Source organism: Tachyglossus aculeatus, unplaced genomic scaffold (assembly GCF_015852505.1).
Source record: "Tachyglossus aculeatus isolate mTacAcu1 unplaced genomic scaffold, mTacAcu1.pri scaffold_136_arrow_ctg1, whole genome shotgun sequence".
Lineage (NCBI taxonomy): Eukaryota > Metazoa > Chordata > Mammalia > Monotremata > Tachyglossidae > Tachyglossus > Tachyglossus aculeatus.
In genome coordinates this window covers 1-72,089 of record NW_024044863.1, presented here as the reverse complement: position 1 = coordinate 72,089, position 72,089 = coordinate 1, and the positions used below count along the sequence as shown (strand labels likewise).

Genomic DNA, 72,089 nt, shown 5'->3' with positions numbered 1-72,089 from the left:
AGGGACTGTGTCCAACCCAATTTGCTTGTTTCCACCCCAGCACTTAGTACAGTGCCTAGAACATAGTAAGCATTTAACAAATTCCATAATTATTATTTTGGGATCCTCATGGCCCAGTCACTAGAAAGAAGACTAAAAATATGGGTATTGGCAAATGGGTGACTGACTCAAGCCATGAACACCAAATTAGACTCCCCTTTAGGGTCTTCATGGTCCAGGTGCCAGGAGAGTGGTAAAAATAAGTATGCCAGCAACATGTTGGGCTGACTTCACACCTTGACCCCAGATTTGAGTCTTTGTATTTGGGTTTTCATGGCTCAGTATTAGGGAAAGAATAATAAAAATATGGTTTCTGACAAAAGTGGGGCAGGTCTCAACCATCAAACCCCATATTGAAGTCTTCCCAGATGGGCATTCACTGCCAAAGTGCCGGCAAGAAAAATTAAAATATGGCTGCCGCCAAAGGGGTGGGACTAGCTTCATGCCACAAATCTTGCATTTGACTCTACTGCTTTGAGTCTTCATGGCCCAGGCACCCAGAATAACAATAAGAACAGGGGTGCTGGCAAACATAAGGCCTGGCTTCATGCCATGAACCTCAGGACTTGATTCTCACAATTGGGTCTTCTTGAACCGGGCTTAGGGGAGAGTGAAGATGGCTTTGGCTTCTACCCTTGTGACTCTACCCTTTGTGACTCTACCCTTAGGTTTTGAAAACTGAGCCATGTTTGAGGCCCAACAGGTTGAAGAGCTTTTGTCCTCTTTCTCCACCAGCCATCACTCGTATCAACAGGGGAAAGATGCCAAAAGAACGGATCGGGTGACGACCGACCTCTCGTCAACCTTCGTGTCGGACACGGACTGTTTGGGAGTATCCATGGCAGTAAGGATCATCACCATGCAGCTGGGATAAAAACCAGATCGTTCTCTAGGTGTCCCTAGAGACAGAGTTAAGAACCATGTGCATCCTCCAAAATTAGCAATGCAATTTCCTTAAGGTTAGATACTGTTAACCTCTCCATCCCCACCGTCTTACCTCCTTCCCTTCCCCACAGCACCTGTATATATGTATATATGTTTGTACATATTTATTGCTCTATTTATTTATTTTACTTGTACATATCTATTTATTTTATTTTGTTAATATGTTTGGTTTTGTTCTCTGTCTCCCCCGTCTAGACTGTGAGCCCACTGTTGGGTAGGGACTGTCTCTATATGTTGCCGACTTGTACTTTCCAAGTGCTTAGTACAGTGCTCTGCACACAGTAAGCGCTCAATAAATACGATTGATGATGATGAATAAATACGATTGATTGATTGTTTTGCCAGAGGCTGTCTGGTGTTTTCTCCAAAAAGTGTGTGTGTGTAATGTGCATTATGGGTATGGCTTTTTGGGGCATGAAGTCAGTAGAGGAGGCCTCAGCGCTCTCAGCACCAAGGTCGGCCCTCGTTCCGGGGACCAGAGTACTCTGCTGGGAATCGATACCGTGGACTCGACCGTGGGACCGAGAAGATCCGGAGCCCTTAAATCTATAGACGGGTCAAACTCCCAGAGTCCCTGGTCCCGTCTCCGGCATCATCCCGTACAGAACTCCAGCCCCCGGAGAAAGGACCACTTTGGTGTTGACTGGCGTGGGCCTGGGGTGAAGGGGAACCTAGGAGTAGGAATGGTTCCATTTGCAACGTCCAGTTTTGTGTGGCTGTGAGTGGCTCATTTCTGGAGGAGCGACATTCTTGGGAATTGAGGTGGGGACTAAATCAGCAAAGGCCTGATAAAATGACAAATCTTGTGGAAACTGCATCGTCAGCTCAAGTATCTTCCTCACCCGCCAACACTGATGCAGTGGTTTCTACAAGACTGGTGTGGGGTCAAGGAAACCTTTCATGTCAATAGTTTGTAAAGTGAGCATGGAAAGGAGCGTCTCAATGCTCCACTCTTCTCAGGGGTGGAGAAAATTGCTCCCGAGGCATGTGCTACAGGGTTCTGGAACACAAGTGAGACTGATTCTTTCCTTTCATCCCCATTTAACCTGAGCATTGTATTTATTTTTAAAGAGAAACATTATTTGTATTGTCAAAAAAAGATGACTGTTAGGGCTATATCTGTAATTCATGTACCTACGTGTAATGTTACTGATGCGTGTATGCTCCCTCAGACTGTAAGCTTGTTTTGAGCAGGGCATGTGCTGTATTGTGATTAAAAAATACAATTGACTGGGGGGAGAGGGTCCTAGTTTTCGTTTTCTTTAGGGTTTTGGTTTTTTTTGGTCGGCATTGCGGGTCAAATTTTAGTTTTGGGTTGCGGGTTAGGTTTGTGATGGGTTTCAGGGTTTGGTTTTAGTTTGTGGGTTAGGTTTTGGTATTTTTAGGGTGTTATTAGTTAGGCTTTAGTTTTGGTTTGGTTTTAGTTTTCATTTTAGTTAAGTTTTAGGTTTTGGTTTTAGTTGGGTTTTGGTTTGGGTGGTTTTGGGTTTTTAAGCTTCAGGGGTCTGGAACACATGTGGCAATGATATTCCTTATCCTCCATCTTATACCTGAGATATATTTTTTGTTTTGTTTTATTATCTGTTTCCCCCTTCTAGACTGTGAGCCCGTTGTTGGGGTAGGGACCGTCTCTAGATGTTGCCAACTTGTACACCCCAAGCGCTTAGTACAGTGCTGTGCACACAGTAAGAGCTCAATAAATACGATTGAAGAATGAATATATTTTTTCTTTGCCTTATGGTAGTAATTGGCTGACTGTATTAAGTTATATCTGTAACATGTATGTATCTGTAATTGATGTATGTTTTTTGTTCTCCCAATTAACTGTATCTTCTTTTGCATAATGTTTACTGTTTGCATTGTAATCAGTAAATACAACAGATTGAGTGTTTTTTTTTCTGTGGGTGGGATGCTGGATTTGGGTTTAGATTTTAGTCTGTGGGTTTAAAATGTTTTTTTTTAGGTTTAGTTTTGGAGTTCATGTTTAGTTTTTGGTTAACTCTGAGTTCTTAGTGAGTTTAGTTTTGAGTTTGTGTTACCTTTTAGGTTTTAGGGGTATTATTTAGTTTTTGGGTGATCTTTTAGTTTAGTGTTTGAGTTAGTGTTTACCTTTCAGTTTTGAGTTCTTGAGGTAGTTTTTTTGCTTTGAGTTGAGGTAGTTTTACTTTGGGCTTTAGTTTGAGGTTTTGTTAGCTTTTAGTGTTTGAGTAAAGTTAGGTTAGTTTTAGAGCTATAACTTTGTTTTGGAGTTAGCTTTTAATGTGAGGTAGCTTTCAGTATTTAGCCTTTTCAGCTTGCTTTGATTTTGAGATTTTAGGTTTTAGTTAGCTTTGAGTTGAGTTTTTCGCTGGCTTTTGGTTTTCAGTGTAGTTTGTTATCTTTGAGTTTCAGTGACCTCTAAGGAAGCTTTCAGTTTTTGAGTTAGCCTTTAGTTTGCTTTTGAGTTTTTGGTGTTCACGTAGAGTTTCAGTGACCTCTAAGGAAGCTTTCAGTTTTTGAGTTAGCCTTTAGTTTGCTTTTGAGTTTTTGGTGTTCACTTAAAGTGAGCCTTTAGTTTTGAGTTCTTAGTTTGTCCAGTTTTTGAGTCAGCTTTTCATTTGAAGTAGCTGTCAGCATTGAATAGTTTGTTTGCTTTGTGTTTTTGCTTTCTAGGTTTTAGTTAGCTTTGAATTTTGAGTTGGGTTTTTCCTGGCTTTCAGTTTAGTTTGTTAGCTTTTAGTGAACTGATTTGAGTTTTGAGGTAGCTTTCAGTTTTGAGTTGGATTTGAGTTTGCTAGCATTCAGTGTTTAGTTTGATTTAGCTTGTTTTATTTCACTGATTTTTTTTTTGTTTGAAGTAGCTTTCAGTTTAGTTTTTGAGGGTTTTTTTGAGATTTGAGTTTTATGCTTTTATCAGTTTTTAGGAAGTTTTTCTAAGGTTCAGTTTTTCATAACTTCACTTAGTCACCTCTTCAACCAAAAACTCTTCCACTTAAAAAAACTCATCTCCCCCTCTACAAAAGAAAAAGAACCTTCACTCTTCATACAAATAAAAAAAAGCCCTTTCCCTTTAAAAAAAAAAGCTACCCCTTCAAAAAATAAACCCTTATTCCTCTGTATAAACCAAACAAAATCCCCTTTTTTAAAAATCCTTCCACTTAACAAAAACTAACCTCTCCATTTTAAAACCCAAAAACCCACCTTCTCTTAATAAAAACCTTCCCTCTCACCTTCAAAAAAAAAAATCCCCTCCCCCCCTTAAAAACCAAAAACACCCCCATTCCTCTTGGGGGGCGGAGGGAGAGAAGCTTCCCCTCTTAGACAATGAAAACTCTCCTCCTCTAAGAGGGAGAGGGCTCTTTTTTGAAAAAAAAAAAACAACAACTCCCCACTCAAATCTCTTTCCCTTTTGAAAAAATAAACTTCCTGTCTGAAAAACAAACTCCCCACTAAATAAAAAAACTAACTCCCTCTTAAAAACAAAGCACCCTCTCCCTCCTAAAAAACAAACTCCCCTTCTTAAACAAAAAGCCTTTTCTCTTAAAGAAACCTCCCCATTTAAAAACAGTACCAAAAAAGTCCCTCTACCTCTTAAAAAAAAAAACCCAACAAAAAACAATGCCTCATTTCTCCAAAAAAAGCTACCCCTCTTAAAAAAAATCAACCTTTTCATTCATTCCATCATATTTATTGAGTGCTTGCTTTGTGCAGAGCACTGTACTAAGTGCTTGGAAAGTACAACTCGGCAACAGAGACAGTCCCTACCCACCAACGGGCCCACAGTTGGGAAGGTAATAATGGTATTTGTTAAGCACTTATCATGTGCTGAGCACTGTGGTAAGCGCTGGGTCAGATACCAGGTGATCAGGTTGTCCCACGTGGGGCTCAGAGTCTTAATCCCCATTTTACAGATGAGGTAATTGAGGGACAGAGAAGTTAATTGACTTGCCCAAGGTCACACAGCAGACACGTGGCAGAGTTGGGATTCGAACCCAGGACTTCTTACTCCCAAGTCCGTACTCTTTCCACTAAGCCACGCTGCGTAAACAACAAACCTCTCCCCTTACAAAAAAGCTAACCTCCCCAATAGAAACAAAAAAGCACCCTCATTCATCTTAAAAACAAAAAGCCCTCTCTTAACAAACTTACCCTTTTACCAAAAAACCCAAAAAATGAAAAGCAACCAGCTCTCAAACCGCCCCCTTTAAAAAGAAAATAAAACCCTTCGCTCTCAAAAATAAGACTCACTGTCCTAAAAAAAACCCTTTTAAAAACAAAAAGTACCCTCTCCCGCTTAAAAAAAATAAAATCCATCTTTAAAAAGGTAAACTTAAAAATAAAAAGGCTCCTCCCTCTTGAAAAGGCAACTCTTCCTCAAACAAAATACTAACCCTAACCAAAATGAACCCCTCACTAAATCCATCTTTAAAAAAGTAAACTTAAAAATAAAAAAGGCCCCTCCCTCTTGAAAAGGCAACTCTCCCTCAAACAAAAAACTAACCCTAACCAAAATGAACCCCTTACTAAAAAGTTAAAAAAGAAACCTCACTCTCTTATAAGGAAATACTCATTCCTCTTAAAAATCAAAAACGCTTCCACTCAAAAAAATGAAAGCAAAAGAAAAATCAAAAAATCAAACACCAAAATGGGTTAGGATTATTATTATTAGTTCATTCAGTTGCATTTATTGAGCACTTACTTTATGCAGTACTACTGCATTAGCCTCCTATCTGAACCACTTCTAGACTGTGTGCCCGTTCTTGGGTAAGGACCATCTCTATATGTTGATGATGATGGCATTTATTAAGTGCTTACTATGTGCAAAGCACTGTTCTAAGCTCTGGGGAGGTTACACGGTGATCAGGTTGTCCCACAGGGTGCTCACAGTCTTCATCCCCATTTTACAGATGGGGAACTGAGGCACAGAGAAGTTAAGTGCCTTGCCCAAAGTCACACAGCTGACAATTGGCGGAGCTGGGATTTGAACCCATCACCTCTGACTCCAAAGCCCGGGCTCTTTCCACTGAGCCACGGTGCTTCTCATGTTGCCGATTTGTACTTCCCAAGCGCTTAGTACAGTGCTCTGCACACAGCACTCAATAAATACGATTGGATGAATGAATGAATCCCCCATCCTCCTCCTGTTCTCTCCCTGCTTCAGTCTATACTTCACTCTGCTGCCCAGATCATCTTTGTGCAGAAACTCTCTGGGCATGTCACTCCCCTCCTCAAAAATCTCCAGTGGCTGCCTGTCAACCTACGAATCGAGCAAAAACTCCTCACTCTCAGCTTCAAGGCTGTCCATCCCCTGGCCCCCTCCTACCTCGCCTCCCTTCTCTCCTTCTCCAGCCCAGCCTGCACCCTCCGCTCCTCTGCCACCGCTACCCTCCTCACTGGGCCTGGTTCTTGCCTGTCCCCATGTACACCCCCGGCCCACGTCCTTCCCCTGACCCGGAATGTCCTCCCTCCACCCATCCATCAAACTAGCTCTCTTCCTCCCTTCAAAGCCCTACTGAGAGCTCACCTCCTCCAGGAGGCCTTCCCACACTGAGACCCCCTTTTCCTCTGCTCCTCCTGCCCTCCCCATCGCCCCTACCCCCTTCCCCTCCCCACAGCACTTGTGTATATTTGTACATATTTGTTACTCTATTTTTTTAATGATGTGTATATAGCTATAATTCTATTTATTCTGATAGTATTGACACCTGTTTACTTGTTTTGTTGTCTGCCTCCCCCTTCTAGACTTTGAGTCCGTTGTTGGGTAGGGACCGTCTCTAGATGTTGCCAACTTTTACTTCCCAAGCGCTTAGTATAGTGCTCTGCACACAGTAAGCACTCAATGAATACAACTGACTGAATGAATGAATGTAGAGCACTGTGCCAAGTACCTGGGAGAGTGCAGTATAATAAGACATGTTCCTTACCCACGAGGAGCTTATAGTCCTTATGGGGAGGCAATGTGTCTGTTGTTTTTACTTCCCAAGTGCTTAATACAGTGTAGGGCATGCAGTGATATGCTATTACTAACATCAATCAATGGTATTTATCAAGCACTTACCATGTGCTTGAGAAGCAGCATGGCTCAATGGAAAAAACACGGGCTTTGGAGGCAGAGGTCATGGGTTTGAATCCTACTCACCACTTGTCAGCTGTATGACTTTGGGCAAGTCACTTAACAGAAGCAGCATGGATCAGTGGAAGGAGCAGGGGCTTTGGAGTCAGAGGTCATGGGTTTGAATTCAGGCTCCGCCACATGTCTGCTGCGTGACCTTGGGCAAGTTACTTAACTTCTCAGAGCCTCAGTTACCTCATCTGTAAAATGGGGATGAAGACTGTGAGCCCCACGTAGGACAACCGGATCACCTTTTATCCCCCCCAGCGCATAGAATACTGTTTTGCACATAGTAAGTGTTTAACAAATGCTATTATTATTATTATTATTATTATTATTAACTTCCCTGTGCCTCAGTTCCCTCATCTGTAAAATGGGGATTGAGACTGTGAGTCCCCTGTGGAACAACCTGGTTTACCTTGATTCCCCCCCCAGTGCTTAGAACAATGCTTGGCACATAGTTGAGTGCTTAACAAATACCATCATTATTATTATGTGCAGAGCACTGTACTAAGAACTTGGGAGAGTACAATATAATAGAGTTGGTAGGCACAAGGAGTTAACGGTCTTGAGGGAAAAATTGAAGGCTGAGGAAGAGGACACTTTTTTCCAACTCTTCCAGATGAAACAACTACTACTACCCACTACCTCCAGCTGATCTCCCTTTATCTTGAATCCAGTGAGCTATTAGGAGCAGGTGGCTGCTTTTTTTTTTAATAGCACTACTACACTTACCACATTTAATTAGTACTACTATTACTAGTGCTTCCAGAAGAAGAATCCAAGATGATAGACAAAACTATTACTTAAATGAAAAATGGTACTTCCCCTCAGCGTTTTTTCTCCAAACTCCTGCTCCATTGCTTCCTGACAGAGCCACTTTAATCACTGTCCAAAAGGAAACCTCAGTGCGAAAAAGGTAATTCAACCCCCTGTAATAATAATAATAATGATAATAATGGCATTTATTAAGTGCTTTCTATGTGCAAAGCACTATTCTAAGCTCTGGGGAGGTTACAAGGAAATCAGGTTGTTCCACGGGGGGCTCACAGTCTTAATCCCCATTTTCCAGATGAGGGAACTGAGGCCCAGAGAAGTGAAGTGACTTGCCCAAGGTCACACAGCTGACAATTGGCAGAGCTGGGATTTGAACCCATGACCTCTGACTCCAAAGCCCGTGTTCTTTCCACTGAGCCACGCTGCTTCTCTAAGCCACAGCTGCTTCTGTACAGCTCTGTGCTGACTGAATTGCTTTCTAATAATAATAATAATTGCATTTGTTAAGTGCTTACAATGTTCCAAGCACTGTTAGAAGCACTGGGGTAGATTCAAGGTAATCAGCTTCTCTCACAAAGGGGCTCACAGTCTTAATCCCCATTTTACAGATGTGGTAAGTGAGGCACAGAGAAGTGAAGTGACTTGCCCAAAGTCACACAGCTGACAAATAGTGGAGTCAGGATTAGAACCCATGACCTCTGGTTCCCAAGCCCATGCTCTTTCCACTAAGCCATGTTGCTCCAACTATATAAATTTCAACACACAAATAAGAAATTAGCCATTATTCAGTAGGATTAATTACAACTCCTCTGATCTCCTGAGGATGAAATGCTTCAGAGATCAAGTCCCATATGTCATCAAACACAAGATAAAAAACCTCCTCGCCCTTCACAATAGCAGCTTCAGAAACTAAGGAAGAAATGCCCCCTACCATCTCTATGTAAGTACTAGGATTTAAGACGTCGAGAGGAGAAATATTGAACACAGTCAAAATGCACTTGGGAACAGTGTGGGTGGTAGCTTTGCTTTTTTTTTTTCCTTAATAACTTAGCAGACTGAAGAACTAAGAACAAATAAATTGAATCCCCAAGGCTATGATCAGATAATATATGCTTGCCTTCTGTTGTTTTTCGTCGTATACATGATTATAATTTTAATTATGGTGCCTTCCTTGTTTAGAAATAACTGGTGATAGTAGACTGGAAAGCTCTCTCAAATCAAACTGGATTACAATGGCTGAAGAGCTGTTCTTATTGGGGGTCAAAAATCTTTGGAACCTCAAAGGGCTAGAGAGCTTTTTCTACGAATCCTTTCTCCTATACATAAATGTACTTAATGAAACAGAGACTGACCCTCTTATAATAAGAAAGGAGGGTCACAGACATTCTCTTCTGGCTCCAATCGCCGCATGGAGTTTGGGACATTTTCTAATGATGGTATTTTCTACTCATTTGGAAATTGGTTGCACTGGAGAGGTTTAAGAAACGCTACTTTAAAAACAATGCTCCATACATTTTAAGTTATCTGCACCTTTATCTTTAACAGCAAGGTTGACATATGATTGGGTGAAATAGTGAATAACATGCTATTTGGCCATGAGCAGGAGTGATTTTTTCTGCATAAATCTAATTATATTTCTGTTTCATCAAAAGTAGTCTCTATTTTAAATCATTTGGGACTGATTAACTTGTATCTACCCCAGTACTTGGAACATGCTTGAAGTACTGAACAAATGTGATGATGATTGTAATAATGATTTAGACGAATCCATGCAAACTGACATTGTTATATATCCCAAACCATGTATTAGCTCAATATATTTTGATCTCTTCCAGTGTCATTCTCAGGGTCTAAAAGCTGGTCACTTGGAAGTGACAACTGAAGTTAGTTGTTAGACCTGCCCATGCCTTATAGCCACAGGGCAGGTTTGGCTTCTGAGTTGAAAATGGGGCAGATTTCTTGGGCTCATTTCACTGTTTACAGGACAAGAACCAATGAATTGGCCGACAGATCAGTTACAGTTCTCTCCCTTAAGTGAATCAATAAAATACTTCCAAATACTTTCCCCCTGAGATGTACAGAAATCTATACTGTCTGCTTCCATATGTTGTTTCTCCATAAGCAGTGTGATCCTCACCAAGACTGAGCTTTGAGTGTGCTTGAATGGACAAAAGGAAATGGAAAGTTGGGGGAGATATTTTGATAATTTTGGGAAACTAACTTTTCCTTTTGAAATAGAGGTTTTTGGGATGCAGAGTTGCATTATTAGCTGTAGTACAGGTCATAGTGGAATTATAAGATTAGAGAGCTCTTGAGAGGTCACACACTCTCCATTTTCTTTTCCAGCACTGTATAGTATAAACTCAACCTCTTGTATTTCACAAACCCACGTGGGTAATTTCAGTGTTCAGACATGGAATGAGTGGTCACAATCAATCAGTAATATTTACCGGGCACTTATTGTGTGCGCAGCACTAAACTAAGCGGTTGAGAGAGTACATTACAATCTCCTTACTATTGGCTTCAAAACTGTCCATCGCTTTGCCCCCTCCTACCTCAATTCCCTTCTCTCCTACAGCCCAGCCCACATATTCTGCTCCTCTGCTGCTAATTGTGCCTCATTCTCACCTGTCCCGCTGCAATAGCTAAGACTGAAGCAACACATGGAGAACTTTGAAAGAAAATGTTGTGGGCTTTCTTTCACATAAGAAGAAGTAGGTAGATTTAGAAGGATGAGAATGATATCTTACATATGCCACTTAGGAAAGGTGATATGTCAACTGCATGAAGGAAAAATTGGAGAGGCTTAAGGGAGAGAAGCAACATTCATGTGCAAAATCTACTGTGAAAGGAATGGAGTTGTGTGGGTTTTTTTTATTCTCATTTTATTCTTTTTAATTCTCATCTATCTAAATTGTCTAGGACTCAAACTCACCCAGTTTACTCATGCTTCCATTTCTCTGTGCTTTTTATTCAGTCAATCGTATTTATTGAGTGCTTCCTCTGTGTAGAGCACTGTACTAAGCGCTTGGGAAGTACAAGTTGGCAACATATAGAGACGGTCCCTACCCAACAACGGGCTCATAGTCTAGAAGGGGGAGACAGACAACAAAACAAACAACAAAACATGCAGACAGGTGTCAAAACCATCACCTATGCTTGTGCAGAATAGATAAGAAAGAAAGTTTGAAGTCAAGGTGAAATTTGCAAAACACCTTGAAATTTAGACAATATTATGCTTTCAAGGGAATCCAGTACACATTTTACTCTAAAACTGTCTATTGAATTGGGTCATTTTCAATTAAGGAGAATGAAGAAAATAGAGATTTGACACTTTGAATAAGTACACTGACTTCATCGATACATGTTCATAAATGTCTATGTAAGGCTAAATCATTTTACAAATGATCATTTCAACTTAGTTCTTAATTTACAGATTGGACATGGTGGCAGTGAACCTGCATAATGACTCTACTATAATTGAGTTTGTTCTGATGGGATTCCCGGTTCCTGAGGAGCTACAGATCATCCTGTTCTTGGTGTTTCTAGCTATCTATCTTTTCACTTTGGTGGGGAACCTGGGAATGGTTCTGCTGATCAGGATGGACTCCCGGCTTCATAACCCCATGTATTACTTTTTGAGTGTCTTGTCTTTCCTGGATGCCTGCTACTCCTCAGTGGTCACCCCCAAGATATTGGTGAATTTTTTAGCGGGGAATAAATCCATCTCTTTTTCTGGCTGTGCCACACAAATTCTTTTCTTCGTAACTTTGGGAACCACTGAGTGTTTTCTTCTGGCTGCTATGGCTTATGATTGCTATGTGGCCATTTCTAATCCTCTGCTCTACATGGCCGTTATGTCACCCAGAATCTATGTGTCGCTCATCATTGGCTCCTATATTGGTGGCCTCCTGCATGGCATCTTACATACATCTGCCACTTTCAGTTTATCCTTCTGCGGTTCCAATGAAATCAGACATTGTTTCTGTGATATCCCCCCACTCTTATCCCTCTCCTGCTCTGATACGCACATCAACGAACTCTTACTATTTAATGTTGTAAGAGCTATTGAGGTGGTCACCATTCTGATTGTGCTCGTCTCCTGTGGCTACATCCTGGCTGCCATCCTGAGGATCCGTTCCGCTCAAGGGAGACACAAGGCTTTTTCAACCTGCGCCTCCCACCTGGCAGGAGTGACCATATATCACAGTACGATACTCGCCGCGTACGTCAGACCCATTTCAAGCTACACTCTGGAGCACGGCATAATGGCATCTCTATTTTACACGGTTGTGATTCCCATGATGAATCCAGTAATTTACAGTCTAAGGAACAAGGATGTGAAGGGTGCTTTTAAAAAAGTTTTAGAGAAACATTTTCAGTGATGAAACATAAGAGCAATAGACTCCTTACGGGGCAATGACTCTAACAAAGAATTTGGAGTCAGGAGACCTGGGTTCTAATCTCAGTGCCACCACGTATTTGCTGTGTGACATTGGGCCAGTCACTTAACTTCTCTGTGACTCAGTTTTCTCATTTGTAAATTGAGAATTAAATGCCTATTCTTTCACTTCTTTAGATTTTGAACCCCATGTTGGACATGGGCTGTATCTGAACTGATTACATTATATCCACCCCGGTGCTTAAAACATAGTTAACACTCAACAAATGCCATAATATACATTAATATTACAACTAGCCACAACTCACATTAGTAAAATAAATGTTTTAAAACTGATCCATATTCTGGTTATCAATGATCAGAAAGCATTTAAATTCCTTTCAACTCACCCATAGTGAATTAACTAATCTGGAAAGGATACTTGTTGTGAATAGGGAACTTGTCTACCAACCTTCTTATATTCATTCAATCATATTTATTGAGTACTTACTATGTGCAGAGCACTGTCCTAAGCGCTTAGGAAAGTACAATGCAATAATTAACAGACACATTACCTGCCCACAATAAGCTTATAGTCTAGAGGGGTGAGACTCTGACATCAATACAGACAAATAAATGCCAGATATGGAATAAGTGCTGTGGGTCTGGGAAGGGGGAAGAACAAAGGGAGCAAGTCAGGGTTCTCAAACACTTAGTGATTCATATTGTACTCTCCCAAGCACCTAGTACAGTGTTCTGCACATGGCAAGTGCTCAATAAATATGATTGATTGAATATCCCAAAAAGAATAGCAAAATGACTGGTCTCTTTCTGTACAGTACAGTCACCCCATCTCATTACTTAGTAATTATAAATGCACTCTCTCCCTCCCTCCAGGCTCGTATCTCCTCCTGCCTTCAGGACATCTCCATCTGGATGTCTGCCCACCACCTAAAACTCAACATGTCCAAGACTGAACTCGTTGTCTTCCCTCCCAAACCCTGCCCTCTCCCTGTCTTTCCCATCACTGTTGACAGCACTACCATCCTTCCCATCTCACAGGCCCGCAACCTTGGTGTCATCCTCGACTCTGCTCTCTCATTCACCCCTCACATCCAAGCCGTCACCAAAACCTGCTGGTCTCACCTCCACAAAATTGCCAAGATCCGCCCTTTCCTCTCCATCCAAACCGCTACCCTGCTTGTTCAAGCTCTCTTCCTATCCCGTCTGGATTACTGTATCAGCCTCCTCCCCTATCACCCATCCTCCTGTCTCTCCCCACTCCAATCCATACTTCACACCGCTGCCTGGATTGTCTTTGTCCAGAAATGCTCTGGGCATGTTACTCCCCTCCTCAAAAATCTCCAGTGGCTACCAATCAACCTACACATCAGGCAGAAACTCCTCATCCTCAGCTTCAAGGCTCTTCATTACCTCGCCCCCTCCTACCTCACCTCCCTTCTGTCCTTCTCCAGCCCAGCCCACACCCTCCGCTCCTCTGCCACTAATCTCCTCACCAAGCCTCGTTCTCGCCTGTCCCACCGTCGACCCCCGGCCCACGTCATCCCCCTGGCCTGGAATGCCCTCCCTCCCTACATCCACCAATCTAGCTCTCTTCCTCCCTTCAAGGACCTACTGAGAGCTCACCTCCTCCAGGAGGCCTTCCTAGACTGAGGCTCCTCCTTCCTCTTCCCCCTCTCCATCCCGCCCGCCTTACCTCCTTCCCTTCCCCACAGCACCTGTATATAAGTATATGTGTTTGTACGTATTTATTACTCTATTTTACTTGTACATTTTTATTCTATTGATTTTATTTTGTTAATATGTTTTGTTTGTTCTCTGTCTTCTCCTTCTAGACTGTGAGCCCACTGTTGGGTAGGGACAGTCTCTATATGTTGCCAACTTGTAGTTCCCAAGTGCTTAGTACAGTGCTCTGCACACAGTAAGCGCTCAATAAATACGATTGAATGAATGAATGAATGCTCTGCACACAATACGATAAATGCGATTGGACGAATAAGCAAATTGGGTTGGACACAGTCCCTGTTCTACATGGGTCTCACAGTCTTAATCCCCATTTTAGAGATTCATTCATTCAATTGTATTTATTGAGCGCTTACTGTGTGCAGAGCACTGTAGTAAGCGCTTGGAAAGTACAAATCAACAACATACAAGATGGTCCCTACCCAACAGCGGGCTCACAATCTGGAAGGGAGAGACAGACAACAAAACAAAACATGTAGACAGATGTCAAAACCATCAGAATAAACAGAATTATAGCTATATGCACATCATTAACAAAACAGAGTAGTAAATATGTACAAGTAAAATAAATAGAGTAATAAATCTGAACAAATATATACAAGTGCTATGAGGAGGGGAAGGAGGTAGGGCGGGGGAAGATGGGGAAGAGGAGAGGTAAAAGGGGGCTTAGTCTGGGAGGGCCTCCTGCAGGAGGCGAGCTCTCAGTAGGGCTTTGAAGGGAGGAAGAGAGCTAGTTTGGGGGATGTGTAGGGAGGGCATTCCAGGCCAGGGGAAGGACGTGGGCCAAGGACGGCGGGACAGGCGAGAACGAGGTACAGTGAGGAGGTTGGCGGCAGAGGAGCGGAGGGTGTGGGCTGGGCTGGAGAAGGAGAGAAGAGAGGTGAGGTTAGAGGCGCTGAGGGGATGGACAGCCTTGAAGCTGAGAGGAGGGGGGGTTTTGCTTGATTTGTAGGTTGACAGGCAACCACTGGAGATTTTTGAGGAGGCGAGTGACACGCCCAGAGCCCATGCCCATACCCAGATGAAGTAACTGAGGCACAGAGAAGTGAAGTGATTTGACCAAGGCGTCACAAGTGGCAGAGGCTGGATTAGAACCCAGGTGCTTCTAACTACCAGGCTGGTGCTCTATCCAGTAGGTCACGGATTTTTCTGTCAGAACTCACTCTTCTGACGGGTAATTTTGGTCCAGAGCAATATTTCACTGAGTGTTTTGCATCTTAGGGGAGACATAACAGAATTTATCCCCATAAAGTTTTAGAGTGCGTAGGGGAAAGAGTTTCTATATTCCCCATCTGAATTCTCTTCTAGAGAAAATGAGCTCCTTGGTGTCAATAGGTTCATGTGCTGGCTACATCTCTTCTTTATATTTAAAGTCCATTCCTGTGAAACATTGCAAGATTTGTACATCAGTGATATTTATTGAGCTCTTACTGTGTGCAGACCACATTGTTATATATCCCAAACCATCCATTTACCCATATTTTGAGCTTTTCTGTGTGGGTCTGTGTCACTCAGTAGTGACAACTGAAGTCGGTTGGTATATCTGGCCATGCGTTTTAGCACTGTACTAAGTGCTCTGGACACAGAAGAACCGGCGTTCAAATTCTGGTTCCACCACTTATCTGCTGTGTGACCTTGGGCACTTAGCTTCTCTGCACCTCAGTTCCCTCATCTATAAAATGGGGATTGATTCCGTGAGCCCCGTGTGAGACATGGATTATGTCCAACCTGCCTACCTTGTAATAATAATAATAATGGTATTTTTTTAAGTGCTTACTATGTGCCAAGCACTGTTCTAAGTGCTGGGGTAGATACAAGGTAATCAGGTTGTCCCACATGGGGCTCACAAATTCAATCCCCATTTTACAGATGAGGTAACTGAGGCACAGAGAAGTGAAGTGACTTGCCCAAAGTCACCCAGCTGATAAGTGGCGGGGCTGGGATTAGTACCCACAACTCTGACTCCCAACCCTGTGCTCCTGTCACTAAGCCACACTGCTTCTTGTATCTATCTTGGCGCTTAGTACAGTGCCTGGCACAGGGTAAGTGCTTAACAAATTGCATAAAAAAAGTGGGAGAGTACAAGAGAAATAGGAACAAGTCCTGTCCTCAAGGAGTCAACAATCTACTTACTGTGTGCAGAGAACTGGCTAAATGGAAAGAGCATGGGCTTTGGAGTCCGAGGTCATGGGTTCAAATCCAAGGTCTGCCAATTGTCAGCTGTGTGACTTTAGGTAAGTCACTTCACTTCTCTGGGCCTCAGTTCTCTTATCCATAAAATGAGGATTAAGACTGTTAGCCCACTGTGGGTTAACCTGATTACCTTGCAGCCTCCCCAGTGCTTAGAACAGTGCTTTGTACATAGTGAGTTCTTAATAAATGCCATTATTCTAGATTGTAAGCTTACTGTAGGCAGGGCCATATCTACCAACTCTGTTATAGTGTACTCAAATGTGTAGTACAGTGCTGTGCACATAGTAAGCACTCAATAAATTTCAATGATGATGATAATCAGTTGAACTACTTAATTTCACCCCTCTCCATTCTGTATGTCATTCTGTTGCCCAAAAGAGAATTTTCAAATAATAATAATAATAATAATAATAATAATTTTGGTATTTAAGTGCTTACTATGTGCAAAGCACTGTTCTAAGCGCTGGGGAGGATACAAGGTGATCAGGTTGTCCCATGTGGAGCTCACAATCTCAATCCCCATTTTACAGATGAGGTAACTGAGGCATAGAGAAGTGAAGTGACTTGCCCAAAGTCACACAGCTGACAAGCGGCAGAGCTGGGATTTAAACCCGTGACCTCTGACTCCCAAGCCCGGGCTCTTTCCACTGAGCCATGCTGCTGGCATTTATCTCCACTGTTTAAGACTTTAGTAGTTACCCACTCCTCTCTGCAGCACCCAGAGACTCCGAAATCATTAGTTTTAAGCCACTAAATTAAGTATCTTCTCCCTACTTATCCACTCTCTTCTCCCACTACACTCCAGATCACACTCTTCACTCCTCTCAAGCTAACCAACTCACATCCAGCCAAGCTGCCAGTATCCCATGGAACAAGAGAAAGTGTACACAGTGGCTTGTACCTAATATATTACCAGGTTGACCCTCCTGATTTTCAGCCTGAGGAACAAGGATGGTCTTGTCTCTCATACTGCCAACCCTTTCCCCATGCCCTTCCCTCTGGCTGAAACTCCCTCCCACTTCAAATCAGAATGATCCTCTTCCTCATTCTTCTCAGGTTCAAAACCCTCTTGTAATCACATCTTCTCCAAAGAGAGCTTCTCTGTTAATTGCTGTTCCCTTCAGGTTAAATCACTCCATCTGCCAACTCAGCAGTTCTGCACTACCTGAGCACTTCTGAGAAGCGGCGTGGCTCAGTGGAAAGAGCACGGGCTTTGGAGTCAGAGGTCGTGGGTTCAAATCTAGGCTCCTCCAATTGTCAGCTGTGTGACTTTGGGCAAGTCACAACTTCTCTGGGCCTCAGTTACCTCATCGGTAGAATGGGGATTAAGACTGTGAGCCCCCCGTGGGACAACCTGATCACCTTGTAACCTCCCCAGCACTTAGAACAGTGCTTCGCACATAGTACTAGCTTAATAAATGCCATTATTATTATTATTATTCTGAATTCACAATGCCTAAGGGAACTTGTGTACAGATCTTTGAGTGTAACATTCTATTTCCTAAGCCCTAACTCATGTACAAACCCAACTGATCACATTTAAAAAAGTATGATATTTGTTAAGTGCTCACTACGTGTCAAGCACTGTACTAAGCCCTGGGGTTGAATCAAAATAATTGGTTTGGACACAGTCCCTTTCCCACATAGGGCTCACAGTCTCAATCCCCATTTTACATATGAGGTAACTGAGGAGCAGGGAAGTTAAGTGACTTGCCCAAGGCCACACAACAGATGAGTGGTAGAGCCAGGATTAGAATCCAGATCTTCTGACTCTCAGGTCTGTGCTCTAACTAGACCACACTGCATCTCTACAGATCGCATTGCTTCTTTTCTCCTTCTCTGAAAAAAGTGTTTCAGTCTTTATGCAGAGCATTATCTACTATCATATATTAGTGATAATACATTTATTTTAATACAGACGAGGGCATACAGACATTTAGCATTGCCATTGCTCATCCCTGATGGTTGGGGTTGTACAGTCCCAGATTTAAAAAGAAGAGGGATCTACACTATTGCCATCACAGAAGTCTGAGCCCAGGGGACCGAATGGCAAATTAATGATACAATCTGTAGGTCTCCTGAGTTTCGGGACTGTGCTATGAGCCAAGGATTTTGTCCCCAAGTGATCCTCAATCCAACATAAAAGCATCTGCATTATCCATATAAACCCCTTTAAGGCTGAATCCTCCCAGCAACAGGATTTTAATCATTCTGGACTTTGCATGATTAAAGGCAGGGAGTATTTCTTTGCCATTTTAACACTCTCATCTGATACAGGAAGTCTATCAGTGTGAAAGATTTGAGAGAAGAATATTCTGCTCTCCATTTACTGGCTAGGTCTCTGCAGGCAAGTGAAGTGGAGAGTCAAACTGCTATCTATTGAATCTGATTAGAACTGATAGGCAAAATCCCTCTATTATCATCAATCATATTTATTGAGTACTTACTGTGTGCAGAGAACTGTACTAAGTGCTTATTATGAAAGTAAGTGGCTATATTAGGTTATTTTTTACTTGTGGAGTAGAATTGGATGACAAAAATCAAAGCTACTGAACAGGTGAGGACATTTTGAGTGAAATTAGTATGTGGTTATGTTAACATGTATCTGGCTATTTGGACTTCCAAATGCAAGGTTATGCCATCTAAAAAGTTAGGGCAATGTACGTCTTTAGGTGGTTTCTCAGTGAATAAGGGAGAAATATGTCATAATCTTCCTAGCTTGGGGTACAGTGGAAAAGAGGCTTTTCTAAATGTTGTCCCTTTCTTGAATCTCAGCAGTGGAAGCCCAGTGAGTGAGCGGCTGTTCCCAGGATGCAGTTCCCTACCTGAATTCTGCATTCATTCATTCATGCAATCGTATTTATTGAGCTCTTACTGTGTGCAGAGCACTGTACTAAGCGCTTGGAAAGTACAAGTTGGCAACAAATGCAGACAGTCCCTACCCAGCAACAGGTCCTTGGAGCCATTCTGAACATTACCTGTTCCATAATGCACAATGGAGAAACACGGTCTAAGACATCTGATGGTTTTTAAATGGAGGAAGATGGAAGAGTCTTATTTACGAGTAAAAATAGTTGAGATCACAGCTAATTATTCAAGAATAAAGTTAGTCATCTTACCAACCAGTTACCAGGACATATTAATAATGATAATAGTGGTACTGGGTGCTGAGAAGTCTATCAGTCCCTGTCCCACATGGGGCTCACAGTCTTAATTCCCATTTTACAGATAAGGAAACTGAGGAGGTGAAGTGACTTGTCCAAGGTCACACAGCAGACAAGTGGCAGAGCCGGGAGTAGAAGCCAGTCCTTTTGACTCCCAGCCCCAAGATCAATCCACTAGGCCATGCTGCTTCCCTACTTACTGAGCACTCCCGCAATGGAAAGCACTGTGCTTTCTCTGCCCTCCCAGGGGGAGGAACTCTAAATTCTTCAACTACAATTTATTCATTTTAGTCTACTCAAATTACCACATTTTCTCCTCGAGGCTTTATATTACAACTCAGCTTCTTGTGGGTCCCTTACAACTAAGGTATTTTTAGGGTGGTAAAACTTGGGTTCTTTTTGCTTTCTGCCATGGATGCACAGTTATCTATATTAATTAGGCCTGAAGCTGATTTAACAAAAATAATAATAATAAAAATGATAATAATGACGAGAGTAATAATTTCTGCCCTCTGTACATGAGACGACTAGGCTAATAGGGATGTCATAAGGATAATAGGGATGTCAAAAAGACTTAATTAGAGAAAGGAGAATTTATATCTGTCCCTCTTACATTCAGCATAAGAAATCAAGGGGTGGGCCTGGGTGTCGGGAGACCTGGGTTCTAATCCTAGCTCTGTCCCTTACCTGCTGTGCGATCTTGGGAAAGTCACATCTCTGTGCCTTAGTTCTCTTATCTGCCAAAGTGAGGATTCAATATCTGTTCTCTCTCTTTGAGCCCCATGTGAGACCTGATTATCTTTGCATCCACTGCAATGCTTAGTACAGTGTTTGTCACATAGTGAGTGCTTAACAAATGTTATTATTATTGTTATTACCCTTGTGTGCATAGTCAAGGGACACCATTTAACACCGTGACTGGCGTGTGTTTGGGGCAGGGGGGCGGACACACACTTGTGGAGATTCTCCCAAATGCTGATTCCTATTGCTCTGTCTGCCAGTTGATCTTTCTTCTTTGTACCTGAGAGATCCACACTATCAAAGATCGGAGTCAGAAGTCCTGGGTTCTAATCCCGGCTCTGCCACTTGTCAGCTATGTGACCTTGGGCAAGTTACTTGACTTCTCTGTTCCTCGGTGACCTCATCTGTAGAACGGGGATGAAGACTGTGAGCCCCAGGTGGGAAAACATGATGATCTTGTATCTACCCCAGAGCTTAGAACAGTGCTTGACACATAGTAAGCACTTAACAAATACCAACATTATTATTATTATTATTATTATTATTATTATTATTATCGGAGTAGGCAGCAGGACATGTGGCTTCTATCCTTGGAATGGCCACCTCTTTCTAATCGAGAATTAATTGGGAAGAGATTGGGCATAAAAGTGGTTGCTTTCTCCTCCATAGTTCCTAAACCGCTCCACAGTGGAGAATAGGACTCAGTTCTAATAGAAAAATAGGACTGGTTTTCGTGGCCACAAAATAACTTTGGTTTCTGATTCAGGTTTCTTTCAAACTCCAAATCCTGAGGTTGCATGGCTGTCTAGGGTATGGTTATGAGTCATCTCAGTGGTTTTATCCTTTGGTTTCCAAACTAGGAAAGAGGTGTTTTGAGTAAGGCTGTGATCCATAGCAACAGTAGTAGCAGCTGGAAAACAAAACAAACCCCCCCCAAAAAAAACCATCTGGAAGGATATTAGGTAAGTCCTCTGGGCTGAGTGTATCAGTGGAGGCTTGGGGCAAAGCACTCTCTCAGTGAATATCTTCCTCTCTTTTATTGGGATGTAATTGAATAAAGACATTAGGTCACAAAGAGAAAGATTGATATCTTTTATTAATCCAGCCTTTCAAATGGCAAAGTAGGATTAATTTGGATAAGGAAGTTAATAATAATAATAATAATAATAATAATAATAATAATAATAATAATGATAGCATTTATTATGCGCTTACTGTGTGCAAAGCACCGTTCTAAGTGCTGGGGAGGTTACAAGGTGAACAGGTTGTCCCACATGGGGCTCACAGTCTTAATCCCCATTTTACAGATGAGTGAACTGAGGCCCAGAGAAGTGAAGTCACTTGCCCAAAGTCACACAGCTGGCAATTGGCAGAGCCAGGATTTGTTAGTCCCCTTTTGATGCACTTTTGAACCTTGCCATTTCCCTAATCCAAAATTTACTCTGTCTGTCTCCCCCTCTAGATTGTAAAGTCTTTGTGGGCAAAAATAATAATAAGAATGACATTTGTTAAGCACTTACTATGTGCCAGGCACCGTACTAAGCGCTGGGGTGGATATACACAAATTAGGTTGGACATAGTCCCTTTATGGGGCTCACGGTCTTCATCCCCATTTTACAGATGAGATAACTGAGGAACAGAGAAGTGAAGTGACTTATCCAAAGCCTCACAGCAGACAAGGGGAGGAGCCAGGATTAGCACCCAAGACCTTCAGGCCCCCAGGACCATGCTCTATCCACTACCCCATCTGTCTCCTCTATCATGTCTACCAACGATTCTACCAATTATTGTATTGTACTCTTCCAAATACAACTGTACAGTGTTTACCTTTGATTGATTCACTGATGGGCCAGAAAAGTGTCTTTTGCTACTATTGTACTCTATAAAGTTCTTCGTTCAGTACATGGCAGTCAAAAGGCACTCAATAAATACCATTACTTCTACGATTCCTATCACTGGAGCACAGGAGACATGCGTTCAAATTTCAGCTCTGTTACCTTTGCTGTGATCTAGTCGCTTATCATCTCTGGGCCTGGGGATTAAACTGAATCCCAGGTGGGGCAGCAGTTCCATCTTATTATTTTTTATCTACTTCAGCACTTACACAGTGCTTGGCACATAACAAGTGTTTCACAGATACCCCAATTATTGCCCTCTTTTATAGTTTAATAAATGTTTAATAAATGTTATGATTGATTATTGTTGATATCATTTTGCGCTCTCAAAGGAAAATCCATTTAAAAATCTGAATACATGGCTGGAAGCAACCACACATCAGTGATTGAGTTCCTGCTTGTGGGTCTGACAGATCGTCCAGAATTGCAGATGCCTCTCTTTGTCCTGTTCTTGATCATCTATCTGGTCACTCTGGTAGGAAATGTGTGTATGATCCTATTAATCCAGATCGATGCCACCCTTCACCCCCATGTACTTCTTTCTGTGTAACCTCGCACTCTGTGATATCTGCTACTCCACTGTCCTGGCCCCGAAAATGCTGATAAATTTCCTTTTGGAACGTAAGGCCAGCTCATTCGTTGGCTGTGTCTTTCAGAGTCTCTTTTTTGGCATTTATGTTACTACTGAGGGCTTTCTCCTGGCCATCATGGCGTATGACCGCTACAGAGCGATTGTCAACCCTCTATTGTATACAGCTATCATGATCCCAAAGATATGCTTTCAGCTAGTGCTTGTGTCCTGTCTCGGAGGTCTTGCCAATTCACTGACACACACAACTGTATTATTGAGGTTGAATTTTTGCGGACCTAATGTCGTCAATCATTTCTTCTGTGATATCCCTGCTCTCCTGAAACTCTCCTGTTCTGACTCCCACATCAATGAGCTGCTGCTTTTGAGCTTGTCTGGAGTGATTGCAATAGCCACTTTAATTATCATTGTGATCTCTTACATCCGAATTGTTACCTCCATCCTCAGGATTGGCTCGGTCAAGGGGAGATACAAAACCTTCTCCACTTGTGCCTCCCACCTGACAGCTGTGATCTTGTTCTACAGCTCGCTGTCATTCAGCTACATTCAGCCCAGTTTCCAGTATTCCCTGGAGCAAGAGAAAGCATCTGCAGTGGTTTACACCCTGGTCATCCCCATGCTAAACCCCCTGATTTACAGCCTGAGGAACAAGGATGTGAAGGAGGCTATGAAAAGGTCAATAAAGTGGAAAAACTGCCACCACTAATTTCATCAAAACCTCCTTTAACAAAGCCAATAGTCCTTGTCCCACCCAGAACTCACAGTCTAAATAGGAGGGAGAACAGGTATTGGATTGCCATTCTATAGATGAGGAAACTGAGGCACAGATTAGTTGAGTGTCTTCCCCCAGTTTATACATCAGGCAAGTGGCAGAGCTGGGATTAATAATAATAATAATAATAATGATGGCATTTGTTTAGAGCTTACTATGTGTAAAGCACTGTTCTAAGCGCTTGGGGGGATACAAGGTGATTAGGTTGTCCCACGTGGATTACATCTTTGTCCTCTGACTCTCTGGCCTGTGTTCTCTTTACTAGACCGCACCGATTTTCTAGTGAACGATAAATGGACGACAGTGAAGAATAAGTGAATAAGAATAGTAAGACAGATGTTCATAGTAAGAAGGCAAAAAAAAATCATAGAAGAGCTCTAGGGTAAAATTGTTTCTGTGAAAACAAGGCTATATAAAGTACAAATTAATGGGTGAACATCTCCAAGATATTAAATCCAACATTTTTCAGATAATTTCCCGTGAAAACTGTGAACTGTAAGGTCCTCTTCCAGATTGCAAACTCTTCGTTGGCAGGTAATATGTCTACTACCTCTGTTGCATTGTACTTTTCCAAGCACTTCATAGAATGCTGTGCACACGCTTATTTTATTTTGTTAATATGTTTGGTTTTGTTCTCTGTCTCCCCCTTCTAGCCTGTGAGCCCACTGTTGGGTAGGGACTGTCTCTATGTGTTGCCAACTTGTACTTCCCAAGCGCTTAGTACAGTGCTCTGCACACAGTAAGCGCTCAATAAATACGATTGATTGCATATAGGTCTAATTCTATTTGTTCTGACTATTTTGACACCTATCTACATGTTTTGTTTTGTTGTCTGTCTCCCCCTTCTAGACTGAGCCCATTGTTGGGTAGGGACCATCTCTATATGCTACCGACTTGTACTACCCAAGCGCTTGGTACATTCCTCTGCACACAGTAAGCTCTCAATAAATACGATTGAATGAATGAATGAAGTGCTCAATATATAACATTGATTGATCGATTGATCTCCATAACAAAATATTCTCACAATGTTTCTGCTTTATGATCACTTTGCTCCCTATTATATATTTGGGATTTTAGAAATGTGGTTAGTGTTCTAGAACCAAGGTCCTGCTATTTCCTGTTAGCTATGACTCTTTCCATCACTTTATCTTGAATTATGCTGAGAACTCTTGTCCAGCTTTGTGCCAAAAAGGGATTGGGTGGCCACCCTCTACATGGTGTAACCCGAACTTCCCAAAGTACCTCACAGCACCAAAGGCGGAATTTATGGCAGGGCTGAAGGCCCTTCTCGGAGCAGGCCAAGGGAATTTGCACTTTACAAGGCCACTGATGGAGCTCGGGGGTCGGAGGACTTTATGATGTATGAATCTATTGGGAAGGGGCTCCAAACTGCCCAATGAACACATAAACCTTACACCAAATCAAATGTTTGGTGTAACTTTCTCCTAACTTCTCTCTTCACTACTTTGTCCTTCCCTCACTTTTTTTCCTCAGTCCTTCACTTCTCTGTCTCTCCATTTCTCTCTCCCTACCATTGATTCCTTCAGCTCTGTTTCTCCTTCTTGCACCAGAAGGAGCTTGGAACCAGTGTAGTTTCTGTGGGCGAAACTTCAGGTTTCTTGACATTACAGGCAAGAAGCAATGACAGAAAGCAGCAGGCAAGATTGAGTCAGCTTCTTCCTTAGATTGGAAGTTGATAGAGAGCAGAGATAATGTGTTTCACTCCCTTTGTGTAGTTGTATGCTCAATAAATATCTTTTGATACTTTTCAGACTGATGTCAGACTTTATTTGCACCCCTGTTTTAGGGCATAGAATGGACTGTAGGTTTAGGCTGTTTGAATACATTTTTGAAACAGCAGGAACATAAGGAGTAGGGAGATCCCTATTTGGATCCAACAGCTTTGGAACTGAAGGACCCCCGCCTAGGAGTCAGGGAACCTGAGTTCTAATCCCAGCTCCCCACTTACCTGCTGTGCAGTGTTAAGCAAGTCACTTAACTTCTCTGAACCTCAGTTTCCTCATCTATAAAATGGAGATTAAATACCTGTTCTTTCTCCTACTTAAACTGTATGCTCTAGGAAGCACAGGAACTATGATCTGATTGTGTCGCACCCACTCCAGAGCTTAGTACAGTGCTTGACACAGAGTAAACACTTAACACCCCAATTATTATTATTATTGTTATTATTATTTTTCTTAAAGAAAAGTGTTCAGGGAGGTGGTGCAGGTAGGGGGTCGGATGGAGAGGATGAGTTTGGGATGCTGAGGGGGGATCCAGATAACCCCAAACCCCAGAACTCTGAGTGTAGTTACACACTTCCAAGTGGGCTGGACTAATATGCCGTAGCTTGACAGGAAAGAGGCCACATAGGTAAATTTTAAGGGACCTAGAGCAGCTAAATTTGCTCTTTTAAGAGATAACGCTCAAACTCTGATTTCTTTTGGCACCCTCAAAAAGGAACCAAAACTTATTTAAAAAATTATGTCAAGGATATGGTTGAAGAGGGAAAGAAAGGGCCACAATCAGGGAGTAAGGGCAATAATCTCAATAATAGTATTGAGAGCCTGCTGGGTGTAGAGTGCTATATTAAGCATGTGGAATAGAACAGAGGAGTTTGAAGACAGGATCCTTACCCTCAGGGTGCTTAGAGTCTAATGAGGGAGCACATTCATAGAAAGAAGGGGCATGGTCAGAGCAGGGAAAGAAGGGAGGAAAGGAGTCTGTTCCGGGCGTGGATTTGGCAAGCTTCCCTTCCTTCTGGTCCCACCAACTGCTTTCACACTGTCTCCACACCTGGGAGAGTGAAGTAGAAGGCACAAGGGGAGCAGGAATAGGAGTAAGAGTGGAGCAGGAGACAGCAAAATTAATTAATTCATTCAATTGTATTTATTGAGCACTTACTGTGTGCAGAGCACTGTACTAAGCACTTGGCAAGTACAATTCAGCAAAAAGTAGAGATACTCCCTACCCAACAATGGGCTCACAGTCTAGAAGGGGGTAGACAGACAGACATCAAAAGAAGTAAACAGGCATCAATAGAAATAAATAGAATTATAGATATATGCACATCATTAATAAAATAGAATAATAAATATGTACATATATACACAAGTGCTGTGGGGCAGGGAAGGAGGTTGGGCAGAGGGAGGGAGTTGGGTAGATGGGAAGGGGAGAAGGAGTCCCAAGCACTTAGAACAGTGCTCTGCACACCGTAAGCTCTCAATAAATATGATTGAATGAATGAATGAAAGGAGCAAAGGAAAAGCGGGGCTGAGTCTGGGAAGTCCTGCTAGAGGAAGTGAGCTTTCAGTAGGGCTTTGAAGAGCGGGGGAGAGTGATTGTTTGGCTGATTTGAGGAGGGAGGGCATTCCAGGCCAGAAGTAGGATGTGGGCCAGGGGTCGAAGGTGGGACAGGCGAGAACGAGGCCCAGTGAGGAGCTTAGCGGCACCAGAGGTGCGGAGTGTGCGGGCTGAGCTGTAGAAGGAGAGAAGGGAGGTGAGGTAGGAGTGGGTAAGGTGATCCTCAAAGTTCCAGAAACCCACTTCCTGACCCAACCTGGGACAGTGGAGCAGCCTGGCATAATGGCTACAGCACAGACCTGGGTGTCACTTTTCTGCTGTGTGTCTTTGGGCAAGTCACTTCCCTTCTCTGGGTCTCAGTTACCTCAACTGTAAAATGGGGATGGAGACTATGAGCCCCATGTGAGACAGGGACAATGTCCAACCCACTTTGCTTTGTATTCCACCCCAGTACTTAGTACAGTGCCTGGCCATAGTAATCACTTAACAAATACCATAATCATTACTATTATTATTATTATTATTGCATCACAAGGGCATGTGCGATTTCCCACAAAGTTACCATGGCAAACTTCCAGGGATGAGTCAGGGTGGTTCAGGCAGGTTTGGACCACATCCAGATCTCCTGAAACACAGGACCAGATGGATCAGACAGAGGTCATTCATTCATTCATTCATTCAATCGTATCTACTGAGTGTTTACCGTGTGCAGAGCACTGTACTAAGAACTTAGAAAGTACAATCCAGCAATAAAGCAAGACAATCCCTGCCCACAACGGGCAGGACAGGCTGATCATTTATTGTAATAATGATTAAAAGAATATCATCTTGTATTTGCATAGTTCTTTCATTTTTCCAAAGTGCTTTCACATCAAGCATCTCATTTTGTCTATGAAAGACCTCTGAGGTAGGGAGAGGTACCTATTATTATTATTATCAACATTTTAGATATGAAGAAACTGAGGCGTAGAGAGATTGTGACTTTCCCAAGGCCACCCAAACAGGCTAGAGGCTGAGCTGGGACTAATTCCTGTGCCTTCTGGCTCCCAGCCTCGTGCTCTTCCCACTCTTCAAAAACTTCCAGTGGTAGCCCATTTGTTTCCTCCTTAAACAGAATCTCCTTATCACAGGTCATAAGGCACTCAATCAGCTCGACCCCTCCCTATCTAACCTAACTCAATTCCTAATACAACCCAACTTGGGCACTTCTCTCCTCAAATGTCAACCTAATGTTCCTGATCTCGTCTCTCTCACCACCGACGCCTTGCCCTTCTCCTCCCACTGGCTTGGGACTTCCTTCCTCTTGATATTTGACAGATCACCACTCTCCCCACCTTCAAAGCCCTCCTATAATCTTATCTCCTCCTGACTAACCCCTCATTTCCCCACCCTGGTCACCCAAACGTCTGCACTGGCGACGCACTTGGGTCTGTACACCTTAAGCATTTTGATATGCACCCTATTTTCAGCCCCACAGCACTCATGGCCGTATTCTTATACTCTGCTTCTTCCCCTTTCTATAATTTATTTTAATGTCTGTCTCTACCACTATATTGTAAGCTTCTTGAGGGCAGGGACCATATCTACCAACTCGGTCATATTCTACTCTCCCAAGAGCTCAGTAAATGCCATTGATTGATGGATGTAGTACAGTCAAGGTTACTTACAGAACTGACTTGAACTTTCAGTTAATTTGAGCGATTCAGTTCAATTTCAGTTTCAATTTCAGTTCAATTTCCGTGAACCTTGAGAAGCAGCATGGCTCAGTGGAAAGAGCCTGGGCTTTGGAGTCAGAGGTCAGGGGTTCAAATCCTGGCTCTGCCAACTGTCAGTTGTGTGACTTTGGGTCACTTCACTTCTCTGTGCCTCAGTTACCTCATCTGTAAAATGGGGATTAAGACTGTGAGCCCCCCATGGGACAACCTGCTCACCTTGTAACCTTCCCAGCGCTTAGAACAGTGCTTTGCATGTAGTAAGCGCTTAACAGATACTGTTATTCTTATTCTTATTCTTATTGTTATTATTATTATTATTTCATCCCCACTTGAGATAAAATCCATTTTTTATTTGGCTCTCCATGTTATGATTTATGTCAAAGTTTATCATTGATGAAATAGACTTCTTGAAGGTACACCAGATTGGGACCAATGAAAAAGCTTTTTCTGGGAATAGGAAACGAATCACTAAAATAAGAAAGGAAAATATCAACCACCAGAGCATTTCCACACTCCAGAGAGGACACATGCCATCAGAAATCCCACAGGATATTTTAATGAACCAGATTTAGGTTCTGAGCTAGGATTCAGAGCTCCAAAGGGCTTAAGGGACTGTGTCCCCAAATGCCACTACATCCAATATTAAGAGAACCCATGGAGTTAACTCATGGCAGAACTGTCGGCCTCAGGAAGAGGTTTCCGCACAAGGCTCAGAATCTAAGGATTTATGCACTTTGGAAATTACTGTCTACTTTTGGTGTTATTCTTACATTGCATATTTACTGTCCTATTTAGGCAATTTAAAGATGAAATTACCTTTTTAGAATTTAATTTTCCAATTTTGCTCCAGACTAAAAAACAGACAAAAGTGAAATGAAAGAAGTCGTGATGCTCACTGGCTATAACACTCAATACAGGTATGGGTACCTAAGGACCATCTTGCAGATATGTCCTAAGGTGACTTTATATAGGAGAGTGATTTTATTGTATGAGTTATTCTAATATTCAGACACTTATGCAACTTTTAAAAAATGATTTATTCAGACAAGTTACTGAAATTTGTGCTATTTTCGGTACTCAGCAAATTTTAGCAGCAAGTGTCTGAGACATTGTAAGAAACCAACCATATGTTTAATGAGCTTATGTATTTGTACGTTCTTTTGAAAAACTTGTGACCATAGAGTGAGAAAAATATTTAGCCCTATGCATATAAAAGAATGATTTACATTTTTCAAATTCATTACTGCTTTTCTGTACTTGACCTCAGGATGAATAACTACTGATTGAAGGTAAGCGCAATTGAGAGATTTCTGATTTTATCTTGCCAGTTGTTACATCAATAGATGGTGGTTTTCAAAAATTATTTTACTATTGTAATAACTATTAAAGTGCAAATATTTCAGTGTTTCGGTAAAACATGGCTCTATGCTTAAACTTCACTTATTTGGGGCCTTTATGAGAGATCTGTGATTTGCTATGCCAACACTCATCATTTTTTGTTTGTTTGTTTCAATTTTCCTTCAATCCAAATAGCTTTATGCTAAAGGGGAAAGAAAGATTTTGGAGGTTGCTTTAAAATCAATTGCCTTCACTTTTCTAGAAGTACAACCTTATTTATTGAACAGAGATTTTCTTAGAGGCCTACAGGCTATAGTTTTTAAACACTTGATATCCACCTCATCCTCAGGCCCTTATCACATGTTCATATTCATTTCATATTCATACTGTATTTTAATGTCCATTTCTCCCTCTAGACTAAGTTCCTTGTGGGCAGTGTGTGTCTACCAACTCTGTTGTATTGTACTATCCCAAGTGCTTAGTACAGTACTTTGTGCATAGTAAATGCTTAATAAATACCATTGACTGATTGATTCTAGACCTCTACAGTTCACCAAGTTCTAAAGTTTTGAAGACCTCTGTCCATTTATAATAATAATAATGGCATTTATTAAGCACTTACTATGTGCAAAACACTGTTCTAAGAGCTGATCCACAGCACTTTCACTTGCCTGTGAAACTGCTAAAAAAATGTATTTCTTTTAAGGTTTAGAGTGCTCAGATCAGAAACTTGAGAGTTGGTGTACGTCTGATTCTAAGTGGGGAAGAAGAAAGACAAACAAGTTTAGAAATAAAATTTCTTTTATAATTTATGGATGGTGATCTGAATTTGAGCAGAAATCAGCAATCATTAGGGTTTAGCATTTTAGAACAAAGGTACAAGAAGGAAATGTGTAAAGTTCACAATTAGAGCCATTCGTTTATGATGCTCCAAAATGAATAACCCAACGCTTGAAACCCTTGCGTCAATGTTGAGAAAAAACATTCCAATCTGTAAGTCTTTTTGATTGTCAGGGTACACCTCCGAAGCAGGTAAACCCAGAAAGTTATGTATTTCTCATCCCTGGAGATCTTTAGAAAAAGAAAAGATCATCTGATCTGGATGGTTAATTCATTCATCTTTTTGGAGGCCTTCACCAACCAATTGCTAATCACCCTATTTTATACTTCCCTGTCACATCAGTCCTTCTGCATCATCCAGGCCTTTAAGGACTCATCAGAGTATTTATGTACCATATTTCACGTACTTGGCTTAGTGGAAAGAGCACAGCCTTGGGAGTCAGAGGTCGTGGGTTCTAATCCCGTCTCTCCCACTTGTCAACTGTGTGACTTTGGGTAGGTCACTTCACTTCTCTGTGCCTCAGTTACCTCATCTTTAAAATGAGGATTAAGACTGTGAGCCCCACGTGGTACAACCTGATTAGCTTGTGTATCTACCCCAGCACTTAGAACAGTGCTTGGCACAGAGTAAGTGCTTAACAAATACCATCATCATTATTACTATTACTCAGTCCTACCTGAATTTTATTTTAGTACATGTCTCTCAGACCGTGAGCCCCACTTGGGACAGAGACTGTACCAACTTGATTACTTCGTATAATGCTTGTGACATACAAATTCCTTACCAATACTATTATTTTTATGAAAGCCATGGATATTTAAAGGTAAATTCCAGTTCTGGTTCTCTGTTCTTACTAAGAAACTTCTATTTTATATATATAAAGTCAGGTGAATTTTTTTAAAAAAAAAACAATTACAATATTTGTTTCCTATTAAGGTGAATGTGCATCCTGGACCTCTTGCCCACTGGATTTTTTGGCTTTATTAGGACACTTAAAATCTTCCTTGAAGCTTTTGAACAAACATTTCTTTTAAGTGGTTGAGTGCCCTCTATTTTGTTAGAAAGATGTATAAGTTTCAAACTTGGGGTAGACTGAGACAGAGCTATCAAAACTTAGAATCTCTGCTACAGAACTTCATTTGCTCTTCAACTCTCCTCCAAATTTGAGAGCCAAGTTAAATTTGAAATTTATTTCTTTTAATACATTCCTGAAAAATGAACTGCTTTCATCTTTACCATTTTGACCAGTTTATAGACTCCTTTTTTTGTCTTTTAGCATTAAAAAGGAAATCGTGGACTATCAGGAGTTTCTGTTAGCCCTTATGCCCCTGGAAAATTAACCCATCTGATATTTAGACTTACAGATGAACATTTTGATGTCATGCTTCCAGTTTCAAGAACAGAAGTATGGGGGACAAGGATGGATAATCTGAACTTCAACCCTGAAGAATGAAGTAGTAGACTTCTCCAAAATGTTGGATAAAAATAGTTTAAATCTAGCATAACTGCTTGAAAGAAGAACAGTGAGGATCAAATGAATAAAGACAAAGAGATGGGTGAAAGGAAAACAAAACTAAGGAGTTTTTAATGTGAATGTCTTTAAAAGACTCCCTCGGTATACATATGTGTACATATGTGTATATATGCATATATACATATATATGTATTTCACAAGCAATTTATCTGTAACTGTCTATAAATGTTAATGATACATCTTTCTATTGTAGGGGTTTGTAAAAATATAAGGGATTTTCTAACTGACTAATTCGTTAAATGGCTGTAGGAAATCACACTACAGTTACTGAATTCATTCTTGTGGGATTGACAGATCGTCCAGAGCTTCAAGTCCCTCTTTTTATGCTCTTCCTAGCAATCTATTTTGTTACATTGGTAGGGAATATTGGAATGATTATTTTAATCCAGGTTGATTCCCGCCTTCAAACCACTATGTACTTTTTCCTCAGTAACTTGTCCTTCTTAAATCTTTGTTATGCCACAGTCTTTGCTCCAAAAATGTTGGTAAACTACTTGTCAGAGACTAAAACCATTTCCTTTGCCGGATGCATTGCTCAATGTTTCCTCTTCATCTTGTATGTATCCTCCGAGAGCATCCTGCTGGCTGTCATGGCATTTGATCGATACATGGCAATCTGCAACCCACTGCTTTACAACATCATTGTGACCAAGAAGCTCTCTGTCAATCTTGTGGTTGGGTCCTACCTCGGAGGAATCATAAACTCACTGTCACACACAGGGAGCTTGCTGAGATTGCCTTTCTGCAGCCCCAGTGTTGTGAACCATTACTTTTGTGATGTTCCTCCGCTGCTGAAGCTCTCCTGTGCTGATACTCATATTAATGAGATCCTCCTTTTCACCCTCTCTGGGATTCTAGCTATCATCACCTTTCTGTTCATCATCATCTCCTACATCTTCATCGTGGCTACCATACTGAGGGTCCCCTCTGAGGGGAGACAGAAAGCTTTTTCCACTTTGTGCCTCCTATCTGACAGCCGTGACCTTGTTTTACAGCTCAGCTAGCTTCAGCTACGTCCAGCCAACATCTCTGCATTCTCTGGATCAGGAGAAAGTAGTGGCCGTATTTTACACCTTGGTAATTTCCATGTTGAATCCGCTGATATACGGCCTGAGGAACAAAGATGTGAAGGAGGCCTTGAAGAAAGTCATGACTTGAAAAAATTACTTCCATAGGTGATTTTGACAAGTGAGAGGGAGAAAATAACTTATTATGATAGGACTAAAAATGAAACATGGCATAATGGTAACGATGCTTGGCAAAGTGCTTTCTTTGAAATTCTTATATGTTTGTGAAGTAGTAACGCTCACACCCAGCATTTAAGTGGGGTACAAATAGGCAAAAAAAGAATATGTATTTATGTAGGTATATATAAAGATATTACATTTTATAGCTATAAGATATTCAATATATTACTGTGCCAATGACTAATTGGTGAGTAATGACTAATATAAAAACATGAGACATGAGTCCTTTTTCATGGGACACTATGTACAATAATAATAATAACTAATAATTATGGTATTTATTTAGTGCATACTATGTGCCAAGCACTGATCTAAGTGCTGGGATAGATACTGTGTAATCAGGTTGTCCCATGTGGGGCTCACACTTTTAATTCCCATTTTACAGATGAGGTAACTCAACTACAAAGAAGTTAAGTGACTTGCCCAAGGTCACACAGCTTACAGGTGGCAGAGCCAGTATTTAGAACCCACATCCTCTGACTCCGCAGGCCATGCTCTTTCCACTAAGCCACATCCAGTCTAGACTGTGAGCTTGTTGGGGCAGAGAATGTGTCTGATGCTACACTGTACTCTCCCAAGTGCTTAGTACAGTGCTTTGCATACAGTAAGTGATCAATAAATATGAGTTGTAATAATAATAATAATAATAATGATGATGTTCCAAATATATTTTATGGCTTGACAATAAATAAAGATTTGAGGATTAAAGATGTATTTTGTCGCATTGCATTCATTATTAACATATGTGTGCGATGACAAGATTATTTACTGAGAGCTAAGGAAGAAACAATTGCCTTTTCAAAAAAATAGCTTTCCCCATGTGAGGAGATCGGAAGACAGCGGAATATTGAACTAGCTGGTGAAAGATCTTAATTGAATCAGAATCACAGGTAATTTGTCATCATCATCATTATCATCCGCTCGTATTGAGACATCAATGTGTGTACATGGACTATAAATTGAATACATTATTAAGAAGTAGAAAGAAAACTCAGAAAAATGGGAACAAAGATTCTAATGGTATTAAATATTATCACACCAAATACCTTGATGCTTTGTATTTGTTAATTGCCAAAGTTATTCACCAAATTCTTTAAATTTGGGATAATGAATTCATATTGCCCTTGTGTAATTCTTGATTTCTATTCTCTCACTACCATTTATGGTACAGTAATCAATTTATGTTTACTGCATCCCTCTAGGTTTGTAATCACCTCAAGGAATGGGATTGCATCTTTTACTTCTTTTTCATGTTCCTCACTAGAAATGAACAAATCAATAAAGAAATACGTAGTTGCTGAAGTGGTCGATGGAATGACTTCAATCCACCTAATTGACCGCCTAGAGAAGCAGCATAGCTCAGTGGAAAGAGCCCGGGCTTGGGAGTCAGAGGTCAGGAATTCTAATCCTAGTTCCACTGCTTGTCAGCTGTGTGATTTAGGGCAAGTCACTTAACTTCTCTGTGCCTCAGTTACCTCATCTGTAAAATGGGGATTAAGACTGTGAGCCCCACCTGGGACAATCTGATCACTTTGTATCCTCCCCATAGTAAGTGCTTAACAAATGTCATCATCATTATTATTATTACTGTGTGCAATTCATTTTACTAAGCAGAATCCAACAGAAGCAAGCACACATTCCCTATTCTCAAGCAACTTACACTCTAATGGGGGCAGAAAGACACAAATAGCTTTACAGATAGCTTTGTGAGAAGCAGCTTGGCTCAGGGGAAAGAGCCCGGCCTTTGGAGTCAGAGGTCGTGGGTTCAAATCCTGGATCTGCCAATTGTCAGCTGTGTGACTTTGGGCAAGTCACTTAACATCTCTGGGCCTCAGTTCCCTCATCTGTAAAATGGGAATTAAGACTGTGAGCTCCCCGTGGGACAACCTGATCACCTTGTAGCCTCCCCAGCGCTTAGAACAGTGCTTTGTATGTAGTAAGCACTTAATGAATGCCATCATTATTATTATTATTATTTACACATATGAGGAAGAAGAAACTGTAAAGACAGATATTTTGAAAAGCATTTAGAGTATCTAAACTAATAGGAACAGAAATACTATGGGTGGTTCTGGTTGTATAATTGCTGTGAAATAGTGAAAAAGTGCTGAGGAGTGGTATGGTGTTATAGTACAGTATTACCACTAATGCTGGAGTCATTTTGGCCATAAATGGCTGGTACATTTCAGAACCAATCTCATAAATGTTTTAATGATGACTTGGAGAAAGTTGATAGTTGATAGAAGCGCATCCCATGGCTATAGAACAGAGCATCAATAAAGAAGTATGGATAGAGGTGTTCCTCTTGAAATATTGCTGGGAAATATGGGAGAGTGAAAGAAGGGGCAGGAGGAGGGAGGGCCTGGAGAGGAGCAAGAAAGTTATTAGGGACATCATAACTAGTGGTTTCAGTTTTCTAAACATAGTATGTGGTCGGGGATCATTAGGGGTGAGAGACATTTGATATTCACTCCACCCCCCAACTCTAAACATGTATTTAAATTATTTATTATAAATTACTTATTAATTCATGTTACCATCTGTCTCCCCTTCTAGACCATAAGCTTATATGGTCAGGGAATGTGTCTGCTAATTCTCTTGTATTGTACTCTCCCAGGTGCTTAGAACAGTACTTTACACGAAGAAAGCACTCAATAAATACCATTGATTGATAAGAGATGGCCGTAGACCCCCGGCCCATATCATCCTCCTGGCCTGGAATGCCCTCCCTCTGCACATCCGCCAAGCTAGTTCTCTTCCTCCCTTCGAGGCCCTACTGAGAGCTCACCTCCTCCAGGAGGCCTTCCCAGACTGAGCCCCCTCTTTCCTCTCCCCCTCCTCCCCCCTACACCCCCCCACCTTACCTTCTTCCCCTCCCCACAGCACCTGTATATATGTATATATTTTTGTATGTATTACTCTATTTTATTTGTGCACATTTATTCTATTTATTTTATTTTGTTAATATGTTTTGTTTTGTTCTCTCTCCCCCTTCTAGACTGTGAGCCCACTGTTGGGTAGGGACCGTCTCTATATGTTGCCAACTTGTACTTCCCAAGCGCTTAGTACAGTGCTCTGCACACAGTAAGCGCTCAATAAATACGATTGAATGAATTAATGAATGAATGAAATAACTGAGAAAGTTAGCATTCAGTATGTCTTTTGGAGGGACTGACTTTTAAGGAAGACAATGGAGAAGGGGAAGGCCATGGTTTGGTGCAGTCCTTTAGGAACAGTGTTTCAGTCAAGAGGAGGTGACACGAGCAATGGATTGGACTAGTGGCTGACAAGCAGTTAGAAGATTTCCTTGGACTGTATAGGTATAACGCGAGTATACTGGAGTGTAACAAGAGAAAGGAGCAGAAAGCTAAGAAGGAGTCAGATATGGGAGAGCTTTGAAACACTGGATAGAAGATTGTGTTTTTTGCAAGAACAAACAGGTGGTTATGGGAGATTTTTGAGGAGGGAAATTGTTTTCCAATTACCATTTTGAAATGATGATCCAAAAAGCAATTTTAATTATGGACTGAAAGAAAGAACTGCTGGAGGTAAGAAGCCCAGTAGGATGGCTGTTTCAGTAGTTCATGGGGCCACAGTGGTCCAAGTATCATGGCATAGAATCAGGGTGGTGATGGTGGGAGTGGTGGTTAGAAGGGTGGTGAGAAAGTGATACACTGGCAGTGGAGTATTAGACGCCCAAAGAGGGAAACGGAAAGGGAATTAGCCTGTGCTTACCGAGGTCAAGTAGGGAAAAACAATCATTATTAGCCTTTCTAGGTTTGAAGGCCAAATGACTCGACTTAGATTAACATATTTTGGACACATAATCAGGAGGATTAATTCTCTGGAGAAAACACTAATGCTAGGAAGAGTCCAGGGAAAAGGTGGAAGAGGCAGACTGGCAACTAGATGGATAGAGAGACCGTAGCAACGATAATGGAAGAACCATTAGAAAGGTTGCAGACTACGGCAGAGGACAGGATGTTCTGGAGAAAGTATATCCATGGAGTCACTATGAATTGAAAATGACTCTATAGCAAATAATAGAGGCTTTGAAAGAAGAGAAGTCTAGAAAAGCTATTGTATGTAGGAGGAATCTTATGAGGGAGTCAGGTTGAATTAGAAGGGAGATTTTAGGGGAGCCAGTCTGAAGTTGGAAGGAACGCAGAGAGTGAATTAGATAAAAATTTGGGGTAAGATCTGAAAAAAAAAACATTAGGAGAAAGGGAGGCCCAGAAGGGGTACACTGCAACCTGCCCAAATTGAGTGGGGAAAAGAGTCAAGAGACATAGTCTCCGCTACTTGTGGAAGGTACAGTTCACCTTCCCAGAAACTGGGACTCCTCTTTGTGCTGAAACAGTGAAAAAAATGATATGAACTTAAGACTATTTGATAAGAAATATAGAAGTTAAATACTGAAATGGGAGAAAGTAGGGTGATGGAAACGAGGAAAGATCTGTAAAAACTTCCAGAAGGAATGTATCCTGGGAAAATATTATGGCATACCTTTGTGAAACAAACCATCATAACCTCATAACAATCTATCCTCAAAAGACCTAGAGGATTTGGAGATTTAATGATCCTCTTATTTAAATTACTGTTCTGTTTTTTGAAGACACTCCTGGGACACTGTCCTCAAGTGAAACTGAAGAAAATATAAACACAGCCTTGCTATTCAAAAGCATCCTTGGGAGGACAAAAGTTAAGATATCTTTTTCGACTCTGTGCAGAATGTGTGCTCATTTTAGCCTTTAACTTAATGGGGGAAAAAGTTGAGATATTTTCTTTCACCAGATAGCAAGTATTTCAACATTTACTAACACTTAAAATTGAGACATTCTGATATGCTTCGATGAGAGCCTACAGAGGTCTGAAAATGTCCCACTCCCTACTGGAAGTGGAACTAAGGGCAAGGGAATGTAGGTAACATTTTTGCAAGATCTGCTGCCTGGAAACTGCATTTTCCACATCAGAGGCCTCCATTTCCAAGAATCCTCTTGGAAGGAGACCCAATCAGCAAGTCAGGCAGTCATCAAATTTATGAAAGGGAACTCTTGCTCTGTCAATTCCCGCCAGAAAGGTCATACTCTGGCAGCTTCTCCAGGTGACCTACTTCATGCGCTGACCTGTAAGTACGCACACTGCCTGGACAGCTAAGGTTCTTTTTGTATTAATGATAGTCTACATAAATAGTGAATTTTATATATCTAGTGCAGCGTAAGCATGCTGATCTAGTTTAACTTTCCCCCTTTTACCTTCCCCTGAGGATTAAGCCAAATATCTGTGTTGTGAGGGCTGAGTGATGAATGTACAGAGGTACCTAGATTTTTACTCCGGTTGCTTCACCTCTAGCCCTGATAGAACAATTCATTCATTCATTCAATCATATTTATTGAGCGCTTACTGTGTGCAGAGCACTGTACTAAGCGCTTGGGAAGTACAATTTGGCAACATATAGAGACGGTCCCTACCCAACAGTGGGCTCACAGCCTAGAAGGGGAAGTTTCACTAGAAGTTTCACTGATGCTCAATGGATGGTATATGCAGCTTTGTGATTTCTAAACTTGATCTTAGACAACACAAAAAACCCATTTTATAAACAGTAACAATAATAATAGTAATAATAATGGTATTTGTTCATTCATTCAATCGTATTTATTGAGCGCTTACTGTGTGCAGAGCACTGTACTAAGTGCTTGAATAATAATAATAATAATGACATTTATTAAGTGCTTACTGTGTGCAAAGCACCGTTCTAAGTGCTGGGGGAGATACAAGGTAATCAGGTTGTCCCACGTGGGGCTCACAGTCTTCATCCCAATTTTACAGATGAGCGAACTGAGGCCCAAAGAAGTTAAGTGACTTGCCCAAAGTCACACAGCTGAGAAGTGGCGGAGCTGGGGTTTGAACCCATGACGTCCGACTCCAAAAGTTCTTACTGTGTGCCAGGCACTTTACTAAGCACTGGGATGGATACAAGCAAATCAGGCTGGACATAGTCCCTGTTCCATGTGAGGTCACAGTCTCACTCCTGATTTTTCAGATGAGGTTACCAAGGCTCAGAGAAGTTAAATGACTTGCCCAAGGTCACACAGCAGACAAGTAGTGAAGTTGGCATTAGAACCCATGTCCTTCTGACTCTAAGGCCCATACTCTAACCACAAGGCCAAGATCAATGGTATTGATTGAGTGCTTACTGTGTGCAGAGCACTGTACTAAGCTCTTGGTAGAGAACAATATCACAGAGTTGGTAAGACATGGTCTCTGCCTACAAGGAGCTTATGGTACACACAGAGAGACAGACATGAAAATAAATTACAGATATAGATATGTGCTGTGGGGCTGGGTGTGGGGTGAATATGAAGTGTTCTAAGGGCTCAAATCAAAGTGCAAGGATGATGCAGAAGGGAGAGGGAGTAGGGAGGCATCTCGGAGAAGATATGATCTTAATAAGGCTTTGAAGGTGGGGAGAATGATGGTCTGGTCTGTCAAATTTGAAGCGGGAAGGAGTTGGGGTGAAGGAGTTGGCAGTTTGTGGGTGAGGGGTCGTCAATGAGATATAGGAGATGACTGTAGAAGTGGACATGAGTCTCCTTGGACCTTGAAATCACATAAATATTAAGTGATGAACACTTCACTGTACTAATTTTGTTCTTTAAGGCGATGATGATGGGGTCTTCCATCAGGAATAACAGAGAGCTTCATTCCTCAGACTTTAGAAAAGCATTGATTATAGTGCTAGTAATTTGGCACTATTCACACTCAAACATTGGTATTTCTGAAGCCCATCTTGTCCTTTTGAGTAAATGCAGTGTGGCCTACGGGAAAGAGCACAGGACTGGGAGTGAGAGGGCATGGGTTCTAATATCGGCTCTGCCTCTTATCTGCTGTGACCTTGGGCAAAGCACTAAATTTCTCTGGGCCTCAGTTCCCTCATCTGCAAAACTGGGAATTCACTACCTGTTCTTCTTCCTATTTAGACTCCCTGCTAGCTTGCTGTGGGCAGGGAACATGTATACCTACTCTGATGTATTGTACACTCAATGGAAAGAGCACAGCTTTGGAGTCAGAGATCATGGGTTCAATTCCCGGCTCTACCAATTGTCAGTTCTGTGACTTTGGGTAAGTCACTTACCTTCTCTGTGCCTCAGTTACCTCATCTGTAAAATGGGGATTAAGACTGTGAACCCCCCGTGGGACAAACTGATCATCTTGTAACCTCCCCAGTGCTTAGAACAGTGCTTTGCACATAGTAAGTGCTTAATAAAAGCCATCATTATTATCAATCACTCAATCAATCATATTTATTGAGGGCTTACTATGTGCAGAGCACTGTACTAAGCGCTTGGGAAGTACAAATTGGCAACATATAGAGACAGTTCCAACCCAACAGTGGGCTCACAGTTTAAAAGGGGGAGACAGAGAACAAAACCAAACATACTAACAAAATAAAATAAATAGAATAGATATGTACAAGTAAAATAAATAAACAGAGTAATAAATATGTGCAAACATATATACATATATACAGGTGCTGTGGGGAAGGGAAGGAGGTAAGATGGAGGGGATGGAGAGGGGGACGAGGGGGAGAGGAAGGAAGGGGCTCAGTCTGGGAAGGCCTCCTGGAGGAGGTGAGCTCTCAGTAGGGCCTTGAAGGGAGGAAGAGAGCAGTACAGTGCTCTGTACACAGTCACTGTTCAGTATATACCACTGATTGATTAGACTGTGAGCCCCATGTGTGACCTGATTATCATGTGCAGCGTGGCTCAGTGGAAAGAGCATGGGCATGGGAGTCAGAAGTCATGGGTTCTAATTCCGACTCCACCACTTGTCAGCTGTGTGACTTTGGGCAGGTCACTTCACTTCTCTGGGCCTCAGTTACCTCATCTGTAAAATGGGGATTAAGACTGTGAGCCCCACGTGGGACAACCTGATCACCTTGTATCCTCCCAGTGCTTAGAACAGTGCTTGGCACATAGTAAGCACTTAACAAATGCTATTATTATTATTATTATTATTATTATTATTATTATTATTATTTTATGTGTTTACCCCAGCATTTAGTACAGTGCTTGATGCATAGTAAGAATTTAAACCAATGCACAGTTATTATAAATGCAGTTTTCAGCCAGGGTTGAATTTTCACCCAAGGATATTTTATAAACAGGGAAGATCTGGAGCATTGTTTCTGTTCATCCTCAGGCTAGCTCAGGGTGATCTTAAATTGAAGCCTTATTTACTTCATAAATACTTTTTTCCCCCCCTCAAATCTGATCACCCGATTTTGTTCTTTGGGATGAATAATGGAGAAGTAGCATGGCTCAGTGGAAAGAGCATGGGCTTTGGAGTCAGAGGTCATGGGTTCGAATCCCAGCTCCGCCACTTAGCTGTGGGGCCTTGGGCAAGCCACTTAACTTCTCTGTGCCTCAGTTACCTCATCTGTAAAATGGGATTAGGACTGTGAGCCCCACGTGGGACAACCTGATCACCTTGTATCCCCCAGCACTTAGAACAGTGCTTTGCACATAGTAAGTGCTTAATAAATGCCATTATTATTATTATTAATAAGTACTTTCCTGCAGCTAAACCCTTCATTGAATACATTGGCTTAATGGAAGCAAAGTCATCTTCTATATGTGCCGCCTAAATGGTGAGGCTGGTTTAAATGGAGAATCATTTCCCAGAAATTTATGGTTTCTGAGATCACTTGCTCCCAGCTCCCAGGATCACCTAGAGAAATAGATGTAGGGAATAAAAGAGGGAGGGAATGTTCTTTGGGGTTATCCGGTGCTCAGGGGCCGTGCTGTGGTTAGTCCTTGTGCAGATGGACGTTTGTTTCATTCAATCATATTTATTGAGTGCTTACTGTGTGCAGAGCACTGTACTAAGTGCTTGGGAAATACAAGTTGGCAACATATTGCATATTGGCAACCAACATATTTGGTTGATAGAAACACCCAGAATATGGTGGGAAATACATCCCTGTCTCCCCCTTCCCACTACCTCCCTTCATATAATACATTATGGAATGGGATTCCCTGCTTCCTTGGATTTATTTCTGCACAATTTCCCCCTCTTTGAGGTGGGGAACTAGCTATAGACTGTAAGCTCCTTCTGGCAGGATTGTGCCTACCAAATGCATTATACTCTGCTTTCCCAAGTGCTTATTATAGTGCTTTGCCTACAGCAAGCACTTGATAAATATCACTGATTGATTAATTTGGGGGCTAGGACTGGGTTCAGTGTGTACTTATAACACTTTTATTGTGGTAAATTTGGTTTCACTCATTTTTGCGAGTTATCCCTTTGGATTATTAATTTGTTACCCCCTGATTGTCAACATTTAGAAACTTTCTACTCTCACGAAACTCAGAAAAGCATGAAAAATCACATTCATGCTTCTTATTTATTTTGTAACTACATTTACCCCAACTTGGAAATTTCACTGGAAAAAGTTACTGGTCAAAATAGAAAACTGCAAGATCAAGGAAGAAGTCTGATGCAAAATGATCTGAAGAGAGGTTAAGAAAAGTGATATAGATGAGTGGTCCTCAGGGCTCTTTTTTTGTGGAGAACTGCCTCATGTATTGCCTCAGGAGAAGCAGTATTTCCCAATGGATAGAGCAAAGGTCCTGGATTCTAATCCCGGCTCCACCGCTTGTCTGCTGTGTGAGCTTAGCAAGTCACTAAACTTCTCTGCACTTCAGTTACTTCATCTGTAAAATGGACATTTAGACTGTGAGCCCCCCGTGGGACAGGGACTGTGTCCAATCTGATTAGCATGTCTCTACCCCAGTGCTTAGTACTGTGCATAGTATATAGTAAATGCTTAACAAATACCATAGGAAAATAAGTACTTCTATCGTTGGGGTAAATTTAATGGTGTTAGTGATAAATGCACAGTAGCTGCTCAGTAGACAAGTACAAAGGAGAAGGCATGGAAGAGCAAACACTTAATCTAGGAGAAGGTAAAGAGGAAGGAGAAATTGTGGCATTTGTTAAGCGCTTACTATGTGCCGGGCACTGTACTAAGAGCTGGGGTGGATACAAGCAAATGGGATTGGACATAGTCCCTGTTCCATGTAGGGCTCACAGTCTCACTATAATAACTATGGTATTTGTTAAGCACTTACTATGTGCTAAGCACTGTTCTTAGCGCTGGGGTAGATACAAGATAATTAGGTTGTCCCACGTGGGGCTCACAGTCTTAATCCCCAGTTTACAGATGAGGTAACTGAGACATAGAGAACTTAAGTGGCTTGGCCAATGTCCCACAGCAGACAAGTAGCACAGCTGGGATTAGAACCCAAGTCCTCTGACTCTGGCGCTTGCCACTATGCCATGCTGTGTCTCTAATTAATCAATCAATCGATGATATTTATTGCTTATTTTGTGTAGACCACCATACTAAGTTCTTGGGAGAGAGCTGTACAGTTAGTAGACATTATCCTCACCTCAAGGATCTTAGAGTTTAAGAGGTACTCCCCGAAACCTACTTCCTGCAAACAGGTAATGATGTTCTTTTCTCCTTTACTCCCTCTTCCAACTCCAGTCGGTCAATCGATCGAGGTCCAACCTCTTGGTCCAAGATTATCGAGGAATCTTTCAATCCATCAATCAATCAGTTGTATTTATTGAGCACTTTCTGTGTGAAGGGCACTGTACTAAGCACTGGGAGGGTGCAACACACTTTCCAAGCACTCAGTACAGTGCTCTGCACACAGTGAGCACTCAATAAATACGATTGAATGAATGAATGAACAAACAATGTAACAGATACTTTCTCTGCCCACAGTAAGTTTATAGTCTAGAGGGGAATCTTTCCACCATCCCCAGTCACACCAGATGTGGTTCAGGCAATGAGCAGTTGCTGGATTGAAGCAAAGGGTTATAAAAGGAAGGATAAATCAACTTTAAAAGAAAGTCTAATGAAAGAATGAGGCACCATAGCATGCTGAAAGAAAGAATAGTTTGTGCAATGCTATTTAGGGAGATTGTAAAGTTCTTCAGGTCAGGGATTGTGCCTCTCTTTTGTATTCTCCCAAGTGCTTATTTCAGTGCTTCGCACAGAATATGTGCTCAGTAAATTTGATCAAATGATGACTGACAAGACAATTGTATTCAATGTCATGATTTGGCAAATAAGGCTGAAGAAAAATCCAAGCAACTTTTTGTCATCCCTAGAATTTGAGAGAAAGCTGTGGGGAGAGTGTGTTTGCAGGTTTCTAGTATTTCTAATAATAATTATGGTATTTATTCAGCAGTTACTATGTGCCCAGCACTGATCTAAGTGCTGTGGTAGACACAAGATAATCAAGTTGTCCCATGTGGGGCTTACAGTCATAATCCCCATTTTACAGATCAGGTAACTGAGTCACAAAGAAGTTAAATGCCTTGTCCAAGGTCACACAACAAAGTAAGTGATGGAGCCAGGATTAGAACTCATGTCCTCCGACTCCCAAATATGTGCCCTTGCTATTCATTCATTCATTCAGTCGTATTTATCAAGCGCTTACTGTGTGCAGAGCACTGGACTAAGCGCTTGGGAAGTACAAGTTGGGAACATATAGAGACGGTCCCTACCCAACAACGGGCTCATGGTCTAAAAGGGGGAGACAGACAACAAAACAAAACAAGTAGACAGGTGTCAATACCATCAGAATAAATAGAATTATAGCTACATACACTTCATTAATAAAATACTGCCACTGCCACTACTGCAGCTTCTCTTTCTTGGCTTGACGAATATGACCACTCCCTGGCCCACGTCCTCCCCCTGGCCTGGAATGCCCTCCCTCCACATATCTGCCAAGCTAGCTCTCTTCCTCCCTTCAAAGCCCTACTGAGAGCTCACCTCCTCCAGAAAGTCTTCCCGGACTGAGTCCCCTTTTTCCTCACCTCCTCCCCATCCTCCCCACCCTACCTCCTTCCCCTCCCCACAGCACCTCTATATATACAGATTTATTACTCTATTTATTTTACTTGTACATATTTACTATTCTATTGATTTTGTTAATGATATGCATCTAGCTTTATTTCTATTTATTCTGATGACTTGACACCTGTCCACATGTTTTGTTTTATTGTCTGTCTCCCTCTTCTAGACTGTGAGCCCGTTGTTGGGTAGGGACCATCTCTGTATGTTGCCAACTTGTACTTCCCAAGCACTTTGTACAGTGCTCTGCACACAGTAAGCGCTCAATAAATACGATTGAATGAATGAATATAGAACTGGTTAGAACACTGCCCAATTTTCTGCATCTAGGCATTATGGGTAAAGAACAGGTAAATAGATTTTCAGTGAAAAAATATAGCCTAAGCTGACTCGCTTGAATAGCGTGAAGTTTGATTTCATGTCTGAAATGCCAGTCCCATAGTAATTATGCACATATACATTTTTTATGTTAATGTCTGTCTCACTGTAGTAAAAACCTCTTGTGGACAGGAAACATGTCTACCACCTCTGTTATAGTCTCGTGAGCAGTTAATATTAGTATTTTCCGTACACAGTAAACACTCAGTAAATACATTGATTGATTGATTGATTGGTTAAAAGCATATTCTTCTTCCATAATTCCAAATTCTCTAAACTTCTTCTGGCAGAGACTATAAAAAAAACCAAATCCATGGCTCCAGAGAACATAACAAAAATCACAGAGTTCATTCTTTTGGGGCTGACGGATCGTGCCGAGCTGAAGGTCATCTTTTTTTCTGGTGTTCTTAGTAAACTATGCTCTTTCCCTGCTGGGAAACATCGGCATGATCGTGTTAATTCGAATGGATTCCAAACTGCACACGCCCATGTACTTCTTCCTCAGTTCTTTGTCATTTGTAGATGCCTGCTATTCATCAGTATTTGCTCCGCAGATGCTGGCCCACTTCTTTGTTGAAAGAGGAACGATCTCACTCCCCGCTTGCATTGTACAGTATTTTGTATTTGTCTTGCTGCTCACCACCGAGGGTTGCCTGTTGGCCGTGATGGCCTACGATCGCTACGCAGCCATCGTTAACCCACTGCTTTACACGGCCGTCATGACCAAAAGACTCTGCGTTAGCTTGGTGGTGGGCTCCTACATAGGGGGACTGATTAACTCCCTGACCCACACAATTGAGTTGGCAGGCTTAGCCTTCTGTGGGCCTAATGTCATTAGCCACTTCTTCTGCGATCTGCCGCCGCTGCTGAAGCTCGCGTGTTCAGACACCTCCAGAAACGAGCTGCTGCTTTTGATTTTCTCAGGAGTCATCGCCCTGCTCACCTTTCTGACCATCTTCCTCTCTTACGTCTTCATTGTCGCCGCCATCCTGAAGATCCGTTCTACATCCGGGCGGCGCAGAGCCTTCTCCACCTGCGCCTCCCACCTGACTGCCGTGACGCTGTTTTACGGATCCATAAGCTTTAGTTACAACCAGCCCCATTCCCGGTACTCTCTGGAGCAAGAGAAAGTGGTGTCTGTGTTTTACACTCTGGTGATCCCCATGTTGAACCCCCTGATTTACAGTCTGAGAAACAAGGAGGTGAAAGATGCGGTGAAACGAGTGATGGGGTCGAGGTGTTCCTGTTAATTGAATTACGATGATGTCTTTGGCAAATACATATTTCAGATCTGTAAGAGAGGATTGTCTCAAGGTCAGGAAGTTCAGTTCTGCCCTATCTGCAGAGGAGGAGCTGAGACTGACCTGAGGAGAGAGGATACTCTTTCTCCACCCCCACAATGCTTAAATATTTATTATTATTATTATTATTATTATTATTATTATTATTATTATTATTATTGTTATTATTATTGCCCCCCACCCCCAACACCAGCCCATCCACCTCCTGGCAGCCCGAATAATGTGAGCCAAAAAACTGACTTTATCTAAATGTGTTTGGGACAACCAGTAGCCTGGAGCCTACGAAGAAGCACAGTCCAACTAGTAGCTGTAGTCTGTACATTCCTTGAGGGCAATGGCTGTGACCACCTACTCTGTTGTAGAAGAAGCAGCGTGGCTCAGAGGAAAGAGCCCGGGCTTTGGAGTCAGAGGTCAGGGGTTCCAATCCCGGCTCCACCAGTTGTCAGCTGTGTGACTTTGGGCAAGTCACTTCACTTCTCTGGGCCTCAGTTCCCTCATCTGTAAAATGGGGATTAAGACTGTGAGTCCCCCGTGGGACAACCTGATCACCTTGTAACCTCCCCAGAGCTTAGAACAGTGCTTTGCATGTAGTAAATGCTTAATAAATGCCATCATCATTATTAGAGAAGCAGCGTGGAGCAGTGGAAAGAGCTCGGGCTTTGGAGTCAGAGGTCATGGGTTCACATCCCGGCTCCACCAACTGTCAACCGTGTGACTTTGGGCAAGTCACTTCACTTCTCTGGGCCTCAGTTACCGCATCTGTAAAATGGGGATTAAGACTGTGAGCCCCCCCCCCATGGGACAACCTGATCACCTTGTAACCTCCCCAGCGCTTAGTACAGTGCTTTGCACATAGTAAGTGCTTAGAAAATGCCATTATTATTATTATTATTATTGTACTCTCACAAATGCTAATTACAATGCTCTGTACACAGGAGGCACTCAATAAATGCCATCAGTTGATTGATACTAATAGTACCTACTGAGAGCTCCCTAGGTGCCAGGGGGCAATATAAAATAATAATAATAATAATAATAATAAAAGCGATGGCATTTATTAAGCACTTACTACATGCAAAGCACTGTTCTAAGCACTGAGGGGTTACAAGGCGATCAGGTTGTCCCACGTGGGGCTCACAGTCTTAATCCCCATTTTACAGATGAGTGAACTGAGGCACAGAGAAGTGAAGCGACTTGCCCAAAGTCACAGAGCTGACAAGTGGCGGAGCTGGGATTTGAATCCATGACCTCTGACTCCAAAGCCCGGGCTCTTTCCACTGAGCCACGCTGCTTCATGCTCTGTACACAGGTGGCACTCAATAAATACCATCAGTTGATGATTGACGGATAGCAGTAATGGTACTTACTGAGAGCTCCCTAGGTGCCAGGGGGCAATATAAAATATCCTTAGACTCTATTTCCCCTATCTGCAATTTATTTTAATGTCTGTCTTCCCCTGTAGACTGGAAGCTGCTTTTGGGACGGGATCACATCTACAAAGTCTACTATATTCTACTTTCCTAGTGTTTAGTACAGTGCTCTTCACACAGTAAGCACTTAATAAATACCATGGATTGATGGCTATACAACAGAATCTTGAGGCACAATGAGTTTCCACAGTAAAACGGGAGACAGACATAAAAATACTGACAAATAGAATAATTGGAATAAATAATTGAATGAAAAGAAGCCATGTGGCCTAATGGAAAGAGCATTATCTTCTAGGTCTGGGGGTCAGAGGACCTGGATGTTAATCCTTACTCTGCCAATTTTCTACTGTGTGTCCTTGGACAAGTCATTTAACTTCTCTGTGCCTCAGTTCCCTTACCAGCAAAAGGGGGTTCGGTCCCTGTCTTCCCTTCAACTTAGAGAAGCAGCATGGTTCAGTGGAAAGAGCACGGGCTTTGGAGTCAGAGGTCATGGGTTCAAATCCTGGCTCTGACACTTGTCAGCTGTGTGACTTTGGGCAAGTTGCTTCACTTCTCTGTGCCTCAGTTACCTCATCTGTAAAATGGGGATTAAGACTGTGAGCCCCACGTGGGACAACCTGATCATCTTGTAACCTCCCCAGTGCTTAGAAAAGTGTTTTGCACATAGTAAGCGCTTACTAAATGCCATTATTATTATTATTATTATTATTATTATTCAACTTAGATTGTGGAGCTTAATTGTCTAGTGTCTATCCCAATGTGCTTAGTACAGTGCCTGGTACATAGTAACTGCTTAACAAATGCATTTATCATTATTGTTACCATTATTAACAGTAATAATGATAATAATAACTAATATTCATATGTAAATTCTGAGGATGGGCATAAATAAGTATGAAATGCTAGGAGAACCTAGGTGGCCTGCACGGGCAAACTCAGCAACGTTCTTGCTCCCTTGGAAACAGAGCTGGGTGGCCCAGCCAGTCTGCCAGTGCATTCCTACTGTGGTGAAACCCTAATAATATTTATTATTATCGTGGTATTACATTTCTCTGCACTCAGTAAGTGCTGAACAAATACTATTGATTGACTGAATGAATGCTCATTTTGAGACATGCAATTAGATTGTTTTGTTAAATTCATGATTTGTTAGGCACTGGGAAAATAATTACTCTGAATTAGGGGTCTGATAGAGGAACTTGATAACAGTCATATTTAACACAATGAATTTTATTTTGGATTCCACCTCTTCCTTAAGGAACACATTCCTCAATCTTTCTCTACAGAATATCATCAGTGTACCTTTGATTTACTGGTAGATGGACTGGTGTCTTCGGTATTATTCACTGAGCACCTACTCTGTTTTCTAGGTGCTTGGGAATGTACAGAAATGAATGGGAAAGCTCTTGCCATGAGGAAATTTCAATCCATGAACCATTCTTCCTGTGAAAGACGTGGTTCTTTATCCAATCCCCACTTTATCAATCAATGGTATTTATTGAGAACATACTGTATGCAAAAAAAAAAGCGCCTGCACATGAGAATTGAAAGAAAACTGAACCCAAAACACAGAAGCTCTTATGCTTCTCTGTAAGGGAACAAAGACAATAATGAATATTATTCCTTTTAGTAGTGGTAATAGCATTTATTGAGAGTCCACTGAGTGCCAAACGATTTTTTAAGTCCTTAGAAAGCACAAAATAAAGAAATGACATGTTTCCAGCCCACAAGGGGCTTACACTGTAAATCAATAGATGATAGAACTGTGAACATCCAGGTCTGAATCTGCTGATGAGACCAAGGGGAGGGGAAATCCAGGATTCCCAAAGGTAACATATCCAGCTCCTCAAGCAGTTTCATCAAAATCACATATACATCACTTTTCATATCAAACACTTCTACTTCATAACAAATAGCCATCCAAGATTACAGAAGGCAAGGTCCTGAAATGCAGTTGGTGTTTCAGTATTGAAGACCTATTTATTGAATTTCAACTTTTCTGGGTAGAATATGAAAGAAGAATGATTATCAGAAGGATACTTAAGCGGCTGTTTCTCTTGGGTGCCTAAATAGGGCAACTGTAAGAAGAGGAGACAGATTAACCATTTTGAACCATAGTGAAGCAGAACCTCAAAGGAGTCACTGTGATATTGGACTATAAGGAGATGCCAGTGGTAGCCAATCCAGGCTGGTGTGCACATCCATACAAATTCCATCTTTGAACCCAAAGGATGACTAAATAACATTTAATCACATGGCATCAACATCACATCTTTCTAATACATCGGGAGGTAGATGGGGCTAGGGATTGCCTCTATCTGTTGCTGAATTGAACTTTCCAAGCTCTTAGCACAGTGCTCTGCACACAGTAAGTGCTCAATCAATATGATTGATTGAATGAATGAATGAATAGAGAAGCAGCATGGCTCAGTGGAAAGAGTACGGGCTTTGGATTCAGAGGTCATGGGTTCAAATCACGGCTCTGCCAATTGTCAGCTGTGGGACTTTGGGCAAGACACTTAACATCTCTGTGCCTCAGTTATCTGTAAAATGGGGATTAAGACTGTGAGCCCCCTGTGGGACAACCTGATCATGCTGTAACCTCACCAGTGCTTAGAACCGTGCTTTGCACATAGTTAGCACTTAATAAATGCTATTATTATTATTATCATTATTATTATGAATGAATAAAAATAGGTGCTATTAAGAGAGAGGAAAACTACTCTAGGTTCCCTCAACTTTTCACTTTTTAAGTGAACTTCTGAGTAGAACTGTATTGCCAAGAACCAGCAGCATACCCCCCTATTGATAACTGGTGAATGAAACAGGTTTCATTAGGGACATTCAGAAATTTAAAATCACATTGGGTATGTCATATGCAGACTCAGGCAATAGTGATTTTTTTTTCTCTTCCCTCAAGAATGGAGGCATAGTTCCTCAGGAAGAGAGAGAGAGAGAAAGAGAGAGGGAGATGGAGAGAGTGAAAGACACACACAGAGAGAGAGAGAGAGAGAGCATAAGGGAGGTTTAGTGGGAGGAAGAAACTGATCATACAATTATAACTATCATGCATTTTGGAAGAGTAAAATATCATTCCCAAGACATTGATTTATCTCTGGTTCAAGAGAAAAAGTGTCAATATTTATGACACATTCTAAGCAGACTGTGAGCCCACTGTTGGGTAGGGACCGTCTCTATATGTTGCCAACTTGTACTTCCCAAGCGCTTAGTACAGTGCTCTGCACACAGTAAGCGCTCAGTAAATACGATTGAATGAATGAATTTACACTGAGTACCACTTTTAATCATCAAAAAACAGAGAAAGCACCTTCATTTCCATTACTTTCCTAAAGGCACTTTTCACTTCTTTGTTTCTCAAGCTGTAGATCAGAGGATTCAGCAAGGGGATGAACACAGTATAAAACACGGAGACCAATCCGTTCTGATTCAGGGAAGAGTTTGAATGTGGCTGAAGATACATGATGATCAGGGTCCCATAGAAAATGAAAACAGCAGTTAGGTGGGAAGCACAAATGGAGAAGGCTTTCCGTTTCCCCTCTCTAGATTGGGTCCTTAGGATGGCAGCAAGAATGCAAATATAAGAGATCAGGATAGTCCAGAGTGTGCTCAAGCTATTAAAAGTAACACAGATACACATCAGTAGGAAATTGATGCTCGTATCTGAACAAGAGAGTTGTAACAGTAGTGGAATTTCACAGAAGAAATGATTGATCACATTGGATTGGCAGAATGACAATCTGAATGTAAGATAGGTATGAATAAGTGAATTTGCAAAGGCACCAAAGTAAGTAATTGATGCCAGGACAACACAGACTCTGGGGGATACAATGACTGTATAGAGCAGTGGGTGGCAGATGGCCACGTATCGATCATATGCCATCACAGCCAGAAGGAATACCTCAGTGGTTGCAAATGCCCCAAAGAAATAAGCTTGGGACGCACACCCAATTAAAGAAATGGCTTTGGTTTCTGACAAGAAGGTCATTAGCATCCTGGGAGTGACGCATGATGAGTAACAGAAATCGACAAAAGATAAATTGCTGAGGAAAAAGTACATGGGGGTGTGAAGTTGGGGCTCAATCTTGATCAGCATCGTCATCCCAAGGTTACCTACCACGGTGACAATATAGGCCATGAGAAAAAACAGAAAGAGGGCCACCTGCAGATCCACTCGATCAGTTAGTCCCAAAAGGATAAACTCATTCCACATGTTGAGATTTCCTTCTGCCATCAATGCCATCTTCAGTAACTACGGGGACGGAAGGAACAATGCAATATTAGTTGGGTACTTGCTAAGTGAGTGTGGGTGAGAACAGCAGAGTCTTGATACAGTAGAGTCTTAATTCAGTTGCTCTGCAAGGATTCACATCCTGTGATGCATTTAAGCTCAAAACAAAAATTTAGAATGAGTGGATTTCTCTCCCCTTTTCATGCTTATTTTTAAGGAAGTGCTCTTCTCCCACTGTTCTCCATGCCTAATTCCCAGCTGTGTACTCTTTACCAGAGCTTAATACAGTGCTTTAAACACAGTAAGCACTTAATAAATACTATTTCTACTCTCATTACTACTACATTGCTACTACCACTACTACTTCAACAACTAGTAGTACTATCCTCAAATGAGGCTTAATGTATGGGGGGAAAGAAATATTTAAGAAGTGTTATAATGTCTTCTAATTATTCTTTTGTATTCTCTCATCCTCCATGATACAGTGTTCTCCCCATAGGAAGTTCTCAGTTAATACTCCTACTTAATGAAGTAATAGGATTCACTTCTGAGATGCTGATGGCCTCAGTCAGGGAGCTGAATTTGGACACCATTTCCTTACTCTCTTATGGGCAAAAATCCTCGGCCTATGTCAAGGCCAGACTGAACTTGCTCTTCAAAATCTATAGGAAAATTGAGCCCCATCTTTAGCATTTAGCCCTAACCCTAAACATTGTTCAGTGCTCCAGAAGCTAAGTAATCACTGTTTGAATAAGGACAGAATTATTTCCTAAATACAACCATGGTGAGGTGGGAAGAGTTCCACATGATCCCCTACTGGTCTAGAAAGAGGTAATGTGTCCCTCTAAGCCCACGATTGAGAAAATGTGGCCAATCGGGGACATTCTGTTCTAGGTTTTTTTTTTTCCTTGTCCTGAGGATAAAATAAAAGGTAATATCTATTATTAGCCATGCTGGTTGTTAAAACGGTGGAGGTGGAATTAATGGACTGAGGGGAAACAGGAAAAGGAACTGGGAACCTCCTCCCTTAGGAAACTACATTTTCCAGGAAGCAAAAGTCCTGTCATCCCAGAAATCCTGAGGTGGAGACCTTTAAATATTAAGACCTGGGGCCTGGCTGCTTCCATTGGGTCACAGTCCTGGGGAAGACTATGTGCTGGGAGTACACATCTTCAGAAACTTGTTGATCAGAATTCACTTGTTTGGCAAAAGAATTTATAAAATGAGAGGCACTTGAGTATTTGGACCATTGTACCTGGAATTTGGATTTGCTTTAGGTTTTCCCTCATTTTTCCCTTCTTTCACTTCAAAATCAATAATAATAATAATAATAGCCATATTAGTAACAATAATACAGTGATAATAATGATGGTATTTGTTGAGCTCTGATTAGGTGCCAAGCACTGCACTAACTGTTGGGGTAGATACAAGGTATTTAGGTCAGACACAACCCCTGCCCAAATCAGGGTTACAGTTTAAGTATGAGGGAGAACAGGTATCGAATCACCATTTTACAGATAAGGAAACCGAATCACTTCCCTGGAGTGCTTTTATTCTGACTATTTTGGAAGTTAAACACATTTCTGATAGGATTCTATCCCAATTAATAAGATAAACCACCTAATCCTTTGACTTTTCCCTGTAGATAGTGACCCATGACATCCTTTGAATATTAATTTTAAAGTCTTGACAAGCCATACCTTTTCACATTCATGGATAAACTGAACTTCTTGGTCAGATGCCGATCCTGATACCAGTAAAACAAAGGATGATAATCCAAGAAAACCTTGATTGGAAACCTCTTTAATCTAATCGTGGCATCTCCTGATATTTTACACCCACCATAGCACATGATATATATGAATCTATATTTACATCAGTGAGTCTATATCTGTTTAAGCATATTCAGTCCCTTTTATTCACATTCAATTCCCTAGTTGGCCAGTCTTGTCACTTTCTGGGGATTTGTTCATTCATCTGAGGGAGGTAAAAAGCTCCTATAGCAAGATCTGTTCACTGATTTCTCTAGAGAGGGGAAAAGCAATTTGGTAAAGTGGTAGGATTTTGGAAGAAGACTCAAATTCAAAAGGACAGGTGACCTATATTAGATTCAGGGGAGATCAATGAAGGAAACATTTCTACTCAACTCTGCCCTAAGGTGATAGCAATGTTCAAGCATGACCTCTTCCTGGAAAAAACTACTCCCCACTCTTTACAATCTTTACATGTATATGAGGTAGAAGGGATCATTATTATTACTATTATTGTTATTATTTGCAACTAATCATAAAACTGTGATATAATTGTTAGGAATTTACTCTGTGCCAATACAGTGCTAAGTCCCGGGGTGGATGCATGATAGGATAATCAGAGCCTTTGGAGCCCTGCTACCAGTTTTGGGTTGCAGGTGGATTTTGGGACCTTTTTCCTGATTTAGTGTGACTTCACTTCTCTGGGCCTCAGTGACCTCATCTGGAAAATGGGTATGAAGACTGTGAGCCCCCCGTGGGACCACCTGATGGCCTTGTAACCTCCCCAGTGCTTCGAAAAGTGCTTTGCACATAGTAAGTGCTTAATAAATACCATCATTATTATTATTATTACTATTATTAATAATCCTGGCCCTGCCACTCACTTGCTATGTGACCCTGGGCAAGTCACTTTGCTTCTCTAGGCCTGTACAAAATGGGGACTAAATACCTGCTGTCCCTCCTACTTAGAATGAGTGCCCCGGGAGGAACAGGGAGTGTTGGCTCTAATTGTATCTACCTCAGTGCCCAGCACAGCGTTTGACACACAGTAAAAGCTTAAGAAATGGCAGAGGACTCATGCTGAAGGGTTTCCACGAGGCTGGCTTAACCGTTCCTGGACTGGGCCACAAGACCCCAGTGAGCCCGGGCCTCGCCACTACTGATATCAAGTTGAGAAACATAATTGATAAGGGGGCCAGGCCAGGCTGGGCTATGAGAAGTAGCGTGGCCCAGTGGAAGGGGCCCGGACTTTGGAGTCAGAGATCATGGGTTCAAATCCCAGCTCTGCCGATTGTCAGCTGCGTGACTTTGGACAAGTCACTTCACTTCTCTGGGCCTCAGGTACCTCATCTGTAAAATGGGGATTAAAACTGTGAGCCCCACATGGGAAAACCTGATCACGTTGTATCCTCCCCAGTGCTTGGAACAGTGCTTTGCACATAGTAAGTGCTTAACAAATAGCATCATTACTATTATTATTGTTCTCTGGACCTCAGTTACCTCATCTGTAAAATGGGGATTAAGAGTGTGAGCCCCCTGTGGAACAACTTGATGACCTTGTAACCTCCCCAGTGCTTAGAACAGTGCTTTGCACATAGTAAGCGCTTAATAAATGCCATTATTATTATTATTATTTTCCATCATATTTCTCTTACCAGGAACACTACTGAATTTTGACAGAAAAGAAATCAAAGTCAGTAAAGTCATCCTTTATTCCTAAAGTTTTTTTTTTTTTTGTGTGTGTGTGTGTGTGTGTGTTTGGGAGTGTGTGTTTTTGCCCTTAGTAGAGTGCTTTGCAGATTAGTAAGCACTCATTAAATACCATGATTGATTGTGTTTCTATGCATATAAATAAATATACCAACCTGTCATGATTTAGGCTAGATGAGGTTTCTCTTTTTAATTGTTCTCCTTCCCCTGAAATTTCTACTATACAATAAATACATAGCACCGACAATCGAACTCCAATTAATCTGTTATCACCACCAGTAGAATGAATGGCAAGGTTTCAGGGACAACATGGCTTTCGTCTAAACGTAGACTTGGGTCTCTTCCCTTCGATTTCTATGCCAAGAAAATATGGAGCAATTTTCTTGAAAGCTGATGAAAGAATGAAAGCACCACATCCGGAAGTGGCAGTGTATTTCTGACTTCTTATTCCCAGACCTAGCTCTAACTGTTCATAATCAGGAAAATGTTTAGTGTAAAATCAAAACTTGACAAATTACAAGAGATTCACACTCCAATCATCCCTAAACCACATATAAATGTGGAGCCAAAATAATAATAATGGAATTTGCTAAACACTTACTATGTGCTAAGTGTTGGGGTAGTTAGGTTGTCCCACTTGGGGCTCACAGTCTTAATCCCCATTTTACAGATGAGGTAACTGAGGCATAGAGAAGTGAAGTGACTTGCCCAAACTCACCCAGCTGACAAGTGGAGGAGGTGGGATTAGAACCCACGACCTCTGGCTCCCAAGACCGTTCTCTTTCCATTAGAGAAGCAGCGTGGCTCAGTGGAAAAGAGCACGGGCTTTGGAGTCAGAGGTCATGGGTTCAAATCCTGACAGCCAGTTGTCAGCTGTGTGACTTGGGGCAAGTCACTTAATTTCTCTGGGCCTCAGTTCCCTCATCTGGAAAATGGGGATTAAGACTGTGAGCCCCCCATGGGACAACCTGATCACCTTGTATCCTCCCCAGTGTTTAGAACAGTGCTTTGCACATAGTAAGTGCTTAATAAATGTCATTATTATTATTATTAAGCCATTCTCCTTCTCTATACATAAGGAAGCAAAAACGAAATCTTGGTCAGCATCAGGTGGACACTGTTCATTCGAGGCCCATAAAACCTCAAATGAGGTTCATTTGGGTCTGAACTGCAGAAATATATCACATTTCTTCTACAATCACTTGGAAATGGTCTTTCTAGAAGAATTAGGTAGGATCAGGTAGGAAAAAAAAATGTATTTCCTTGAAACTGAATTACACGATAAAAGCAAATACTTATTTTCCAAAGAGATGCATATTGTTACCGCTGAGTTAATAGCATATAAAAGTTAAATAACCTAGTGAGGGGATTGCTGACATTAATAACAGTGTTTAAGTGCAGTGAGAATAGGGCTGTTCTAAGTGGGAGTCTGATTTTATGTGCAACAGAGTTGAGGTCCAGTGATTACGGTTTAGTAGCAGACTTTAAATAGAAATGGGAATGGTGAAGGAAAGAAAGACAGCCCCATCTTGGCTTAGAAATGCCTAGGTACATCTGAAATGAGAACTTCTAGCAAACATATGGGGAACTATTTAAAAAACTTAAGAGATTGGCGGGGTTTCAAACATATGCATTCTTTAATCAAAGTGAATATTTTGAAATCTGGGACACTGGGGTGAAGGAACTTTGTTATTAATGCTATGGGAAGGAAATGAACTTTAAATTTTAGCCAATTTGATTCAATTCACACAAAAATAAAGTATCCCGAGCTTTCTATGAGCCCGTTGTTGTGTAGGGACCGTCTCTATATTGCCGACTTGTACTTCCCAAACGCTTAGTACAGTGCTCTGCACACAGTAAGCACTCAATAAATACAATTGAATGAATTTCCTTCCCTGAATGGATAGCTCAGGAAATCAAGTCATTGCCCACATCTCTTCTCTACAAATGTCCTGGAAATATTTTCCCTCACTCCAAAGACTTGGCTGTACTTTTCTTTTGCTGATTGCCCATTCCACTCTGACTCCCCTTTCTTCCCTCTGACATCTTTTATCCAGGTCTGTCAATATCACACAGGTATGGAGGGTTGGAGGAAGAGGAAAAATGTCCTAGTCAATTAATTCCCCTCCTGCAGAGTGAAGGGTTGTTGATATTGAAATCAATCCATCAACTGTATTTACTGAGTGGTTACTATGTGCAAAACACTATACTACACACTAGGGAGAGTAGGGTGTATCACAGTTGGTAGACATGTTCCCTGCCACAACGGGTTTACAGTCTAGATGGGGAGACAGGCATTAATATAAGTAAATAAATTACTGATACTACTACTACTAATAATAATAATGGCATTTGTTAAGCACTTACTATGTGCAAAGCACTGTTCTAAGCGCTGGGAGGGATACAAGGTGAGGATGTAAGGTGATCAAGGTGACCACATGGGGCTCACAGTCTTCATCCCCATTCAACAGATGAGGTGACTGAAGCTTAGGGAAGTTAAGTGAGCCCGCTGTTGGGTAGGGACCGTCTCTATATGTTGCCAACTTGTACTTCCCAAGTGCTTAGTACAGTGCTTTGCACACAGTAAGTGCTTAAGAAATACGATTGAATGAATGATTGAATGAGCTTGCCCAAGGTCACACAGCAGACATGCAGTGTGGCTCAGTGGAAAGAGCACTGGTTTTGGAGTCAGACATCATGGGTTCAAATCCCGGCTCTGCCAATTGTCAGCTGTGTGACTTTGGGCAGGTCACTAAACTTCTCTGTGCCTCAGTTCCCTCATCTGTAAAATGGGGATTAAGACTGCGAGCCCCACATGGGACAACCTGATCACCTTATATCCCCCCAGTGCTTAGACCAGTGCTTTGCACATAGTAAGCGCTTAACAAATACCATTATTATTATTATTATTATTTTGTGGCAGAGCCAGGATTAGAACCCATGACCAATGACTCCCAAGCCCGGGCTCTTTCCACTGAGCCACACTTTGTTAAGTGCTTACAATGTACCAGGCAATATACTAAGAGCTGGGGTGGATACAATTGACAGTCCCTATCTCATGTGGGTCTCACAGCCTCAGTACTCATTTTACAGATGACATAACAGGCATAGAGAAGTGAAGTGACTTGCCCAAGGTCACACACCAGACAAATGGCAGAGCCACGATTAGAATCTATTCCCTTCTGACTCCCAGGCATGTGTCTATCCACTATGGCATGCTACTTCCCATAAGTACAAAGGTGCTGTGGGGCTGACAGAGGGGTGGATAATGTGTTCAAACACAAATGCAAGAGCTATACGGAAATGAGCAGGATAAATTTAAATGAGGGCCTAGTCGAGGAAAACCTCTTGGAAGAGATGTGCTTTTAATAAGGCTTTAAGAGTGGCTTAGCGTTTAAAAAGTGTTCCAATTATGGAGTTGTAGTCAAACCTGAGACTTGCCCTGGATTTTCTCCCTGTTCTTCTCCTACCAGATTTCCCATTCTTATTATCTGTTTAATCTGTTTCCCCTCTCCATCCTTCCTGAAAAGAAAGACAAACAAGAATTTTTTTTAGCATGGCAAAAAATCCACAAATGTGCATTTAATTTTCACTGTGAGGAGAAGAGGATAATCTCCTTTCAGCAAGTTCCCTAATCAAATGAGGGGGTCAGGAAAAGTTCCTTTTTTATTTTGGCATTTAGGGGGACTCTGTTTATCGTGGGGGGTGGCGGAAGAGAAGCAGAAACAGAAACCACACCTAGTCATTTGAGAAAACTACCTTTACCGGATTGAGATGAGCAATCTGGAAGCATCTCTGGAACTTCCTATCTTTTGAAGAATGTCCCTTCTTCATCTCTGGCACAGAACACTTCACTTGCTGGGGTGATAGTCATCTTCTCGGCTCCGCTTCTTTATCCCTCCCATCTCCAAGAGGTCGAACATGCTGGCCATGGCTGGCTACTCTAGACCAATATCCGTGGTGGTGTGTGTTTCCATTTCCTCTATGAAGCTGTTGGTCTTGATCAGGGGACTCCAGAATCTGAGCATTCTGGGGCAAGCGCATTTGCCTATTAACATGAGTGGTATTTTTTTAACATCAATCAATCAATGGGACTTTGAGTGCTTACAGTGTGCAGAGCACAATACCGAGCACTTGGGAGGATATATTGGAGTTGGTATGTCTATAATAACAGTAATAATAATGATATTTGTTAAGCGCTTATTGGGTACCAACCACTATTTGAAGTGCTGGTAGGTACAAAGTAATAAGGTTGTCCCACATGGGCTCACAGTCTAAATCCCCATTCTACTGGATTAAACAATATTTAGCTATTTGCTACCCACTTCACTACAGAGGCATTGTGTGACCCTAAAGGCCTGTATATATCTGGTGACTGGATTCTATTTAATGGGATTTTTGAATTCACTTACGCATATAAATGGTTTACTGAGTTTGTCTTTCTGCGGACCTAATGTCATTAATCGTTATTTCTGTGACATCCCGTTATTGTTCTAACTCTCCAGTTCTGAAACGTGGAGCTCACAGTCTTAATCCACATTTTACAGATGAGGTAACTGAGGCACAGAAAAGTTAAATGACTTGCCCAAGCTCACGCAGCAGACAAGTGGCGGAGTCAGGATTGGAACCCACATCCTCTGACTCCCAAGCTCGTGCTCTTTCCACTAGGCCATGCTCCGTATTTGTTACGTGCTTACTATGTGTCAGGCACTCTTCTAAGCACTTAGAACAGGGCTTGGTACACAGTAAGCACTTAAAAAATAACACAATTATTATAATTATTATTAGAACTTAGGTGAGATTTAAGATTTAATCCGTGGCCCCTTTCCTGATGATTGATCTGATCTCTTTTCTTATTCTGGCAGTTATCATTTGGTGAAGTCTCATAAATGGTTAAAGGGTTTGATACTGTGATAAGTCAATTCATTCTCTTGGGGCTAACAGATAACCCTGGCTTGAGAATGACCTTTTTTGTGCTGTTTCTTTTGATTTATTTGATAACTGTGGTGAAAAATCTCTGGATGATCATTCCCAGCTTCATTCCCCCCAATATTTTTTCCTCGGTCACCTGGCTTTCTTGTATTTCTGCTCTTCATCAGTTTTCGCTCTCAAGATGCTGGTGAACTTCACCTCAGAGAGGAGAGTCATATCGTACACAGGGTATATCCTCCAATATTCCTGTTTCAACATGCTCATAACCACAGAGTGTCTTCTGCTGCCTGTGATGGCTTACGACCAATATTTACCTATTTTGCTACCCACTTCACTACAGAGGCACTGTGACCCTAAAGGCCTGTATGTATCTGGTGACTGGATTCTACTTAATGGGCTTTTTGAATTCACTTACGCATACGACTGGTTTACTGAGTTTGTCTTTCTGCAGACCTAATGTCATTAATCGTTACTTCTGTGACATCCCATTATTGTTCAAACTCTCCTGTTCCCGAAACCTACGTCTTGCTCTTGATTTTCTCTGGGGCCATTACAGTGATCACCTTTCAGATGGCAATAAGCTCCTATGTATGTATTCTCTCCACCATCCTAAGGATTCCAAAGGCAGGCACAAAGCCTTTTCCACCTGTGTGTCCCACCTGACAGTGGTCACCATTTTCTATGGAACAATGATATTTGTATATTTTCATCCAACTTTCACCTGTCCATTGGCTCAGGCCAAAATAGCGTCTGTGTTTTTTACTCTCTTGTTCCTGTCTTGTCTTTTGCTGTCGAATTGTTTCCCACCCATAGCGACACCACCGACACATCTCTCCCAGAATGCCCTGCTCTCCATCTGCCATCCTTCTGGTAGTATATCCATAGAGTTTTCTTGGTAAAAATATGGAAGTGGCTTACCACTGCAGCCCTCTGCGTTGTAATAATAATAATGGCATTTATTAAGCGCTTACTATGTGCAAAGCACTGTTCTAAGTGCTGGGGAGGTTACAAGGTGATCAGGTTGTCCCACAGGGGGCTCACAATCTTAATCCCCATTTTACAGATGAGGTAACTGAGGCACAGAGATGTTAAGTGACTTGTCCAATGTCACACAGCTGACAATTGGCAGAGCTGGGATTCAAACCCATGACCTTTGATTCCAAAGCCCATGCTCTTTCCACTGAGCCATGCTGCTTCTCGCGGTAAGCTCTAGTCTCTGCCCTCAACTCTCTCCCGTGTCGCTGCTGTCCAGCATGGGTGAGTTTTGATTTGTAGCAGGTTGCCTTCCACTAGCTAGCCACTGCCCAAGCTAGGAATGGAATGAGTATGCCTCTGCTTGACTCTCCCTCCAGTAGCTGAGACTGGTAGAGTACTGGAAACACTCTAGGTATGACTCTGAGAGGGGGACTCTCTTGCTACCCATCCTGAATCTCTTGATTTACAGCCCAGGGAACAAGAAAGCCCAGGAGGTTTTGAGAAGGATGGTGCAGAGAAAAATATAATAATAATGATGGCATTTATTAAGCGCTATGTGCAAAGCACTGTTCTAAGCACTGGGGAGGTTACAAGGTGATCAGGTTGTCCCACGGGGGGCTCACAGTCTTAATCCCCATTTTACAGATGAGGGAACTGAGACACAGAGAAGTGAAGTGACTTGCCCAAATATATTTTCAATGAATGGGCAGATGCAAAGTTAGTGACTCTAGTGGAGGAGGGAACAAATTTTTCAGCTCTTGATGTCAAGTGCCAGGTGATATTAAGATATGCAGGCTGTCAGGCTTATATGGGTTAAAATGATCATGGGGCAATTCTCTTTTAAGATTTGAGGATTTAGAGAAGCAGTGTTGCCTAGTGGAAAGAGCATTGGCCTGGAATTCTGAGAACCTGGATTCTAATCTCTGCTCCACTACGTACCTGATTTGTGACCTTGGGTGAGTCACTTCACTTCTCTGTGTCACAGTTCCCTCATCTGCAAAATGCAGGTTCAGTACCTTTTAATAATAATAATAATGTTGGTATATGTTAAGCTTACTATGTGGCAAGCACTGTTCTAAGCACCGGGGTAGATACAGGGTAATCAGGTTGTCCCACGTGGGGCTCACAGGCTTCATTCCCATTTTACAGATGAGGGAACTGAGGCCCAGAGAAGTGAAGTGACTTGCCCAAGGTCACACAGCTGACAAGTGGTGGAGCCGGGATTAGAATCCACTACCTCTGGCTCCCCAGCCCTTGCTCTTTCTACTGAGCCATGCTGCTTCTCCTTCCTACTTAGACTTGGAGCCCCATGTGGGACCTAATTATCTTATATCTACCTCCGTGCTTAGTACAGTCCTTGGCACATTTTTTTAATGGTATTTGTTAAGTGCTTATTATATGCCATGCACTGTACTCATTTTGCAGATGAGGTAACTGAGCCACAGAGAAGTGAAGTGACTTGCCCAAGGTCATCCTGCAGACAGTGGCAGAACTGGGATTAGAACCCAGGTTATTCCGAATCTCAGCCGCATTCTCTATCTACTAGACCATACTGCTTCTCATAAGCACATAGTAAGTGCTTAATACCACAATTATTGTCATTGAAATGTAGTTGTTCATTCATTCAGTCGTATCTATTGAGCACTTACTGTGTGCAGAGTACTGTACTAAGTGCTTGGGAAGTACAAGTCGGCAACCTATAACGGGCTCACAGTCTAGAAGGAGGAGACAGACGACAAAGCAAAATATGTGAATTACCTGAGCCAATGAAGCAACAGCAATAACAGCATGTCACTTGCAGCTCCCATGTTGTTGTGTGGCTTTGCCTCAGCTTTGTTAAGGAAAGAGCAAAAGGGATCCCTTCAGCTGTGCCATTTTTGCCTCACCTGGAGTTTAGTGCAACACAGAGAGCTAGTGCTTGGCTCAGTCTGCCAGAAATGGGTAGACTCCATAGTGGCACCTCCTTTTTAGTGACTGGTCTTCAAGTGAAGACTTGCTCCCATTCCTCCACTCCCTCTTTTCCAACTCTACTGTTGACGTTCCATAATCTTGTTTCCATCCTCTTCATTCCACTGAGACTGTACTCTACAAGATCACTGATAATGCCAAAGCCATTGTAGACTAATCACCTAGCTGTTTTTGACACTGTAGACCACACCTTTCTTATATATATATATATATATATATATTATACAACCTTGGTTTTATTGATTCCAATCTCTCCTGGTTCTCCTTTGATCTCTCTGGTCATTCCTTCTCAGTATTTTTAGCTGGCTCTTCTTCCTCCCCAACCTCCTCATTATAGGTATCCCCTAAGGTTCTGGTTTGGGTTCCCTTCTCTTCTCACTTTACACTCACTTACTTGGGGATCTCACCCACTCCCATGGTTTCAGATACCACCTTCAAGCAGCTGGCTCCCAAATTCTTGTTAGTCCCTGCCTCCGTGTCTACAATCTTACATTTCCTCCTGCCTCCAAGGCTCCTCTAACCACATGGAGTCTCACTGGTACCTTAAGCTCAATTTACCTTAAACTGAACTCATCTCTCCTCTCAAATCTTCTCTGACACCTATATTTTCCACCATAATTTATAACACTGCTATCCTCCCTGTTTCTGAAATTCACAGTCTTAGTAATTTCCTTGACTTCTCACTCTCACTCTCAACTCTCCAGACCCTGTGAGTTTTTCATCCAAAACATTACCTGGGTTCACCTTCCCTTGCCATCCAACAGCCACATTGTGGCTTGATTACCATGTCAGCCTCCTCACTGATCTCCCTGCCTTCATTCTCACCCCTCTCCAGTCCATACTTTCATTCAATCATATTTCATTAAATCATGTTTATTGAGTGCTTATTGTGTGCAGAGAACTGCACTAAGAGCTTGGAAAGTACAATTCAACAATAAAGATTGAGACAATCCCTGCCCACACTGGGCTTACAGCCACACTTCGATCTGCTGTCTGGATCACTTATCTAAACATCCTTCTGCACATCTCTCTACTTCTCAAAAATCTTCAGTGCTTACCCAGTCCACTCCTCATAAAGCAGAACACCTGACCATTTGATTTAAAACACTTCACCAGCTTTCTCCTTAATTATCCACTCTCTTTTTCAACTATACCTCAGCTTTCACTCTTTGTTTTATTTTTTTTTAAATCTTATTTGTTAATTGCTCACTATGGGCCGCACGCTTTTCTAAGCACTGGGGTAGGTACAAGATAATCTAGTTGGGCACTGTTTCTTTTATTATATTGTTATTGCGATTGTTATTATTATTATTTTGTTTATTTTCTCACTATTTCTCCTTATCTACTCTCAAACCTCTGACTTCCTGTTCATATCCTTTATTCTGCGAAGAAGTCCCTCTTCTTACAAATATATCAGATCTCGGAGCTGCCTTTCCAAAGCCCTTTTGAACTACCTCCTCCTCCAGGAGGCCTTTTCCAATTAATTTCTCTTCTCACCATGTCATTTCCACCCAAATGCTATTTCAGCACTACTGTGTCATCTAAGCATTTGGGGAACTCACATTCCCAGCTGCATTTGTGTGGAAAGAGCTCAGGTTTGGGAGACAGAGGTCATGGATCCTAATCCTGACTCTGCCACTTATCAGCTACGTGACTTTGGACAAGTCACTTAACTTCTCTGTGCCTCAGTTCCCTCATCTGTAAAATGGGGATTAAGTCTGTAAGCTCTATGTGGGACAACCTGATTACCTTGTATCCCCCACCCCAAGTGCTTAGAACAGTGCTTGGTGCATAGTAAGCACTTGACAAATACTATCATTATTATTTGTGTACACATCTTTGAACTCCAGTTCTGCCGGGTAATTTACTTTAGAGTCTGTCCCCCTTGCTAGACTTTGAGATTGCTGAAGGCAGGGATTATGATTTCTCTGTGAAACCCTCCCAACTGCTTCGTACAGTGCTCTACATACGATATATGCTCATTTGATTCATAAGGTGGTCTCTCGTTCTTAGTGTGGCCTGTATGAAAACAATGTATATCAAATTTCCATTGGGTGTTTGCTACTGAAAGACCTTCTTTAACTCCCTTGCTTTTTAAGATTGTGGAATATGAACTGTTTGCTTCTATTTCTCACTTTATTGGGCTTTAATATTATTTTTGGAGTACAGTGAGCTTAATGGAACAACACTGTTGGAAATTTGGGTAAGGGTGGAACCTACTTGGTTGAAATGAAAGGAAACTGGGCTGTTTGTGACTAGTCAAAACCAACAAAGATAAGATGAACACACAACTTTGCTTCCTTCCTCCCTGCAGAAACACTAATGACTGATATTCAGATACTAAGAGCAATGAATACAATATTGTTTTAATGGTACTTGTTAAGCACTTACAATGTGTCAGACACTGTACTAAGCATTGGGGTAGGTACATAATAATTAGGTGAAACACAGTCTCTGTCCCACATAGGGCTCACAGTCTTAATCCCTATTTGACAGATGAAACACTGAGGCATAGAAAAGTAAAGGTCATGCAGCAGACAAGTGGCAGAGCGGGGATTAGAAGCCAGGTCATCTGACTCTCAAGTCCTTCTTCTTTCCATTAGGCCATGCTGCTCCTCAAATCAGTCTTGACTGTCTCAGACCAATGCTTTATTTTTCTTTTCTTTTCTTTTCTTACACATTCACTATGAGCCAGGCACTGTACTAAATACTGGAGGTAGATACAAGATAAGCAGGTTGGATACCATCCATATCCTCCATTTGGCTCACAGTCTTAATCCCCATATTACACTTGAGAAAACTTTGGTGCATAGATGTTAAGTGCCCTGCCCGAGGTACCACAGTAAACAAGTGGTGGAGCAGGTATACGACCCCAGGTCTTTCTGATTCCCAGGTCCTTGCACTATCCACTGGGCCATGCTGTTTTTCCACTATGCCAAGCTGCATGGATGTGAAGCTGAGAATCTCCAAATATAAAATACTGTAAGGGTCAATTATTCCATTAAATCAGGTTTTTGGTAAATAAATGTGAATACCTGAGTACGGTGCTCAGTACACAGTAAGCGCTCAATAAATATGATTGAATGAATGATGAATGAATAGATGCTCAAAAACATTTTGACTCACTTAATTTTCTTTCTATCCCCAAACACTAACTCAAAGCAGAGGAGAGTGGCTCTCTAGCTCTTGCCTTAGATTGCATATCTGGGCAGGAGAAAGCTCATAATGGCTAAAAAAATGAAGGTGGGGAGGAGCGACAGACAGGAAGGGAATGAATATGACCATCCTCCAGATTGGAAGGATATAATTTTTCCTCTTTGATATCTTTGAGGTAGTGACAATGGAGATGAGTAGTTTACTGGGCAAGACCTGATTTTCCAATCTGGACTTTTCACCTACATTACCCTTATTTTTTAAAATGGTATTTGTTAAGTATTTACTATGTGGCAGGCACTTTATAAAGTGCCAGGGTAGGTACAAGCTAATCAAATTGGACATAGCCCATGTCTCACATTGGAGTCACGGTCTTAACCCACATTTTTCAGATGAGGTAACTGAGCACTGAGTCTTGGCCGAAGTCATACAGCCGAAACGTGGCCGAGCCAAGATCAGAACCCAGATCCTCTGGCTCCCGGTCTGTGCTATTTCCACTAAGCCCTCTGCTTCTCCCTTGTCCTTTCCTTTCCCAACTCTCCCATCCCCATGATACTGAGATCTTTAGCCCAGGCTAGTTGGGACCACTAACTGAAACCTGCCCTAGAGAGGAGCAGATGGCTGGGGTGGAAAGAAATAAAGAAGTTTTGTTGCTCCAATCCAACAATTAAACACAGCCCATTCAATACACATACAAGACTACTGAAGACATCTGAGAGGGCATGTCTTTACTGGCACTGATATTTCCTCACCATCCATCTCTTCTTTCCTTCTGGGTCCCTGGTAACCATCTCCTCCTGCATTCTTTTATCCCTACTGAAAATGAACTCTGGGGCAGGGGACTTAGAAAAGAGAAGGAGATAGGTGTTCAATGAACAGAGTTTTACATGTTTGCTTTTTTTAAATGAAGTATTATTTTGTACATTTTTTCTTCTAAAGTTAGTTTTTTTATTGTATCTTAGTAGTGCCACAGAGGGCATCCACAAGAAGGGCCTTTATATTTAGAAACAATAGCACTTCCTCTTGCATTAAATCCTGTGGTGTTCTTCCCATCCCTGCAGGAAGCAAATATTTCCAGAATCTACCCCTTCGTTCCCATCCAAACTTCCACCACCTTGGTCATACCCTGATTTGATTACTGTATCAGCCTCTTCCCAGCCCCAACCAGCCTCCATTCTCTCCCTTTAGAAAGTCCATATTTCATTCTGTCCTTTTTCTGAAACATTATTCTGGGCATATCTCCCCACTCCTTATAAACTTCCAATGGCTACCCATTCCTCTTGGTTAAAAGTCACTCAACTAGCTCTCCCAGCCTGCTTATCCTTGTTCTCCCATAACAGCCCAGTTTGCATATTTGCTTCTCTCAAACCAACCTAAGCACTGTGCTTCCTACTTGTCACTACTGAATCTTCACTTCTGCCCTCTGCTCAGCCTGGAATTCCATCCCACCTTCAACATATGGCAGATTACTGTTTTTGTCATTTTCAAAAGCCCCCTAAAATCGTATCTTCTCCTGAAGTTCTTCCCTAATTAATTTTTCAACTCCTTGCCCTATATCCCCCCTCTCAGGGTCACACCTGGAGAGTTTCCAGGTAATACTCTACCAGTCTCAGTTACGGGAGGAAGAGTCAAGCAGAGACCTATCCATTCCTAGCGTGGGCAGTGGCTAGTGACTGGAAGGCAATCTGCTACAAGTCAAACTCACCCATCCATTCGTTCATTCATTCAATCATATTTATTGAGTGCTTACTGCATGCAGAGCACTGTACTAAATGCCATGCTGGGCAGCGGTAGCATAGAGAGAGTCGAGGGCAGACTTGATTTTACTGCATGGAAGGCAGCAATAGTAAACCACTTCCATATTTTTACCAAGAAAACTCTATGGATACAGTACCAGAATGATTGCAGATGGAGGGTGTTCTGGGAGAGATGTGTCCATCGTGTCGCTATGGGTCAGAAACGACTTGACGTCATAAGAAAAGATGAGCCCCATATCCCCCTCAAATATTACTTCAGATCTTCCACATCAATTAATCACTTGGGTCCTCACATCCTCCATTGCACTTATGAATTTTAGACTCTATTGTACTTATTGCTTCCTTCTACCTGTAATTTATATTGGAGTCTGTTTTCCCAAGTAGATTGTAAACACCTTGAGATCAGAGATCAGATCTTAGTACAGTGCTCTGCACAGACTAAGCAGTAAATACTATTGACATATTCATTTTAAAAAGATATTAGTGTGGCCATAAATATTTCAAGGAGTTTACAATTTATACGAGAAATACTAAGAGGATTGAGAACAGTCATATAACCATAGGCTGCATGTGATATACATGAACAAACAGGAAATAAATAAGAAATTTATAATATACTTGAAGACATAACATTGAATATATATTCTCAAAGACTGTAATATTACTGCATCCCAGAGTAAAAAAACAGATCTTTTCTTAGTAATAATAATAATAATGATGGCATTTATTAAGTGCTTACTATGTGCAAAGCACTGTTCTAAGCACTGAGGAGGTTACAAGGTGATCAGGTTGTCCCACGGGGGGCTCACAGTCTTAATCACCATTTTACAGATGAGGTAACTGAGGCACAGAGAAGTTAAGTGACTTGCCTTAAGTCACACAGCTGACAATTGGCAGAGCTGGGATTTGAACCCATGACCTCTGACTCCAAAGCCAGTGGAATTCCACTGATTCACACTGCTTCTCGAGTCCTTTATCTGGTAATATATAGTAAAGGAAACAACATTAAAATGCTACAGTTACATTAAAATAGGGACAGTTTCCAGCCTAGAGTCTTTTTCAGGGCCTCTTTCACCTCTTTGTTCCTCAGACTATAGATCAGGGGTTCAACATGGGAATCACCAAGGAATAAAACATGGACATTACTTTGATCTGGTATGCCGATAGGCTGGAGATGGGACATATGTACATGAAAATCAAAGTCCCGTACAGAATGGACACAGCCATTAGGTGGGAAGCACAAGTGAAAAAGGCTTTGCATCTCCCTTCAGTGGAACGGATCTTCAGGATCGCAGCGGCGATGTATGCATAGGACAGGAGAATGGCCAGGATGGTGCTTACAGTAGCGATGGTGGCAAAGATGAAATGGACCAATGCTGCCGTGTGGGTATCCGAGGAGGAGATGGTGAGGAGAGGAGGGATGTCACAGAAAAAATGGTTGATAATATTTGAGCTGCAGAAGGACAACCTGAACAAGGCACTAGTGTGGGCTGTTGCATTCACAGAAGCGCAGAGATACGAGTTGGCTACCCAGAGGATGCAGCTTTTCTTGGACATCAAAATGGTATAACGCAATGGTTTACAAATGGCAACGAACCTATCATAGGCCATTACAGCCAACAGGTAAAGTTCAGCATTAGCAGCTAGGGAGAACAAGAAAAACTGGGTTGCACATTCTGCAAACGATATCACCTTTTTGGCCAGAAGGTAGCTGGCAATCATTTTAGGAGCAATGATAGAAGAATAACTGACATCTAAGAGAGACAGATTGCTGAGGAAAAAATACATGGGGGTGTGAAGCTGGGAACTCATCTTGATCAACAAGGCGATGGTCAGATTCCCCACCACAGTAACGAGATAGATGGCACAAAACAGCAGAAAGATTATAAACTGTAAGTCTGGGTGGTCCGTAAATCCCAAAAGAATAAACTCAGTCACTCTGGTACAGTTCTTCTCTTCCATTTATTCTGTCGTGCCCCTTGGAACTAGGAAGAAGCAGTTTATCATTAGAATGGAGCCAAATTTGGCCAGAGAGTTTACCCTAATGGAACTGTCTGTGACTCACTGGTGTCCTCCCTTTCTCCCTTCAAAGCCCTACTGAGAGCTCACCTCCTCCAAGAGGCCTTCCCACACTGAGCCTCCTTTTTCCTCTCCTCCTTCTCATCACCCCCAGCCCTACCTCCTTCCCCTCCCCACAGCACCTGTATATATGTTTGTACAGATTTATTACTCTATTTACTTTACTTGTACATATTTACTATTCTATTTATTTTGTTAATGATGTGCATTTAGCTTTAATTCTATTTGTTCTGACGGCTTGACACCTGTCCAAATGTTATGTTTTGTTGTCTGTCTCCCCCTTCTAGACTATGAGCCCGTTGTTGGGTAGGGACCGTCTCTATATGTTGCCGACTTGTACTTCCCAAGTGCTTAGTACAGTGCTCTGCACACAGTAAATGCTCAATAAATATGAGTGAATAAATGAATGAATGGTGTTAACAGAATGTCCTTGCTGAGGTTATGTGTCTTCCCTGGAAATCATTACAGCAACTGCATGCTTTATGAAATGAGAAATGTGTTTGATTCATAGGATTTAACCATGTGCAGGTTGGTATCTTCCTGCTCTCTTCGCTATCCAGTGCTTAGAACTGTGTCCAGTGCTTAGAACAGTGCTTTGCACATAGTAAGCGCTTAACAAATGCCATTATTATTATTATTATTATTATTATTATTATTATTATATCAGCTCTCCTCAACAATGACTGTCTTTGGTCCTTCCTTTGCCTTAAAGGAAAACTATACTTAGAATCAATATCCAGCTTGCATTGCAATACCTCTAGGGAACAACTGAGACTTTAATGTACTCCAGATACTCTTGTAAGGCATTCTAAGAGAAATAGCTGGAAACTGGGATTTGATCCCCAGCAAGTGACAGAGAGCCCGAGGAGGGAAATTTAAGCCGCAAGTATCTGCTACTGTCACTACAAACCCAGCCATCAGAATTAGGGAAGCACATTCAGGAGTGGCAGGGGAAGACTTGGCTATTGTGAGCAGCAACTGCACAAATAATAATAATAACAATTCTGGTATTTGTTTAGCACTTACTATGTGCCAGGCACTGCAATAAGCGCTGGGGTGGATACAAGCATATTGGGTTGGACACAGTCCCTGTCCCACGTGGGGCTCACAGTCTCATCCCCATTTTACAGGTGATGTAA

The 72,089-nt window shown here is 41.8% G+C and overlaps 4 protein-coding genes and 3 pseudogenes across 4 annotated transcripts; 5 read left to right on the top strand and 2 right to left on the bottom strand.

Annotated features, from left to right (window-relative positions):
- Positions 1-724: 724 nt before the first annotated feature.
- Positions 725-12,237, top strand: LOC119922989 (olfactory receptor 1102-like). Its single transcript, XM_038742585.1, has 3 exons — positions 725-863; positions 1,405-1,702; positions 11,289-12,237. Exons 1-3 carry the CDS (start codon positions 725-727, stop codon positions 12,235-12,237), a joined length of 1,386 nt encoding a protein of 461 aa, XP_038598513.1.
- Positions 12,238-22,348: 10,111 nt separating this feature from the next.
- LOC119923022 lies at positions 22,349-23,285 on the top strand (annotated as a pseudogene).
- A 9,039-nt stretch (positions 23,286-32,324) lies between these two features.
- Positions 32,325-33,243, top strand: LOC119923025 (annotated as a pseudogene).
- A 12,751-nt stretch (positions 33,244-45,994) lies between these two features.
- Positions 45,995-46,895, top strand: LOC119923018 (olfactory receptor 1052-like). The gene has a single exon (XM_038742602.1). The coding sequence runs from the start codon at positions 46,092-46,094 to the stop codon at positions 46,893-46,895; it is 804 nt and encodes a 267-aa protein (XP_038598530.1). The 5' UTR covers positions 45,995-46,091.
- Positions 46,896-51,677: 4,782 nt separating this feature from the next.
- LOC119923028 (olfactory receptor 1020-like) lies at positions 51,678-52,592 on the bottom strand. The gene has a single exon (XM_038742608.1). The coding sequence runs from the start codon at positions 52,530-52,532 to the stop codon at positions 51,678-51,680; it is 855 nt and encodes a 284-aa protein (XP_038598536.1). The 5' UTR covers positions 52,533-52,592.
- A 7,415-nt stretch (positions 52,593-60,007) lies between these two features.
- LOC119922988 lies at positions 60,008-62,520 on the top strand (annotated as a pseudogene).
- A 7,449-nt stretch (positions 62,521-69,969) lies between these two features.
- LOC119923027 (olfactory receptor 1019-like) lies at positions 69,970-70,833 on the bottom strand. Its single transcript, XM_038742607.1, has one exon. The coding sequence runs from the start codon at positions 70,831-70,833 to the stop codon at positions 69,970-69,972; it is 864 nt and encodes a 287-aa protein (XP_038598535.1).
- Between the last annotated feature and the right edge of the window lie 1,256 nt (positions 70,834-72,089).

Coding starts and splice junctions, on each gene's coding strand:
- LOC119923028 (XM_038742608.1), bottom strand. CDS start 52,532: ATGGCCTATATTGTCACCGTGGTAGGTAACCTTGGGATGACGATGCTG.
- LOC119923027 (XM_038742607.1), bottom strand. CDS start 70,833: ATGGAAGAGAAGAACTGTACCAGAGTGACTGAGTTTATTCTTTTGGGA.
- LOC119923018 (XM_038742602.1), top strand. CDS start 46,092: ATGATCGTGTTAATTCGAATGGATTCCAAACTGCACACGCCCATGTAC.
- LOC119922989 (XM_038742585.1), top strand. CDS start 725: ATGTTTGAGGCCCAACAGGTTGAAGAGCTTTTGTCCTCTTTCTCCACC. Junction 864..1,404: donor CTTCGTGTCGGACACGGACT/GTTTGGGAGTAT, acceptor TGGGGCATGAAG/TCAGTAGAGGAGGCCTCAGC. Junction 1,703..11,288: donor ACGTCCAGTTTTGTGTGGCT/GTGAGTGGCTCA, acceptor CTTAATTTACAG/ATTGGACATGGTGGCAGTGA.